The sequence below is a fragment of the Tachysurus vachellii genome, chromosome 4 (assembly GCF_030014155.1).
Source record: "Tachysurus vachellii isolate PV-2020 chromosome 4, HZAU_Pvac_v1, whole genome shotgun sequence".
In the NCBI taxonomy this organism is placed as follows: domain Eukaryota; kingdom Metazoa; phylum Chordata; class Actinopteri; order Siluriformes; family Bagridae; genus Tachysurus; species Tachysurus vachellii.
Genome location: NC_083463.1, coordinates 1,587,961 through 1,640,460, shown reverse-complemented (window position 1 = coordinate 1,640,460; position 52,500 = coordinate 1,587,961). Strand labels below are relative to the sequence as shown.

The following is a 52,500-nucleotide window of genomic DNA, read 5'->3' as shown; positions in this document are numbered from 1 at the left end:
TTTCTGCAATCTTCTACAACCTTGCTGGACTTCTGTAACCGTCTGCAGTCTCATGTGACCTTTCTCAAACTTACATGATCTTCTTCCTCCTCCTGCAGTAGTCTTTGACCTGCATCTCTTCTGCAGTATTCACTGAGATTCTGCAAACAAACTTCTTTGATAGTCTTCAACCTTCTGCAAAGTTCACTGGTCCTCTGTGAGCTTCTGAAACTTTACATGACCTTCTGCAATTGTTTTTGGCCTCCTGCAACGCTTTGCATTCTATAATCTTCTACAACCTTCAGTGGCCTTTTAAAGCTTCTGTAATGGTCACAGATCTTCTGCAACCTTCTCAGACCTTCTGTAAGCTTGCTGAACCTTCAGTGACTGTTTTTGATCTTCTGCAGTGGTCTTTGACATTCTTCACTCTTCTGTTACCTTTCTGATTTCTCTAAAGGTTTTGAACTTCTGCAAACTTTGGTGTTTTCTCTCATCTTCTTTGTCCATATTTACCTATGACTTTCTTCAACCTCCAGCAATCTTCTGTTACCTTCTGCAGCAGTGTTTGTGCTACTGCATCTCTACTCTGACATCCAAACCTTCTGAACTTCTATGCCCTTTTTCACCTTCTACAGTGGCCTTTTTGACCTTCTGCAATCTTCAGTGATCCTCTGTGCCATCATAACTCATAGAAGTGATCATCTGTGACTTATGACACTTTCTAAAAAAAAACATTTATAACCTTATGTGACCTTCTAGGTGATTTGTGTCCTTCAATCTTCCGCACCCTTCCACAACCTTCTGAAATCTTCATTGACTTCTAAACGTCTGGAAGCTTCCATGACATTCTGCGAGTCAAGGCATAAACAAATTTTAATATTTCTTTTAGAACTGCGGGGGCACGGTGGCTTAGTGGTTAGCACGTTCACCTCACACCTCCAGGGTTAGGGGTTCGATTCCCACCTCCACCTTGTTTGTGTGGAGTTTGCATGTTCTCCCCGTGCCTCGGGGGTTTCCTCCGGGTACTCCGGTTTCCTCCCCCGGTCCAAAGACATGCATGGTAGGTTGATTGGCATCTCTGGAAAACTGTCCGTAATGTGTGAGTGTGTGAGTGAATGAGAGTGTGTGTGTGTGTGTGCCCTGTGATGGGTTGGCACTCCGTCCAGGGTGTATCCTGCCTTGATGCCCGATGATGCCCGTGACCCGAGGTAGTTCGGATAAGCGGTAGAAAATGAATGAATGAATGTTAGAACTGCTAGAGCTCAAATGTTACCTAATGCACATTTAATGTATTACAAACTGCCACTTAAAATGTAGGCAAGAACAAATGCCTGTATTCTGGGGGTGTTCATTGAGTCAGTGGGTGTGGCCAGTGGGTGGAGTCAAACAGTACACAAATTACAATATTTCTGTAATAACTTCTGGTACATACATTTTACATAATGCACCTTTAAAATATTACAAACTGCACCTTTAATAGCGCCGATACCAACCTACTCCTCCTCTCTGGGATTCAGGGGGCGAGGCATCATGTAGATGGATGTTAATGGTGGGTGGAGTCAAGGAGGAAGTAAACTACCTTTTTACACAGTGCTTCTTTAAAATATTACAAACTGCAGCTGTTCATTTTCACTTTCTGAAAACTTTTTTGTGTTTTATTTTGCTGACACTTTAAAATGTTCACCATGAGACTGCGTGGAGGATAAATTTTAATATGGGAGGTTTAATCAGAAAGGAATTTCATGGCTATTGCTCAGAGCTCAGAGTCTCACTCTCTCTCTCATTATTACAGGTTATGTCAACTTCCTGTCACCTAATTACTCCTTAGTGCCAGTGCTGTGCGTTAAAGAAGCACATCTGAGTCCAGAGCTGTTGTTGTGATCCTGTGTTTGTAATCCAGAGACAGAGGACGATGGTGAGGAAGAACAAAGCGCTGTGTTCATCATGTTACTGTGCAGCCAAAAAGGTCAGTCAAAGTAGGACACGATGGCAGACATGATAAATATAACTGTAGCCTCCTCTCACTATCTGAAAGGTCAGAGACCATACATTCTTATTCAGAGAGAGAGAGAGAAAGAAAGAAAGAAAGAAAGAAAGAAAGAAAGAAAGAAAGAAAGAAAGAAAGAAAGAAAGAAAGAAAGAAAGAAAGATGATTCATTTAATCCTTTTAACCTTCTCTCTTTCACACACATCACCTCTTTACTACCCCATTTCTGTCAATCTGTGAAACTCTCTCTCTTTCTCTCTGTCCATCTCTCTCACACTTTCTTTGTATCTGTCTACCTTTCTTTCTCTCTCACTTTATATCTCTCTCCATCACGTTTCTTCTCTGTCTTTCTTTACTTTTCTCTCTGTCACTCTCCCTCGGTTTAATCCCCCCCCCCCATGATTTTAGTCCAGTTTTATTATCATGACTGTTTCTTTCTCTCTCACTCTCTCTTCTCAGTCATTCTTACATTTACATTGATAGCATTTGACAGACATCTCTTTCTTTTCTCTCTTTCTATTTCTATCCCTCTGTCACTCTCACTGTCTCAACTCAATACAATTGTGATGTAATGATCATCCCTCTGAAATTTTTTCACCCTGTCAATCTCTGCTTTTATCCTTTTATCCTCTCTCTCTCTCTCTCTCTCTCTCTCTCTCTCTCTCTCTCTCTCTCTTTTTCTGTCTCTCACTCTCTCTCTCTCTGTCTCTCTCTCTCTCTCTCTCTCTCTCTCTCTCTCTCTTTCTCTCTTTCTATCTCTCTCTCTCCCTCTCTCTCTCTCTCTCTCTGTCTCGCTCTCTGTCTCTCTCTCTCTGTCTGTCTCTCTCTTTCTATCTCTCTCTGTCTCTCTCTCTGTTTCTCTCTCTCTCTCTCTCTCTCTCTCTCTCTCTCTCTCTCTCTCTCTGTCTCTCTCTCTGTTGCTCTCTCTCTATCTATCTCTCTCTTTCTATCTCTATATCTCTCTGTTTCTCTTTCTCTCTGTCTCTCTGTCTCTCTCTCTCTCTCTCTCTCTCTCTCTCTCTCTGTTGGGGATGGGTGAGACAGGTGAAGCTCTGATTAAGTCTCTGGTCTCCTCCTCCTCCTCTTCTCTCTCCATCTCCTTCCTTCTTCTCTGAACAAGAGATGACAAAATCACAGAAGGTAATGACTGGACTGTAAAGAAGGAATCCTGCAGTTTGTATGTCATGAATTAGACCCAGTGTTTTCTTTACTTTCTCTCTTTGTGTAAATAGAAAGCATTTGATGATTAAATGGAGTCTCCGTATTCAGACAAGCAGCTGCTCTCGCTGTCTCTCTTCCCGTCTTTTCTTCTTCTTCTTCTTTCTTTCTTTCTGCCTGTTTTTTATTCTATTCTCTCACAATTCAGCTGACATAAAAACATCTGACACTGAAGCCCATGCAAATCTGATTTTCTGCCTTCCTGTCAGACTCGCTGCTTATAAAGCTGGATAAAATTGTCACTGCAGAGCTGAAGAGGATTTGTTCTGATTTATGATTTAGAAATATTTCTGTTCTTCACAATTCTGAACTTGGTCTTCAGTCTGTGTGATAAGCCCAAAGCCGCTGTCAGAATATCTGCTGTTATGATAATATTTCATCCTAAAATTTATTTCTGTTATTACAGCTGCAGTGTGTAGGATTTCTGTCGTTAAAAAAGGTAAAAAAAAAAAAAAAAAAACACAAAATTGACAGGTCTTTTTTATGACATGTCTTCAACTGACACGCCTTCAACTGACACGTCTTCAACTGACACGTTTTCAATTGACACGTCTTCAACTGACACGTCTTCAACTGACACGCCTTCAACTGACACGTTTTCAATTGACACGCCTTCAACTGACACGCCTTCAACTGACACGCCTTCAACTGACACGTTTTCAATTGACACGCCTTCAACTGACACGTCTTCAACTGACACGTTTTCAACTGACACGCCTTCAAATGACACGCCTCTAAAACTGTATAAATCTTTGGCCTCTAAAACCAATAAATCTTTAAATAACAGACATGATGTCATCCATTTATGAAAAATTGAGAAAATCTCAAAAGCACAAAACACAAAATCCTGTTTTGATTCATTAACTAAATTTAGAATAAACTGAAAACTAAAACCATTCATTCATTCATTCACTCATCTTCTACCGCTTATCCGAACTACCTCGGGTCACGGGGAGCCTGTGCCTATCTCAGGTGTCATCGGGCATCAAGGCAGGATACACCCTGGACGGAGTGCCAACCCATCGCAGGGCACACACACACACACACACACACACACACACACACACACACACACACACACACTCTCATTCTCATTCACTCACGCACTACGGACAATTTTCCAGAGATGCCAATCAACCTACCATGCATGTCTTTGGACCGGGGGAGGAAACCAGAGTACCCGGAGGAAACCCCCGAGGCACGGGGAGAACATGCAAACTCCACACACACAAGGTGGAGGCGGGAATCGAACCCCGACCCTGGAGGTGTGAGGCACCGTGCCCCCCTAAACTAAAACCAGTTTCTGAAATAAAATGTTGTGTATGAAACGATCCTGTTCTTATTGTGTGGTGTGTCGTGTGTTTCAGCCTTACTGTGATTATTTAATACCTTTATGTTTCTGACTGAAGCAGATCTGTCATTTAATCAGTCGTTTACTTGCTTCGTCTCACAGCGGCTCCATAAATCTTCAATTCGTCGCAGCGTTTTTACGACATTTTGTCATCTGCAGCGCTGCAGTCCAAAGAAATATTTTTATCCCTGATCTAAAACTCGCTCCTGTAAGATCTGGGGTTGGATGTGAACCGACCGCCTGCCTGCATTTATTAGTGCTGCGTTTTATAGAACAATAATTTGCAGAAGTGAAAGAGTTAATTGTGTCTGTGAACAGAAGAGCAGTGGGCAGCTTTTATTTGTGTGTTTTGGTGTGAGATGAAGAATAAAGCAGAGTTTATGAAAGTAAAAGGATGTAAATATCGTATTATGTTAATAAAACTGTAAATACTTCGAGTCGTTGTTTCCTTATTTCACTTCTGTACCTTGAACACAATTGTGTGCTGATACAAAAACACAGGAGAGGAAACAGGAAACGGAGGACACAAGCGTTAGGGTGGATTTACAGTGTCGGTGTTCCCTGTGGTGCTGCCGGCTTTCTGAATACAGGATGTGTGTGTGTGTGTGTGTGTGTGTGTGTGTGTGTGTGTGTGTGTGTGTGTGTGTGTGTGTGAAGTTCTGAGTTCTGGTCAGTGTTCTTTAGACCTGCATGTGCTGTTACCCTGCTGTGAAGCTCCCCCGGGGCAGCTGGTGAAATAAAGCCCCAGGTGTTGTGGGAATGCTTCTCTCAGTCATACACTCAGTGTTCAATCAAACCGCTGGAGAAAACAATCCTTCTGCATCTGAATCCTTCAGTCATAAACACCAGGTCTCTCACACATGAAACAGTTCCTCTGGGAACCCGAGGTGAAGAGAATTCTGGGATATCTGAGTAATAAATATGAGATGAGATGAAGAATAAATCTAAATTCAAATAGCAGAAAATAGACATAAGATTAAAGCAATTGAGTTTTAATATTTTATCGTGTCCGTGTTGATGACTGAACGTCTTCCTCACGTCTCACTCCTCACTGGTGTTAATATGAAGCTCATATGAAAGTAGACACTCAGGACTTTGTAGAGTTTCATCACTGTTTCTGTTTTTCTCTACAACACTAGAGCTGATAGATTTATAGAAAAGTATTTTTTCTCCACACAGATGTTTGTATGTTCAGAGTAAATGTTGATATCAAACCCATTTCTGCTCTCTGAGAAGCTCTGAGTGTTTGTTCATCTAAAAAGCAGCTCAGATTTCTCTTCAACACTAAAATTCAGTGTAAGATCATCAACAGAGGGACAAACACACGTCTAAAACACACTGAAACTACAACAGAGTCCTGACTCACTTTAGATCAGACTCACTTTAGATCAGACTCACTTTAGATTAAATCAGACTCACTTTAGATCAGACTCACTTTAGATTAAATCAGACTCACTTTAGATCAGACTCACTTTAGATCAGACTCACTTTAGATCAGACTCACTTTAGATCAGACTCACTTTAGATTAAATCAGACTCACTTTAGATCAGACTCACTTTAGATCAGACTCACTTTAGATCAGACTCACTTTAGATCAGTCTCACTTTAGATCAGACTCACTTTAGATCAGACTCACAAACACAGATGATTCTTTGTACTGAATTTGTTGAATATTTTTGTTAAGTTTTTTTATTTTAAAAAATGGCTCCTGATTTAGAAAAGAGCTCAGGCCGTAAACATCACGTACAGTACAGCTCACATTAGAGGTAAAAAATGAAAAAAAAAAAAGTAAAAGACATGTTATAATCATAATAAACACCTTTTAAACACATAATAATTATATATGTATATATAAAATAAATGATATATTTATATTCTTAAAAGAGTGAAATGTAACTTGAGCTAAAAACCCAGCTATAAATATGAAGCTTGGAGCTGCCATGTGGACATGGTGTTATCTGCTGAACTCCAGGATGAAGAAACTTTCAGGGAAATTTCTTTATTTTTTCAAGTCTGAGGTCAGAAAGGTGAATTAGGTGAATTTAGCATTGTTTAAAGTTTACAGCATTTATAACATTTTTAAATTAGAACAGGATAAAAAACTGAACCACACCACAAACCTTTACTGCACATCACTCCAGTCCTCAGGTCCTTACACTGGCTTCCAGTTACATTTAGAATAGATTTAAAGTATTGTTACTCGTTTATAAATCACTTCATGGCTTAGGACCGAAATACATTACAGATATGCTAACTGAATATAAACCAAGCAGACGACTCAGATCATTAGGATCAGGTCAGTTAGAGATACCGAGGGTTCACTCAAAACAAGGTGCGTCAGCATTTAGTTATTACGCCACCTATAGCTGGAATCAGCTTCCAGAAGAGATCAGATGTGCTTCAACAGTAGACACTTTTAAATCAAGATTAAAAACACATCTGTTTAACTCTGTATTTACTAAATGATCACTGTGCTGCTTCACACTGACTGCACTTTTTATCCTAATCACTTTTACTCCTGTTTTATTCTTTTTAACATATTTTAAACTGTTTTTATTGAAATCACATTTATTTTCTTTAACTGTTCTCTGTTTTTATTATGATTTTATCGTATGTCTCTTATTTTTACATATTTTTTTTCCTCTCTTATAAACTGTTTTCTAATTTCTATGTAAAGCACTTTGAATGACCTCTGTGTATGAAATGTGCTATACAAATAAACTTGCCTTGCCTTGCCTTGCCTTGCCTTGCCTTGCCTTGCCTTGCCTTGCCTTGCCTTGCCTTCCTCAACACTGGGTTCAGAAAGTGCACACTGGCTAACAGCTTCACAGAAATAATACAAAACAGAATAAATGTGAGACTTTTCAGGACCTTCAGCGGACGTTCTTAGCAACTGGTGTTTCTTGGAACTTTTTTGAAAATGTCCTGCAGACACCCTGTAGTTTAAAGTGAACGTTTATCCTTTTGCATCAAACTTTCTCTAGTTTTATGCAAAAGGTTAACTGTATGTGCGTTAGATCAACAACATAAACACACAAGTTCAGGAAATCAACACTGAATTATTTTGAGAAAATGAATCCATTAAACTTATTTCACTAAAGTTTGTTGCTAGTTTGCGTATTTTTGTGCAGAAATAAAACACAACATTTATGAAGGCCTAGTTTGTTTGTTTGTTTGTTTGTTTGTTTTTGTTGCTGTTGTTGTTTTCCCCACTAGCACAAAGGCACAAAACTCAAAAATGTTGTAATTCCAAGCTTCACACTAAGAATTCTTTTACAAATTTAAATCGAACGACTTGGTTTACGATTAGTGATTATTAACTAAAGTAATGTTATGTTGTGCTACTTCCTTTATGCTAAATAAATAGTTGCAATTTATTATTTATATGAGAGTATAAAATATTATTTGTGGTGGTTTTTTTTGTTGTTTATTTACACATTATTTTCTTTCTTTCTTTCTTTCTTTCTTTCTTTAAACAATGTTTTGGGAAATGAAAAAAAAAACAGTGGATTTAATGAATATTTATTTCTACTGGAACATTATTTAATGATTAGTAAAATCTGGTGTAAAAATAAACCTATTGTTACCAAACACTTCCCTTGCTTTATGATGATAACTTTATCTACATTTAGCTACATCCCTTTGTCACATATTACATCATAGGGTGTATTTGTATTTATACCTCCTCCTGAAAGATATTCAGAATTGTATGTCGTCTGTAGCAAAGTAAACGTTTATAATGTGAAACAAATCACCAGATTACAAACTCGTTTCATTTTCATTGAACCTCTCTAATATGGCGGACGCATTAACGTACAGATGTAGCTGCTGTGTTCAATCACAGGTTTAATTGAAGTTCAGTTTCTAATACAGATTGTGCCACCTGGTGACGGGTCATGTTATTACAAATGTCTTAGAAAACACGACTCATGCTCACCAGAACATTTTGTTGAATTACAAATTTTCTGACGACGGTATAAGGAGAGGAAACAGGACGGCAGACGCGGTGCTTCACTATCCAGTTATTTTAGTGTTTTTCCTGTTTTGTGTTTATCAAACACTATCAGTTTTACTGGGGAGGAACTGCTGAATATTCAGCAGAACACCACAAAATCCCCTAACGGTTATCGACTATTCGGATGATAAACACTGTATGTAACGGAACAGCGGCGTAGACGGTGGAAACGCGCCGGTGCGCTCATGACGCACACACAGAGAAGATTCTGTATAACACTGCCCTGCATCCACCCGGCGAACCTCCGCTCTCGACCCAACAACATGAACGAACACCGAATTTATCCAGGAAAAAGGATGTCACACTCAGCTGCTCTGTGTCTGAACGACACCACGACGCACAGCGAGCTACATCTGCGGACCGTGACGCTGAATAAACGGAGAGATCCTGGCTTTACAAAAACTGATCAGATTACAGGGACAGAACAACACCCCGACTCTGTTATAATAATTCTTGGGGACTTTAATAAAGCAAATCTCTTCTGTGACCTAACAAAATACAGACAGTACATTACATGTCCCATAGAGACAGTGATATACTGTACTGGGCCTTTGTTACACCACAATGAAGAATGGATATCTCTCACCCTCACGGCCAGCTGTGGGTCTCTCTGATCACTGCCTGGTTCATCTTATACCAACCTACAGGCAAATACTTACTGTACATCTGTCAAACCTGTAAAGACTGTAAAGAGATGGAGCGACAACACAGAGCAGGTTTCACAAGCCTATTTTGACCTCAGTGATTGGAGGGTTTTTGAAGCTGCCACCAATGATCTGGACAAGTTTACTGAGACTCTAACCTCATATATCAGTTTCTGTGAGGACATTTGCATCCCTACCAGAAGCCATCTAACATTCAACAATGATAAGCCATGATTTACAGAAAAACTGAGACATCTTCATCAGACCAATGAGGATGCCTGCAGAAATGATGACAGGGTCTTGTACAATCAGGCCAGGAACACACTGAATAAGGAGATTAGAGCGGGCTAAGAAGAGCTACACTAAAACGTTGGAGGTTCAGTTCACCTCTAACGACTCAACTTCAGTCTTGAAAGGTTTGAAAGCAATCACCAACTACAAGACAGCATCCCTCAGCACTGTGGCGAATCAATAACTTACTAAAGATCACATGCTGTCAGACCAACCTCTCTGAAATCCTGTGCTGACCAGCTGGCAACCATTTTCACACAGATTTTCAACAGATCATTGGAGCTCAACCGTCATCCTCGTCCCAAAGAAAACCAAGATAACAGGACTTAACGACCTGTGACACTGACATCTGTTGTCATGAACTGGTCCTGCCTTATCTGAAAGACTTCACTGGACACTTACTGGAGCCTCTGCAGTTTGCTTATCTGCTTAAACAAACAGGTCTGTGGATGATGCAGTAAACTTCATCATTACATGAAGTAACACCTGGATAAATCAGGGACTTATGCAAGGATCCTGTTTGTAGATTTCAGTTCGGCCTTCAACACCATCATGGTTACAGTGAAGGCATTCAAGTTCCTGGGCTCTACCATCTCCCAGCACCTGAAGCGGGACACTCACATCAACACCACTATTAAAAAGGACCAACAAAGGATGTAGTTCCTAAACCAATAGAGGAAGTTTAACCTGCCACAGGAGCTGCTGAAAAACTTCCACTCAGCCGTCATCGTCATAATCAGACATCGGAAGACTACAGAGAACGGTTCAGACTGCTGAGAGGATTATTGGTGTTCCCTTACACACCCTTCAAGAACTCTATATATCCAGAGTGAGGAAAAGAGCTCAGAAAAGATCCCTCACATCCAAGTCTTCCTTTGAACTTATACCATCTGGCTGGCGCTACAGAGCCCCAAATACCAGCACAACCAGGCACAAGAACAGTTTTTTCCCCTCAGACAATCTACCTCATGAGCAGTTAAATGTTCCCACCGTTACATTTAATTATTACCATCCCTGTTCCATTCTACCATATATAGCACAACTGTATGTAAATTAATTTTTACATTTTACATGTGTGTATTATTTTATATTCTCATCTTGTCTCTGTGTTCTGGAAGCGTATGACACTAAAACAAATTCTTTGTATGTGCAAGCACACTGATTCTGAAGAGAGAACAGATCAAGTGCAACTCGCTTGAAGGTCAATAAAATTTCACTAAAATGGTTGCTTATGTGACAAATATCTAAAGGTCTGAATATAAAATTTATATATATATATATATATATATATATATATATATATATATATATATATATATTTAACATAATTTGAGTTAGCAGCTGATTTAAGTCGTAGGTAATAATTATTATTATACTAGCTAATGCTAATTAATCAATTTCTAAACTAAAGTTTTGTTACTTTGTCGTTGTTGTTGTTTTGACAATCGACGGTAAAATCTTATTAGGCGCTGTCAGGAAGTGGATCACCAGCTTCCTGACAGACAGGAAACAACAGGTGAGACTGGGAGGTGTCACCTCCAGCATTCGGACAATCAGTACTGGCGCTCCTCAGGGATGTGTCCTCTCCCCACTGCTATTCTCCCTCTACACTAATGACTGCACTTCAAGTGACCAAACTGTTAAACTCCTGAAATTAGCAGATGATACTACGCTCATCGGTCGCATCCAAAATGCTGATGAGTCTGCATACCGGCAGGAGGTGAAGCGGCTGGTGCTATGATGCAGTCAGAACAGTCTAGAGCTCAAACACCCTCAAAACTGTGGAGATGATAGTAGACTTTAGGAAAGACCCCTCAACACTACTCCCCCTCACAATATCCAATAGCCCGGTGTCATCTGTGGAGACCTTCAAGTTTCTGTGCATTACCATTTCCCAAGACCTGAAATGGGAGTCCAACATAAACTCCATCATCAAAAAGGCCCAGCAGAGGATGTAGTTTCTACGTCAATTAAGGAAGTTTGGTCTGCCACAGGAGCTGTTGATGCTGTTCTACACTGCAGTCATTGAATCTGTCCTGTTCACATCCATCACCATCTGGTTTGGTGCAGCAACTAAACAGGACAGGAACAGACTGCAACACACAGTAAAAACAGCAGAAATAATAAGTGGTGCCCCCCTGCCCACCCCCCAGGACTTGTACGACACAAGAACCAGAAACCAGGCAGGAAAAATCACTACTGAGCCTGAGAACTACTGAGAACTTTGGCAGGTTGAAAACAAGCCTTGCAGCTGCGTTTTGGATCATTTGCAGAAGACGGATTGCGTTCATATGTAGACCTGCCAGCAGTGTGTTGTAGTAATCCAGTCTAGAAATGACAAGAGACTGAACAAGTACCTGAGCAGCCTGTGTGGACAAAAATGGCCGAATCCTTCTAATGTTGTAGAGAAGAAACCGACATGAGCGAGTCACATTAGCAACATGAGAGGAAAAGGACAGTTGAGTGTCCATGGTTACCCCAAGGTTGTGAGCTGTGGCTGACGGGGAGATCAGATCTTTGTGCAAGGATATAGCAAGGTCGTGACCTGGGGATGAATCACCTGATGATCAGCAGTTCAGTTTTGTTAGGATTGAGCTTTAACTCATGAGCAGTCATCCATGAAGAAATTTCTGCCAGACATGCTGAGATCCGGTCAGAAGCTGTGGTATCTGAGGGTGGGAAAGAGAAGATAAGTTGTGTATCAGCATAGTAGTGGTAAGAAAACCCATGTGAGGAAATAACTTCACCAAGAGAGTAAGTATACAGGGAGAAAAGAAGAGGACCAAGTACTGAGCCCTGTGGGACACCAGTGGAGAGTCTGCGTGGAGCAGATGTCTCTCCCCTCCATGTTACCTGATATGAGCGTCCTTCCAGGTAGGAAGCGAACCATTCCCAAGCTGATCCACAAATCCCAAGACTCCTGAGGGTGGACAAGAGAGTCTTGTGCTTGACCGTATCAAATGCTGATGAAAGGTCTAGGAGGATAAGGACGGATGACAGTTTGGCTGATCTAGCAGCATGTAGTTTCTCAGAGACATCCAAAAGGGCTTTCTCTCTCTCTCTCTTTCTCTGGTTGTTCTGTGAGAGATAGACAGACAGTTGATTAAAGACAATGCGTTCAAGAATTTTTGAAAGAAACGAAAGAAGTGATACCAGTCTGTAGTTACTGATGTCTGATGGATCCAGAGTAGATTTCTTTACGATGGGAATAACCCTTACTCTCTTGAAAGTAGTTAGTACATGACCAGATGCTATGGATCTATTGATGATAGTGGTAATGAAGGGCAGAAGGTCTTGCGAGATGGTCTGGAGCATAGTGGAAGGGAGTGGATCCAATGGGCAGGTGGTAGGATTGAAGGACTGGATGAGTTGTAAAATCTCTTCTGATGCTAAAGTTGAGAAATGCTATAACGAAGGTGTAGGGGAATCCATACTGTGGGATGTAAGTGCAGTCGGGGCTGAAGTGAAGGTCCGGCAGATTTCCTCAATCTTCTCCTGGTAGAAAGAAGCAAAGTCTTCTGCAGTCAGGGAGGATGAAGAAGGAGGAGCCGGGGGGTTGAGCAGAGAAGAGATGATGTTGTGGAATTTCTGAGGGTCATGTGAGGAAGCTTCAATCTTTTCCTTGTAGAAGGCAGAGAAAGTCCATAATTGAGGAAAGAGATGAGAGGAAAGTATCTGTGGCTGAGTCCAAGGGTAGTGAGGAAAAAGACTCAGGATCAGGAAGAGAAGAAAGAGTGCCAGAAGCTACAGAAAAAGGAGAGACAGAGTGAAGGTTGCAGCGGGTAAGAGCGAGGGGGTGAGAGGTAGTTTTAGGTGGGGTAGGGAGAGTGATGGTGAAGGATACCAGGTGATGATCAGAGACGTGTAGTGGGGTAGCAGTCACGTCTGTAGCGCATCTGTAGCATGTCTGTATTGTCTTGTATAGTGTTATTTATATCTGTATTGTATAGTATAGTGTTATTTATGTGTGTATTGTATAGTATAGTGTTATTTATGTGTGTGATGTATAGTATAGTGTTATTTATGTGTGTGTTGTATAGTATAGTGTTATTTATATCTGTATTGTATAGTATAGTGTTATTTATGTGTGTATTGTATAGTATAGTGTTATTTATGTGTGTATTGTATAGTATAGTGTTATTTATGTGTGTATTGTATAGTATAGTGTTATTTATGTGTGTATTGTCTTGTATAGTGTTATTTATATCTGTATTGTATAGTATAGTGTTATTTATGTCTGTATTGTATAGTATAGTGTTATTTATGTGTGTGTTGTCTTGTATAGTGTTATTTATATCTGTATTGTATAGTATAGTGTTATTTATGTGTGTATTGTATAGTATAGTGTTATTTATGTCTGTATTGTATAGTATAGTGTTATTTATGTGTGTATTGTATAGTATAGTGTTATTTATGTGTGTATTGTATAGTATAGTGTTATTTATGTGTGTATTGTATAGTATAGTGTTATTTATGTGTGTATTGTATAGTATAGTGTTATTTATGTGTGTATTGTATAGTATAGTGTTATTTATGTCTGTATTGTCTTGTATAGTGTTATTTATGTGTGTATTGTATAGTATAGTGTTATTTATGTGTGTATTGTATAGTAGTGTTATTTATGGCTGTAATGTATAGTATAGTGTTATTTATGTGTGTATTGTATAGTATAGTGTTATTTATGTCTGTATTGTATAGTATAGTGTTATTTATGTGTGCATTGTATAGTATAGTGTTATTTATGTGTGCATTGTCTTGTATAGTGTTATTTATGTGTGTATTGTATAGTATAGTGTTATTTATGTCTGTATTGTATAGTATAGTGTTATTTATGTCTGTATTGTCTTGTATAGTGTTATTTATGTGTGTATTGTATAGTATAGTGTTATTTATGTGTGTATTGTATAGTAGTGTTATTTATGGCTGTATTGTATAGTAGTGTTATTTATGGCTGTATTGTATAGTATAGTGTTATTTATGTGTGTATTGTATAGTATAGTGTTATTTATGTGTGTATTGTATAGTATAGTGTTATTTATGTGTGCATTGTATAGTATAGTGTTATTTATGTGTGTATTGTATAGTATAGTGTTATTTATGTGTGTATTGTATAGTATAGTGTTATTTATGTGTGCATTGTATAGTATAGTGTTATTTATGTGTGTATTGTATAGTATAGTGTTATTTATGTGTGTATTGTATAGTATAGTGTTATTTATGTGTGTATTGTATAGTATAGTGTTATTTATGTCTGTATTGTATAGTATAGTGTTATTTATGTCTGTATTGTATAGTATAGTGTTATTTATGTGTGTATTGTATAGTATAGTGTTATTTATGTGTGCATTGTATAGTATAGTGTTATTTATGTGTGTATTGTATAGTATAGTGTTATTTATGTCTGTATTGTATAGTATAGTGTTATTTATGTCTGTATTGTATAGTATAGTGTTATTTATGTGTGCATTGTATAGTATAGTGTTATTTATGTGTGTATTGTATAGTATAGTGTTATTTATGTCTGTATTGTATAGTATAGTGTTATTTATGTGTGTGTTGTATAGTATAGTGTTATTTATTTGTGTGTTGTATAGTATAGTGTTATTTATGTGTGTGTTGTATAGTATAGTGTTATTTATGTGTGTGTTGTATAGTATAGTGTTATTTATGTCTGTATTGTATAGTATAGTGTTATTTATGTCTGTATTGTATAGTATAGTGTTATTTATGTGTGTATTGTACAGTATAGTGTTATTTATGTGTGTATTGTATAGTATAGTGTTATTTATGTCTGTATTGTATAGTATAGTGTTATTTATGTGTGTATTGTATAGTATAGTGTTATTTATGTGTGTATTGTATAGTATAGTGTTATTTATGTGTGTATTGTATAGTATAGTGTTATTTATGTGTGTATTGTATAGTATAGTGTTATTTATGTGTGTATTGTATAGTATAGTGTTATTTATGTCTGTATTGTATAGTATAGTGTTATTTATGTGTGTATTGTATAGTATAGTGTTATTTATGTCTGTATTGTATAGTATAGTGTTATTTATGTGTGTATTGTATAGTATAGTGTTATTTATGTGTGTATTGTATAGTAGTGTTATTTATGTCTGTATTGTATAGTAGTGTTATTTATGTCTGTATTGTATAGTATAGTGTTATTTATGTGTGTATTGTATAGTATAGTGTTATTTATGTGTGTATTGTATAGTATAGTGTTATTTATGTCTGTATTGTATAGTATAGTGTTATTTATGTGTGTATTGTATAGTATAGTGTTATTTATGTGTGTATTGTATAGTATAGTGTTATTTATGTGTGTATTGTATAGTATAGTGTTATTTATGTGTGTATTGTATAGTATAGTGTTATTTATGTGTGTATTGTATAGTATAGTGTTATTTATGTGTGTATTGTATAGTATAGTGTTATTTATGTCTGTATTGTATAGTATAGTGTTATTTATGTGTGTATTGTATAGTATAGTGTTATTTATGTGTGTATTGTATAGTATAGTGTTATTTATGTGTGTATTGTATAGTATAGTGTTATTTATGTGTGTATTGTATAGTATAGTGTTATTTATGTGTGTATTGTACAGTATAGTGTTATTTATGTGTGTATTGTATAGTATAGTGTTATTTATGTGTGTATTGTACAGTATAGTGTTATTTATGTGTGTATTGTATAGTATAGTGTTATTTATGTGTGTATTGTATAGTATAGTGTTATTTATGTCTGTATTGTATAGTATAGTGTTATTTATGTCTGTATTGTATAGTATAGTGTTATTTATGTGTGTATTGTATAGTATAGTGTTATTTATGTCTGTATTGTATAGTATAGTGTTATTTATGTGTGTATTGTATAGTATAGTGTTATTTATGTCTGTATTGTATAGTATAGTGTTATTTATGTCTGTATTGTATAGTATAGTGTTATTTATGTGTGTATTGTATAGTATAGTGTTATTTATGTGTGTATTGTATAGTATAGTGTTATTTATGTGTGTATTGTATAGTATAGTGTTATTTATGTGTGTATTGTATAGTATAGTGTTATTTATGTGTGTATTGTATAGTATAGTGTTATTTATGTCTGTATTGTCTTGTATAGTGTTATTTATGTGTGTATTGTATAGTATAGTGTTATTTATGTGTGTATTGTATAGTAGTGTTATTTATGGCTGTAATGTATAGTATAGTGTTATTTATGTGTGTATTGTATAGTATAGTGTTATTTATGTCTGTATTGTATAGTATAGTGTTATTTATGTGTGTATTGTATAGTATAGTGTTATTTATGTGTGTATTGTATAGTATAGTGTTATTTATGTGTGTATTGTATAGTATAGTGTTATTTATGTCTGTATTGTATAGTATAGTGTTATTTATGTCTGTATTGTCTTGTATAGTGTTATTTATGTGTGTATTGTATAGTATAGTGTTATTTATGTGTGTATTGTATAGTAGTGTTATTTATGGCTGTATTGTATAGTAGTGTTATTTATGGCTGTATTGTATAGTATAGTGTTATTTATGTGTGTATTGTATAGTATAGTGTTATTTATGTGTGTATTGTATAGTATAGTGTTATTTATGTGTGTATTGTATAGTATAGTGTTATTTATGTGTGTATTGTATAGTATAGTGTTATTTATGTGTGTATTGTATAGTATAGTGTTATTTATGTGTGTATTGTATAGTATAGTGTTATTTATGTGTGTATTGTATAGTATAGTGTTATTTATGTGTGTATTGTATAGTATAGTGTTATTTATGTGTGTATTGTATAGTATAGTGTTATTTATGTGTGTATTGTATAGTATAGTGTTATTTATGTGTGTATTGTATAGTATAGTGTTATTTATGTGTGTATTGTATAGTATAGTGTTATTTATGTGTGTATTGTATAGTATAGTGTTATTTATGTGTGTATTGTATAGTATAGTGTTATTTATGTGTGTATTGTATAGTATAGTGTTATTTATGTGTGTATTGTATAGTATAGTGTTATTTATGTCTGTATTGTATAGTATAGTGTTATTTATGTCTGTATTGTATAGTATAGTGTTATTTATGTCTGTATTGTATAGTATAGTGTTATTTATGTGTGTATTGTATAGTATAGTGTTATTTATGTGTGTATTGTATAGTATAGTGTTATTTATGTGTGTATTGTATAGTATAGTGTTATTTATGTGTGTATTGTATAGTATAGTGTTATTTATGTGTGTATTGTATAGTATAGTGTTATTTATGTGTGTATTGTATAGTATAGTGTTATTTATGTGTGTATTGTATAGTATAGTGTTATTTATGTCTGTATTGTATAGTATAGTGTTATTTATGTGTGTATTGTATAGTATAGTGTTATTTATGTCTGTATTGTATAGTATAGTGTTATTTATGTGTGTATTGTATAGTATAGTGTTATTTATGTGTGTATTGTATAGTATAGTGTTATTTATGTCTGTATTGTATAGTATAGTGTTATTTATGTGTGTATTGTATAGTATAGTGTTATTTATGTGTGTATTGTATAGTATAGTGTTATTTATGTTGTATTGTAGTAGTGATATTTATGTGCTGTATTGTATAGTATAGTGTTCTTTATGTCTGTATTGTACTAGTATAGTGTTATTTATGTGCTGTATTGTACAGTATAGAGTATTTATGTGTGTATAGTTATAGTATACTGTGGTTATTTATGTCTGTATTGTATAGTATAGTGTTATTTATTGTTATTGTATAGTATATGTGTTATTTTATGTGTGTATTGTATAGTATCGTTGGGTTTTTTTTTTTTGTTCAATTATGACGTAGTGTTAAAGTAAGTGTTTATTTATGTGTGTAATTGTATATAATTGTGTTTATTTATGTGTTGTATTGTACAGTATAGTGTTATTTATGTCTGTATTGTATAGTAATCTGTTAATATGTCTGTTTGTAAAGATAGTGTTATGAATGTGTGTATTGTACGTATAGTGTTTATTTAAGTCTGTATAGTATAGAATAAGTTGTTTATTAATGTGTGTATTGTATAGTATAGTGTTATTTATGTGTGTACTTGTATAGTTAGTGTTTATTTATGTCTGTAGTTAATAATATAGGTTATTTAAGTGTGTATTGTATAGAGATAGTATGAGTGTTGTATTATTGTATGTAAGTTGTGTATTTGTTGGAGTGTTTAGTGATGATAGTAGTTTTTATGTTGTATTGTATAAGTGTTATTATGCTAGATAGTTAGTGTTTGTATTAATTGATGTTATGGACTTAATGATGTAAAGATATTAGTAGAGTGTTATTTAGTTGATAAATTATAGTAGTGAGATTGTGTTTAAGGATGAATATAGTGTTTATGCCGTATACCTTTTTAGCGTTGAAGTTAGATTAGCGATTGTTGTTTACGAGAGATAATGAGGAAGAAGTAGAGTGAGTAAAGATATCACGAAAGAATGAGAGTAAGAGTAGTGTGAGTAAGATGCAGTAAATGTGTTTGGAGAAGAGGAAGTAGTAAAAGAGAGTAAGAGAGAAGGAGAGAGAATAAACAGAGTGAGAAGAAGAGAGTGAGAGAGAAACAAGACACAGTGAGAAGAAGGATAGGTAGACACAAAGTGGTGGGAAGAGACAACAGAGTACAAACAAGGGAGAGAGGGGAGAGAGAGAGAGACACAGAGAGAGAGACACACACATACACACAGAGAGAGAGAGAGAGAGACACACAGAGAGAGAGAGACACACACACACACAGACACACACAGAGAGAGAGACACACACACACAAAGAGAGAGAGAGAGACACAGAGAGAGAGACACACACATACACACACAGAGAGAGAGAGAGAGAGACACACAGAGAGAGAGAGAGACACACACACACAGACACACACAGAGAGAGAGACACACACACACACAAAGAGAGAGAGAGACACAGACACAGAGAGAGACACACACACACAGAGACAGAGAGAGAGAGACACACACACAAAGACACACACAGACAGAGAAGCACACACACAGAGAGATAGACACACACACAGACAGAAGCACACATACACACAGACGCACACAGAGAGAGAGACACACACAGACAGAGAAGCACGCACACACACAGAGACATGCACACACACAGAGACACACACAGAGAGATAGACACACAGACACACACAGACAGGGAAGCACACACACAGAGACACACACACACGCACACAGAGAGAGAGACACACACACACAGACACACAGACAGAGAAGCACGCACACACAGAGACATGCACACACACAGAGAGATAGACACACACAAAGACACACACAGACAGAGAAGCACGCACACACACAGAGACATGCACACACACACAGAGATAGACACACACACAGACGCACACAGAGAGAGAGACACGCACGCACACACACAGAGACATGCACACACACAGAGACACACACAGAGAGATAGACACACAGACACACACAGACAGGGAAGCACACACACACACACGCACACAGAGAGAGACACACACACAGAGAGACACACACAGAGACACGCAGACACACAGAGAGATAAACACAGAGAGAGAGACACACACAGACACACAGACAGAGAAGCACGCACACACAGAGACATGCACACACACAGAGAGATAGACACACACAAAGACACACACAGACAGAGAAGCACGCACACACACAGAGACATGCACACACACACAGAGATAGACACACACACAGACGCACACAGAGAGAGAGACACGCACGCACACACACAGAGACATGCACACACACAGAGACACACACAGAGAGATAGACACACAGACACACACAGACAGGGAAGCACACACACACACACGCACACAGAGAGAGACACACACACAGAGAGACACACACAGAGACACGCAGACACACAGAGAGATAAACACAGAGAGAGAGACACACACAGACACACAGACAGAGAAGCACGCACACACAGAGACATGCACACACACAGAGAGATAGACACACACAAAGACACACACAGACAGAGAAGCACACGCACACAGAGAGAGAGACACACACACAGAGACACACACAAAGACACACACCGAGACACGCAGACACACAGAGAGATAAACACACAGAGAAAGAGACAGAGATACACACACACACACACACCCAGGGACACACAGGTACACACACAGAAATACACACATGGACAGAGAGACACATGCACAAAGAGACACACACTCCTCTCCTTCTCCTTTTATCCTATAAGACACTGGAGTCAGTCAGTGGAGTGCAAAAGTTTTCACACCCTTGTAATGCAGTCACTTGTTTTCATGTCAGTGTTTCCAAAATGACCGCACAAATATTTACACATGGATTGAATTGTTGTCCTTTGTATATTAAACCCTAATGAATATATTAAATCTTGTTAACTGAATATTTTCTAACAGCACACCCCAGAGTATATAATCCTTCATATGCATCATCGGCTTCATCTACAATTTATTATTTTTAGATATTTGTGAACTACACATTGTACTTTTTATTTATTCCAATAAAGTTATATTTAATATTCGGCTAAACAAGTTGTTCTCACTAACGTTCTAGCAGATAAAAACGTTCGTTCTCTCACCAGCCTTTAGAATTTTTTTTATCTCACTCGATGTTAATAATACAATAAAACAACAGCATTTAGTAGAGAAACTGCAAAACACATCAATTTCTCTGTCCTGAAGATGTTAAAAAAATTAGTCACAGTTTAACTTGAGAAAAAAGTTCCTGTGAACGAGCTGTTTCTATAGGAGCGATAACGCATTAGAACAAGTGTCATGGTGTGAGCGGTGTTAGTGTTACGATAGTGTTGTCTCAGTGCAATACAGTTTCAAAATATACACCATTTTAATTACAGACCATTTTCAATAGATTAACATATTCCATGTTCATAAACAATAATAGAACGTTATAACGAGGCCGGCTTTAACGAACGGTTCAGACTGTAAGTGACTTTTTACCCCTGGTCACTTCACGTGTTGTCTCTGATCCGATATCTATCTGATTTATTAAAACTGTTCCATTTACATTAGACCACATAAACGCGTCTCGGCGAATCAGATATCGATCTGATCTTTTTACTCCCGCCCAAAATGCTAATATATTATACCTCATTTCCGGGGTAATTGAAATGGAACACACTTTGGTGTGTGCGGTTTTCAGAACGCGATCAAAAAGAAGACGATTAAACTGGTTATGACGTTTATGTTACAAAAAACAGTGTTTACTGTTTGTTGCGTTTTCACTGGCAGCAGCAGCGCATTTTAAGACCTGATGAGACGCCTGTGTGAAAGATCACCTGAGTGACGTACTTCTGTTTGGGAGGAGTTTAGTGCTGACGTATGTGGCTTGAACAACCACATTCATTTACACCTGTCCAGTTTCATCTGAAACACGTCCCAGACCACCTCCTGAAGGGGTTTGTACTGTCGGATTTATATCTGTCTCCAAAACGTTTCTGAGGGCATTTAGACCTGGTCTTTTTACCATCGGGTAGATATCTGATCACAGAAAACACATGAAGTGACCAGGTGTAAAAAGGCCCTTAGCAGCAGGTATCAAAATAAAAAGCTTTTCCTTACTCCACTGTTATACTGTCAGATATATAGATATACTGTCAGATTCATGTAGTTCTGCGTAGCACAAAGTGTTTTAAATACTGCAGTATTCAGTACCGAATGTGAACTTCACAATTACACACTGATTTTATTGGTCTGTATTGAACCAGCGAGGAAAGGCTACCTGAGTCGGATTCGCACCTGACGACTGATCAGAAGGTCATGAACTAAAATCTAATGTGGCTTATCCTCCTGATTTGATCAGGAACGGTCAGGCATCGGTCATTGAGAACGATCCCGATCAGGGATTAGTTATCGATGGGTGATTTTGAAGTGCTGGTCAGGGAACGATCAATAGGGAATTAACAATAAAGTGGATAAGATGTAAAATAGTGTTACCATTTTAGTCAGAATTCAGGGCAAGGGTGTGGGATGCTAACATTCACACACAAGTGTGCTATAAATCGGATTGTGTTTAATTAGGAGCTAACTCATCCTCTCATCATCAACAGGATTGTTTCCTGACAACGTTTTGTTCTCTCTAGAGTTCAGAGAAAGAATCCGGCTTTGGAAACTTTAAGCAAGTCTAATGTGAGTATCATGTTTCTATTTTCATGTTACTTCCACTCGTTTTTGTGTGGCATGTTGAATGATGTTTCATCGTTATCGTTCGTCAGTAAGATACTACAAAGGTAAAGGCAGCATTTTCTGTCTTTCTACATTTAATCAAGTGTGAATAATGCAGCATGAAATTTATTGAGCAAAAGCCACGTTGCATGTCTGTCGGCACACGGCGTCTGTTGCAGTAATCGTCCTCTTCATAAAGCATTCGCTTTGATCGTGAACTCATCGCTTGTGCTCGAGTGGTCCTGGATTGTCTTTATAGTTCTGGAATGATCTATAACCTGAACAGTTTGATTGCACTGTACAGACTCTTAGATCCGAACCGTACTAATCCAGAGCTTTCCGGTTTGAATGTGTGCTACAGGAAGCGAGCGGCTGCAAAACATCTAATCGAGCGGTACTACCACCAGTTAACTGAGGGCTGTGGAAATGAGGCCTGCACGAATGAGGCTTGTGGCTCCTCCCCAGGTTTCCGGCGCATGGATAACAATGCAGCGGCCATCAAGGCCCTGGAGCTGTATAAGAATAACGCCAAACTGTGTGATCTCCATCCCTCCAAGAAAGGCGCCAGTTCTGCTTTCCCGGAGAACAGTGCTAAAGGAGCTCACAACTTTACAGCTTGCAGCAACGGGAAGATGAACCACAAGGACCTTCCTCCCGCCAGGGAAGACTTTAGAGGTAAATGAAGGACCTTGTTTTTGTTTGTTCTTTGTCTTTGTATTAGTCGTCATTCCCTTTTTCCCCCTTAACATTTTAGATTTGAATTACTTGACGGAGGAGAAGGTGTATGAAATTCTGGCCATCTGCAGTGAGACGGAGGACTACTCTCCACTGATCCGTGTCATCGGGAGGGTGTTCTCAAACGCAGAGAGCTTGGTTCAGAGCTTCCGAAAGGCCAAGCAGCACACCAAGGAGGAGCTAAAGTCGCTGCAGGCCAAAGACGAGGACAAGGATGAAGACGAGAAAGAGGCCGCGTCAGCGTGTGCTGCTGCTGCCGCTATGGAAGTGGACCCGGATGCAGCCTCTTCGAGCGAAGGAGTGTCCGGCGATCACGTCAGGAAAAGAGTGGAGGTGTCGGTGGACATCGAGGCGGTGCGGAGAGTTTACGACAGGTTGCTGACCAATGAGAAGGTGGAGGCGGCCTTCCTGAACGCGCTGGTGTACTTATCACCCAATGTGGAGTGTGACCTTACCTACCACAATGCCTATGCCGCCAATCCCGACTACCTCAACGTGTTTATCATCGTGATGGAGAACAGCAACCTGCACAGCCCAGAGTACCTGGAGATGGCACTACCGCAGTTTTGCAAGGCCATGAGCAAGCTGCCCCTTCCTGCTCTCGCCAAACTGGCACAGCTGTGGGCACAACACGGTGCAGAGCACATCCGGCGAATAGTCGAGACCTTCCAGCAGCTCATCACGTACACCGTGATCAGCAACGAGTTCAACAGCGATAACCTTGTGAATGAGGATGATGGTGTAGTAGCAGCTACCAAGTGTCTCAAGGTGGTCTACTACGCCAACGTCCTCGGGGGCGACCTGGACGTCGGGCACAGTGAAGACGAAGACGATGAGCCCATTGCAGAATCGAGTGAACTCACGCTTCAGGAGCTGTTGGGTGAGGAGCGTCGTGCCAAGAAAGGTCCCCGTGTGGATCCGCTTGAAACGGAGCTCGGCATACGCGTCTCCGACTGCCGCAGCCCCCTCGTCACTTTTGACGAATTCATCAACGAGTCTCTCAATGACGTGCTGGAAATGGACAAAGACTACACCTTTTTCAAGGTAGAAACTGAGAGCAAGTTCTCCTTCATGACCTGCCCATTTATCTTGAATGCCGTCACCAAGAACCTGGGCCTCTACTATGACAACCGCATCCGCATGTACAGCGAGCGCAGGATCACGGCGCTCTACAGCCTGGTGCAGGGACAACAGCTCAACCCGTACCTGCGTCTCAAAGTGCGTAGAGACCACGTCATCGATGACGCACTCGTCAGGGTGAGTCCTCAACAGGCTGTTCACAAGAACGTAGTAATAAAAATCTGTAAATAGATCGAGACACTGCAATGTTTTTGATATTTGTGACTTTAGCGTTCACGTGTAATTTCAGCTGGAGATGATCGCCATGGAGAATCCGGCCGATCTAAAGAAACAGCTGTACGTGGAGTTTGAAGGAGAACAAGGTGTCGATGAAGGCGGAGTTTCCAAAGAGTTTTTTCAGCTGGTAGTAGAGGAGATCTTCAATCCAGATATAGGTACTGGTCAACTAACACAATCTTTTTCAAAAATTACCTAACGAGATGAAACACGCACGATGTGGATGAGCAGAATTTATCCAATCAGAGACCACGGTTTAAAGTAACTGCTATCCTTTTAAAAGTCTTCACTATACCTACATGATTTTGTCTTAAAGGTGGGGTGTACGTTGTTTGAGCAATGCTTCAGAAAACTGAGTCGGGCCGACAAACAAAACAAACGTGTAGCCAATGATCAGAAAGGGGCGTGTCTTGTCAATATGGGCGGAGAGAGTGTTCAGTGTGCATGTTTGACATTAGCAGAAAGCGGTTTTAACATTGACATGGAGGATAAAAACAAAGAAAGAAAGAGAAGAAAGACTTACGATAAGGTAAGAAGTAGGACGTGTTAATATAGGATCAGCTTTCCAGTGCTGGAGAGAACTGAAGGAGCAGGAAGTTGGTCACATATTCACAGATTGGAGTTTCCTGAGTCAATAACTCCTGAGCTAAACACTGTTACTACACAAATAACACCTCTTTTCTATCGTAGTAATGTAGAGACGCAGCTACAACCGTGTTTTGTGTAGTAACAGTGTTTAGCTCAGGAGTTATTGACTCGGGAAACTCCAATCTGTGAATATGTGACCAACTTTACTTAAGACGCCGAGGCGCTTTTTTCCTTCTCGATAGGTGAGTAACGTTGGTTTTGTTTTGTTACACAGAACTAATATATGTCTTTGTCCTTTACATGATTATGTTTGTGTGTCATTTTTGCTTGTTTGTTTATCTACAATCGTATTGTTCTTCACTTCAGCTATGATAAAGACACATTTCTGTTCATTAGTTGCCTGGGTTACGTATGTATGTGTGGGCGGAGCTATCAATACAGGGGTGGGACCCATTTGGGTTAGGGGCGTGTTTGTTTTGGTGATTTTATATGTCAACATTCGCTTTCAAACAACAGAGACCCCCCCTTTAAGAGGCAGCTTGTGTGTTTTGGTGACGTGGTTCTGTAGATGTACTTGGATGGTTTCACTAATTGTACATTAATCACGTCTGCAGTGGAAATGAATGATTCTGGTTTACGTTTGCATTTCAGAACAGTTTCTAATTAGATTAAAGAAGTTTTTATATCATGTGCACAGTGAAAACAGTGGTTTGAAATCCTTACTTTGTCCCTTTACACAAACAGTAATAATAAGAAACAGAAAGGAAATATGAAAATTTGGAAACGTAACTTAAACGTCAGCCCATTAAGTTCTCAGGCGTGTGTGTTCGTACCTCATGGTGTTCTCTCTGTGTTCTCTGCAGGCATGTTCACCTACGATGAAAGCACAAAGCTCTTCTGGTTTAACCCTTCGTCGTTTGAGAACGAAGGCCAGTTCACGTTAATCGGGATCGTCCTGGGTCTGGCCATCTATAACAACTGCATTCTGGACGTGCACTTTCCCATGGTGGTGTACAGGAAGCTCATGGGGAAGAAAGGAACTTTCAGAGACCTTGGAGATTCTCATCCGGTAACGTTGGCTCAGCTTTTTCACTCTTCTGTTCACTATTCACTTCTTTTTCTAAACTGAGAAACTAGGGCTGGGCGATAAAACGATAACGATATGTATCGCGATAGACACGTGATTGATATCAATAAAATTTTTGTGTTCGATAAAACGTTCGATGTTTTTTTATTCTTTGTCGGAAGAAAACGGAGGTCGCGAAGCAAGTTTGGTTGCATTAAAAAAGGCACTCGCTCTCTGGTAACCTAGCAACGTAGAGAGTGACGCGCTAACAGCCAATCATGTAACAGTATCAGTTTGGTTGCGCCATATCGTGCTGGTCTGCTGGATTCCTCTTCAGTAACCGGCGACTGATGAGCAGAAAATGAGCCGCAGTGTTACACTTTGCACTATTTTATTACACTTTATTAAGCATTTCTTACATTTTGCACCTTAAATGTTAAGAGATAACAGTTAAGTGTTCATTGTGACTTTAGACTCATGTTTACATTATAATTATTAGAGTTTTCCTGCTTGTTGACATTTCTGTCTTAATAACTGAGGGGATTACGATCAGAGGAAGGTTAAGTTTAAAATAAAAAGGTTTTACTCCTGGTCCTTATTTTAAATGGGTCATAAAAATATCAATAATTATCGATATGGACCGATATGTAACACTGATATCGTGATACAGTTTTCAGCCGTATCAACCCAGCCCTACTGCATACTGTGGATGAATCAGAGCTTTTGTAACAACTTCCACTTTGGTCAGGTTCTTTATCAGAGTCTGAAGGAACTGCTAGAGTATGAAGGCAACGTGGAGGAGGACATGATGATCACCTTCCAGATCTCGCAGACGGACCTGTTCGGGAACTCTCTCATGTACGATTTGAAGGAAGGCGGAGAGAAAATCCCGGTCACTAACGATAACAGGAAGGTTGGTCATGTGCACGTTACAGGGAAACAAATACAGATTTAAAATGTACAGCAGTGCAGTTTTTCTTAACTGTGTGTCTGTGCAGGAATTTGTAGAACTTTATGCTGAATACATGCTGAACAAAAGTGTGGAGAAACAGTTCAAGGCCTTCAGAAGAGGCTTCCACATGGTCACTAACGAGTCCCCGCTGAAGTATCTGTTCCGGCCGGAGGAAATCGAGCTGCTGATATGTGGCAGCAGAGTAAGTCAGCGGCCTACAGGGTTACGGTCATGTGATCTGACTCACACCATGTTTGGATAACACCCCTGTGTCTGTGCTCACTTCTAGAATCTGGACTTTCAAGCCCTTGAAGAAACCACGGAATACGACGGCGGGTACAACCGAGACTGCCGCATTATTAAGTACGTTAAAGACTCTTTGTTTTACTGAGATTAAGTTATGATGTGCATCTCCTGGGGCCTGTGTGTGTGTGTGTGTGTGTGTGTGTGCTAGCCTGTGTGTGTGTGTGCTAGCCTGTGTGTGTGTGTGTGTGTGTGTGTGTGTGTGTGTGTGTGTGTGTGTGTGCTAGCCTGTGTGTGTGTGTGTGCTAGCCTGTGTGTGTGTGTGTGCTAGCCTGTGTGTGTGTGTGTGTGTGCTAGCCTGTGTGTGTGTGTGTGTGTGTGTGTGTGTGTGTGCTAGCCTGTGTGTGTGTGCTAGCCTGTGTGTGTGTGCTAGCCTGTGTGTGTGTGCTAGCCTGTGTGTGTGTGCTAGCCTGTGTGTGTGTGCTAGCCTGTGTGTGTGTGTGTGCTAGCCTGTGTGTGTGTGTGTGCTAGCCTGTGTGTGTGTGTGTGTGCTAGCCTGTGTGTGTGTGTGTGTGCTAGCCTGTGTGTGTGTGTGTGCTAGCCTGTGTGTGTGTGTGTGTGCTAGCCTGTGTGTGTGTGTGTGCTAGCCTGTGTGTGTGTGTGTGCTAGCCTGTGTGTGTGTGTGTGCTAGCCTGTGTGTGTGTGTGTGCTAGCCTGTGTGTGTGTGTGTGCTAGCCTGTGTGTGTGTGTGTGCTAGCCTGTGTGTGTGTGTGTGCTAGCCTGTGTGTGTGTGTGTGCTAGCCTGTGTGTGTGTGTGTGCTAGCCTGTGTGTGTGTGTGCTAGCCTGTGTGTGTGTGTGTGCTAGCCTGTGTGTGTGTGTGTGCTAGCCTGTGTGTGTGTGTGTGCTAGCCTGTGTGTGTGTGTGTGCTAGCCTGTGTGTGTGTGTGTGCTAGCCTGTGTGTGTGTGTGTGCTAGCCTGTGTGTGTGTGTGTGTGCTAGCCTGTGTGTGTGTGTGTGCTAGCCTGTGTGTGTGTGTGTGTGTGTGCTAGCCTGTGTGTGTGTGTGTGTGTGTGCTAGCCTGTGTGTGTGTGTGTGCTAGCCTGTGTGTGTGTGTGTGCTAGCCTGTGTGTGTGTGTGTGCTAGCCTGTGTGTGTGTGTGTGCTAGCCTGTGTGTGTGTGTGCTAGCCTGTGTGTGTGTGCGCTAGCCTGTGTGTGTGTGTTAGCCTGTGTGTAGTGTGTGTGTGTGTGTGTGTGTGCTATCCTGTGTGCTAGCCTGTGTTTGTGTGTGCTATCCTGTGTGCTAGCCTGTGTGTGTGTGCTATCCTGTGTGCTAGCCTGTGTGTGTGTGTGCTAGCCTGTGTGTGTGTGTGTGCTAGCCTGTGTGTGTGTGCTAGCCTGTGTGTGTGTGTGTGTGCTAGCCTGTGTGTGTGTGTGCTAGCCTGTGTGTGTGTGCTAGCCTGTGTGTGTGTGTGCTATCCTGTGTGTAGTGTGTGTGTGCTAGCCTGTGTGTGTGTGTGTGTGTGTGCGCATGTTTACACACCATACAAATATTCCAATGCAAAATAATAGGATTTGCTGGTTTTTTAAATCAGTAATTAATGTCATAATAACAACCAGGATGATTGTCACATTATTCTTTATATTATATTGAGGGTTTTATAAAGTCCTGTCAGGTTTGTATTCGGATTAGACATTGAGTGTTTATTTAGCCTTTGAGCCCCCACCCTAATCCCACCCATGTCCAAAGCTCCACCTCCAGGATGTTGTGATCAGTTGAAGGCTAACACTTGACCAGATTGTCCAGGTTTTCTTCTATACGTCTTGTACTTCACGTCTCCTCCTATAAACTGTATGTTTACTATAAAACACTTTGTACTGCGACCCTTTATATATTATATATTAATGCTGCTGTGGTTGTTTGTGACCGCAGGGACTTCTGGGAGACGGTGCACGCTTTTGGACAGGAGCAGAAGAGGCTGTTTCTGCAGTTTACCACGGGCACAGACAGAGCGCCGGTGGGAGGCCTGGGCAAACTGAAGATGATCATCGCCAAAAACGGGCCAGACTCGGACAGGTAAAGACCGCAGCTAGATCTGTGTCACGACCATGTGGTGGCGCTAGAGAGCAGCTTAAATGTGTTCATGTTCAGTGAGAAATGATTTTGTGTGCAGGGTAATAAAAGCTAAGCAATGGTGGTGTTACTGATAGCATGAGTGCTGAGTTTTGTGTTTTCACACACACACACACACACACACGCATATATATATATATCGTCACCGTCAGACGGAATCCTCGTATCTCCAAAACCGTTATATTTCAGGACATTAAAAAAACGCCGTACCTTATCTGCAGTACACAGGGTTTAGTCCGCGTTACAGTGGATTGTCTTGCGCTAAATTCCTGTCCTCAGACGAGCACCAGAACTAGCGGGGGTCAAGATTTTTTTTTCTTTGAGCCCAGTGTTTTGAAGACATTTACCTCAGAAGACGTGTTGATTCGTTGCGACTCTTCTTGAGGAGAAATATGCCGTGAAGCTCTCCCACGGAGTGAGGAAGAGGTGGACAGTTGAAGTGTCCAATGGAGTTATGAGATTTGTGTTCAAGCTATTTTCAAGACTTTAGATTGGTTAATAACTTGTAAAAATAACAGACCCACGTGGGGACTGACCAATAGCATCGATATGTGAAAAAATATGAAATTGACCAAATTTGGACATACGAGGTTTCTGCCTGACAGCGACGAGATATATCGCATATCTATTTATCTATCTCTCTCTCTCTATATATATATATACATACATGCATATTTTTTATTAATTGGCTGCATGCTTGTGTGTAAACATTTCACCAACGTTGTGTGTGTGTGTATAAAATCCTTCAGGTTACCGACGTCTCACACCTGCTTTAACGTGCTGCTCCTGCCTGAATACTCCACCAAGGAGAAACTTAAAGAGAGACTCCTCAAAGCCATCACTTACGCCAAAGGCTTCGGCATGCTCTGAGGCGCGAGGAGCATCAGCGGCAAAAGAAAAAAACGACAGAACTCTTTTCGCTCGTTCGTCGAAGGCGAACCGGACGACGACGACGACATACGATATCAAGTTTTCAGTGTAAGGATGTGAAATGGGCTAAAACGGATAAGTTGTGGTGACCGAGTGCCTGTGCCTAACTAAAGTAGATAAAACCACACTGGACTCTAGACTATATTTCTCCCTCTCTCTGTGTTCCTCTCATCAAAGTGTTAAGTTTCCCTTTTGTTTTTTTTTTTGGTTTTGTTTTTTTTTGTATGCACTGAGAAATAGCACTATTTATTTTAAGGGATTAAAAAAAAAAGCAAGCCTGTCGTTTTTGTTTATCCGGTGCACTCGTTCAAGGTTAAAGAACTTCAAGACCGTCGTTGCATACGTTAAACCCTGTAGAGATGTGAAACGGAACGGAGAAGACTGATGATCGGTGGTTATCGTAACAATGGTTGAACTGTGAAAGTGCACTTAATTAATATTCAGAATGTCCGTGTTCTGTCTGTCTGTCCGTGTCTTTGTGTCTCATCTCAGCCACTCGTCACGGTTCGTAGGTCTTCCCAGGTCAGTCCCGTGCATCACTGATGCTTATATATATATATATATATTATATATATATATATATATTATATATAAGCATCAAAGAGGTACAGAGTGAGCTCATGTTTCCAGAAACTTCTCAGCAGGTGTTTATTGAGGAGAAGTGTGTGTGTGTGTGTGTGCGCAAGGTTTGTGCTGCTTGCTTATTATCACCAGTGTTCTGTATTTAGCTGCAGAGTCTGAGCTCTTGCTTCAGTGCGATGTAAGAAAGAATGCAAAATGTTTTTAGTTTTAATTTCACGATCACTTTTTTTTTTTTTTTTCTTTTCAGAATTTTAATCTAATAAGATCATGAAAATCCCATCATCTCCCATGTCATTTTTTTTTTATTTATTTTTTTTAGTAGCTTCGTTCTATTCGTACGACACTAATACGAATGATTTAACGGGTTTTGGCACAGATTGTCCCGCCGTCATAATGTGCCAAAGAACGACCCGTCAGGTCACAGCCGGAGCTCCACTTTAGTCACGTCCTGGACCGGATAATAATAATAATAATTAAGCTTTCTTTGCTGTCTGTTTTTTTTTTTTTTTTTATTTTACTTTTTTTTTTCCTTCCATGTTCCTCCAAAAAAAAAAACTATGAAAAAGGTGTCTGTGGTTTGTTCCACTGCTGACGGCACTCACATTAAAGAACTTGATATTGAGAATGAAAGCATTTAATTGATTGTTTCGATTTATTCTTAAATAAATTTAAAAACTGTGTGAGAGAAAAAGATGACGGTTACGACAGAACGTGACTCGTCGTTATTGCAGCGAGAACCTGAAGGTTGTACTCAGACGTGTTGATCTGTTTTCTACGTACAGGACCGACACCGATCCGTTCTTTCAACAACGATGTGACGTTTTTAATTTAGACGTTCTCAATTCTATGCAAATTAGGTATGACGCAGTCCGACCGTATCGTAAACCTGCGTGCGGACGTTTCTTCCGGTTCTCCACCTGCCTAGAATTATTTCCTGCTTGTAATTAACAGGCTTTATATCGAGCTTCTAGTTCTAGTTTACCGTCAGAACAATAACAAAAGGCCACGCCTACGACTGCAAATTACACGCGTCTCGTCTTCTAGTGTCGACAGAGTTGTTCACTGATGAGAACGATGAAGATCTTACAGAGCTTCACATCCAGAGCTGCTGTAAAAACAAAACCAATATAAGGCTTAGACAAAACGCACACCATCATCATCATCATCACTTATTTCTCTCTTTTCACTTGTTTATTTTCTGCTGAAGAAACTCGTTTAACGTTTCTGTCGTTGTAAGAAGTTTCAGGTTTCGCCGTTGAAGCGCTCGTCTGAAACCCACCAATAAGAGGTCAGCAATCTTGAAACACGACTTTAAACGTGAAGACGAGATGGGAAACGTGCTAACACACTCGACAAACCTTATAACCTGAAGTTCAGCTTCAGGTTCTTTGTTTTCTGCTCGAACCGATTCCCATCATGACGATTAAAGTTGGTGATGGTGTAAGCAGAACGTCACCATGTTCTCTCATCTCAGGTCGGTCTTAAAATGAAAGACTTTTCCTGATATATTTGGACAAGATTTTTATCGAGATCTCGTACAGTGGGATGAGGAACGATCATAAACGAGCGCTGAAGACCGGTCGAGTCCGGTTTCGGTTCCTCAGTGGGAAGTGAATCACCCAAACTGGACTGATGATGAAGATGATGGGGAAGAACTGTTCAGGCTGCTGCTGGTGGTGTAATAAGAGTTTTTCTTGGATTTCCAGTTGTGCAAAGTCACAACTCATGATAGTGAGTTTCTTCAGTGTCCCTTCCCATCAACAGATCTAATCTACCCTTCCACAGGCAGTAGAACAAAAGATTTGCACCAATAACGTGAGGCCGTTGTTAAAGGAACCTCTGGAAAAACCTGGTGGAATCCATGCAGATGTCTGAACCGAAAAAAAAGGTTCATGTTTTATAAATAAAGCAGCGGGGTGGGTTTTTTTTTGTTTGGTGGTTGCTGCAGTTTGAAATGTATTCACTAGGTGGCAGTGATGTATGTATATTGTACCTGAGTGAACAGAACCTGATCTGGATCAGCTGGGATTATAATCATCAGCATCATCACCCTTAAGTACAGTAATAATATTTAACAATCTCTTCCTTTCATGTGTCTTTCATTTAGCAGTTTGTCAGAGAAACGTATTATTAAGGACGTGCGTAGAACAGTTTTGTGAAATAGTCGGAAAACGTTCTCGCGATTTTTTTTTTTTAATATAGTACAAACTTTAATGTTTGGATATTTTGACTGTAAAAAATGATGATGATATTCTTGGTTTTTAACGTGGTGACATTATTCACATCTCTGGTGTTTTGTGAGCACATCTAATGACCCCGACGATGTATTTATCTATAAAGACGGTGTCACTAATCGCACCAGCGTCAAAAAATTATTCCATTAAAACAATATTAAAAAGTGTCACTACGACGACGCAGCCGAATAATTCGGGCATAAAAGCTCAAAAGTCTTCTGAACGTTGAACTCGATCACGATTTATTTTTTTGAAGAGTTTTTAAAATAATGAAGAAGAACGAAAGGACCTTTTTAACATTGTTTAAATGATTAAAAACTGCTAATTTACATACACACGTGTTTAACCTATGGCATTAAAGCGAATAAGGAAACTGATGTTTTATTTTTTCTGTATGAACCTTTAAAGTTGTATGTGATGTCCCAGTGATGTTTGATCTCAGTCTATAAACATCTAAAGAAAATATTCCTAATCCTGTTCTTCTGGGCTTTTATGCTATTCACGTTAATCATGAACTTTTTATCCAAACAACGTTAGAGTTAAAAAGTAGTTCCGGTTATTTGACACTTTCCTAAAGGGTTTTATCGTTCCGTCTCTGAACAGAACGACTGTATAACTTTTGGCCAAAACAATAAAATATTTGGTACAAAAATCCAGACCGAACCTGATGCTAATAAATATCCTTCCTCTCGTTTTTCTTTCTCACCCGTCTTCTCACTTCCTTTCCTCCTCTCTCTCTCATCACTCCCTCACCTCATTATCTATAACCGCTGTGTCTGAAGACAGAAAAGAAAAAAAACAGAACCTCAGTTTATTTCTATACAACGGAGTTTAACTCTTACATCTTCTAGGCCAGGTTATAAGCATCGTATTTACACCTCAGTGCTGCTGGACTCTGGACTCATTTATAGAAGGAGTCTCCAGTGTCGGTGTTTATCACACATCAGAGGGAAGAGTATTTATTTGGAGCGACTGTGTGAGTCCGAGGCTGAAAAAAACACTCGAGTACGACTTTAAAGAAGCTACGAGAAGATTGTTCGGGTTGTATAAAGTTCACGCGCTGGACGTATTGAAGGAGAAATCTAATCTACAGCGCTGTACAATTTGGAAAACCTTTAAAGATCTACAGTCTGTACATATAAATAAAACTGAAAACGCTTGTATACAAAAAATGTATAAACAAATCTTCGAATAAAGACGCCTGTGTTCTAGGAAGTGTCGCCTATTTTGTCTTCTCCTCCTCCTTCTATTTGTCAGTGACCACCTCAGAGAGATCTTCCTCCCTCAGTGTCTTCACTTTGTTCTCCATGTTGGTGAGCCTCTGTTTGATCCTGCTCTGGTAGGACGTGTATTCCGCTAGCAGTCTGGCGAACTTGACGGTCATTACGTCAAGGTTGCTCTCCAATCGTGAGATCTTCTCCTCCAGATCTTTGGGGTCGGCCCCGGCGCTGGCCGCCGCCTCGTCCAGGAGGTTGTCCTTCCTCAAGATGGACTTCCCCTTCTCCTCCAGCGCCTTTTTGGCTTCCGGGTACTCGGTCAGCGCCTCCATTAGGTCGTCTTTGGAGAGAGCGAAGAGGTCCGAGTAGCCTACGCTGCGGATGTTTGCAGTTCTCCTGTTTCCGGCTTTGCTTCCTTTGATCCCGAGGATGCTGATTTCACCGAAGTACGCACCGTCGCTGAGCACAACAAACTGCGTGACGCCATCGTCTGCCACCACAGCGAGCTTTCCTTCTTTGATGATGTACATCTCTCGTCCGATGTCACCCTTCTTGCAGATGTAATCTCCAGGGCTGAAGACCTGAGGCTGAAGTTTTAGGACCAGTTCAATAAGCAGTCCAGCTTCGCAATCCTGGAAGATGCGCACCTTCTTCAGTGTGTCTAGATGGACGTTAATGGCTATCTCTGCTTTCAGCTTGTCCGGAAGGTTCTTCAACACCTCCCTCTCGTCACAGGTTTTCTTTTCCGTCCAGAGGTAATCAAACCACTTGATGACTCTCGCCTCTAGATCTTTGCTGACCTTTCGGAATTGCATGTACTGCTTAATGGAGTCGATCTTGGCTTGGAAATCGGCGCGTGACGCGTTCATGTTGGAGATCATCGCACCCACGTTACCGACGATCGTAGCGAAGATCAGTACTCCGATGAGGAAGTCGGTGACTACAAACAGGTATTCGACATCTCTGACAGGGGGCGGGGTTTCTCCGATGGTGGTAAGGGTAAGCGTGGACCAGTACAGACAGTAGATGTATTTCCGAGCCAGACGGCCGTATTCCGGATGGCTGATGTTCGGATACACCCACGTGTCCGTCCCGAAGCCGATGGTTTTGGAAATGGCGAAAAAGATGCAGGCGTTCCAGTGGATGATGACCAAGATGTAGAGTACGAGGTTGCTGATACGGAAGATATTAGGATAGTTAGTTCTGGTCTCGGTTCGATCAAAGAACTCAAAGAGACGTGCCATTTTAAAGAGGCGGTTGAAGCGTAGTTCGGGATTGTTGTATCCCACCTTGATCATGAAAACGTCGGTCGGGAGCATAGAGAAGACGTCGTATTTAAACTGCGGCATTTTTCTGTAATTCTCCATTAACTTCTTGGTGTCTTTCACTAGAAGTCCTTGCTCTAGGAAACCTATAAATCACACATGATAATTAAATTTCATTCTCATTTTGTAAATCCTTCTAAGGATTTCCTTATTTGTTTCCTTATTTACCTGTTCTCGATCTCACAAACGTGTCCACGTAGTAGAGAAAATCTGACGAGTAGTCCAGGACCATCCACAGAGTCGTGTACGAGTCCTGAAGCTCATTGAAACATGCTCTATAGGAATAGGAATTGTGTAAGAACTCCTACACAACCAATGTTAAAATAAGCTTTACAAAACGAGTCGTATTCAAATTCAGACCTTGTTATGAGCATCATCAGGTTGTAGAACACCGGCCCCGCTATTACCACCAGCCAGCGATAGTACATGTCTGTGGCTGGATCCATGACCCAAGGCGTTTTCCTAAACATATAAAGCTTTAATAAGCAGCAGCTAAAACAATCTGATCATTTTACTCATATATTCTATGATCGTCGGAGCTGAAATCAAATCATTCTCGAATCGGTCGTAAATGACCAAATACGTTCACGGCACAATTTATTTTGGCCACAAAAAACTCAGAGAGCTGAAAACATCAAAATGGTGTTTAAATTGTGAAAGAACACCTAAGCATTAGCATAGCAGCGCTAAATCCTCCGATAATTGTAGCTGAGCCACTGCAGCTACACACTAAATGTGGGGTTTAAAGGTGGGGTCTCCGTTGTTTGAAAGCCAATGTTGACATATAAAATCACCAAAACAAACACGCCCCTAACCCAAACGGGTCCCACCCCTGTATTGATAGCTCCGCCCACACATACATACGTAACCCATGCAACTAATGAACAAACTGTTGGTCACATATTCACAGATTGGAGTTTCCCGAGTCAATAACTCCTGAGCTAAACACTGTTACTACACAAAACACGGTTGTAGCTGCGTCTCTACATTACTACGATAGAAAAGAGGTGTTATTTGTGTAGTAACAGTGTTTAGCTCAGGAGTTATTGACTCAGGAAACTCCAATCTGTGAATATGTGACCAACTTCCTGCTCCTTCAGTTCTCTCCAGCGCTGGAAAGCTGATCCTATATTAACACGTCCTACTTCTTACCTTATCGTAAGTCTTTCTTCTCTTTCTTTCTTTGTTTTTATCCTCCATGTCAATGTTAAAACCGCTTTCTGCTAATGTCACACATGCACACTGAACACTCTCTCCGCCCATATTGACAAGACACGCCCCTTTCTGCTCATTGGCTACACGTTTGTTTTGATTTTTTGCTTGTCGTCCCGACTCATTTCTCAAACGGAGACCGCACCTTTAACATCTATTCTGTTGGAATCTCTTTCTTTCAGTAGTAAGTGACTGAATTTATCAGAATCCATATAAAATCACAGTAACTCACTGACCGTTATAACGATTTCTTGCCCAACAGGTCCATGTTTCCTTATATGGAGATTTACACAAACTCGTGAGCAAAATGGACAATAAATTTGCGAACAACTTTATCTTGTTTAGGAGTTTATTAGCTCTGCCAACCATACAAGTTGCTATGGAAACAAAACAATTATTTACTGTAGTGTATCTGTGGTGCTGCACAAAGTATTGGCACCCCATCCCACAGATGGACCACATGATGTAACTGTACCAATACAATTTGACCCATATGATAGATGGATGTGATGAAACAGTGAAAGATACAAAGGCAGATTTTATTAATAATTGTGTTTTTTTTTGTTTTTGAGTAAACATTTACCTGGTACCTGCTTTGCTTCATACTTACTGGGGTTCTTCTGCCTTTTTATCATCTTTCTTATCCTTCTTATCATCCTTTTTGTCCCCGTCTTTTTTCTCTTCCTTTTTTTCGTCCTTCTTTTCATCCTTTTTCTCTTCCACTTTTTTCTCATCTTTCTTCGCTTCCTCTTTTTTGCTAAAGGTGACATTTTTGGATTTATTCAGACTTAGGTGTTTACTTCTAGGGACCACTAAAGACCTAAGCACTGTTCTACCAGGGTGTACTAATGTATTTCTCCTATAGGGGGCAACACTAGCACACACAATCAAAATGTCCATTATTTCTACACTGGGACTGTATTTACATCAAAACTACTAACTAATATAACGTGCACATTTAAATCTCTGCATGTTTTAGTATGAACAAAGTCCTGAACAAATTGTTTGTGTGTTAAAAAGTCTTATTTTTAGACTAAAATAATTAGACCTTTAACATTATCGACAATTTGGTTAAAATGTTTAGTGAATTACTTTAAAATGATTTAATTAACATTAAAATTAGTTTTGAAAAATTAATACAAAACAAGTTATAAACATGTCTGGACTGAAAAAGTTTGTCTTAAACCTTAAAAAAAAAAAAAAGATTTTTTTTTAAATTAAAATTTTTTTATGTTTTATTTTTAGACTGTTTTAGACCACAATGTTTAATTAACATAAACAAAGTCTATTTTGATTTAAATCTTAAAATATAAACTTATATAATTTTTTTTACTAAAATACATGCTGAATTATAAATTAGGACTAAATCACACACATTTATTAAAATGCTTGGTGAATTTTTTTTTTTTACACTAAAAAAGGAGGAACAAACAATGAGGATAAACAAAACCATTTTTTTTCTAAACTGTTCAGTGTTTAATTTTTTTTTTACGGTGTAAAAAATTCGGATGTCTTCAAATTAGGACTAATAATAATTAATATAAAAGCACAAAAAAGAACAAAATTTTATTAAAATACTGAAAATTCGAATGAATTATGAACCTAATTATTTTCTTTAACAAACAAGACCATGTTTGATTAATATTTTGTTGTTTGATTTTAAGTCTAGATAATTATTTAAATCAGTCTAACTGAGTTTTTACTGAAATGTTTAAACATGTTCTAAGATGTTTGATCAATTGCTTTTAAACTAAAACTTAACATATTAATTTTATTGTAAATCAGACTATTTTAGTTTTAGATATGAAACCTTTAAGATGACCTGAGAACACACAGCCCTGGGATTTATAATTACGATATATTTTAATATTTATACTGTAGTTGTATCTGTAACTCCTCTGTTACTGATCAAGACCTAGTGCTAAAACTGTTAAAACTCCTGAAGGTTCCTAAATAATTGATGCTAAATGACTAAATACAGATAAATACTTACTCATCTGTGTTGTTGCAGTTGTTCCTATTATAATATGCGAGTGTCCGGTGACTTCAGAGGAAAGAATCATTCAGAGTTATTATTATTTCTTATGAAATTTGTGCTGATATTAAAACTCTATATAAAACTACTGTTTATAATTCTAACTGCTAATGTACTAAACCCTCTTGTAAAGGCTAAGTTGAACTCTACATACTGCCCCTCTGGATCATGTCGACGGTGTAGGGACGTCCTGCACGACTCAGGTCATGTGACTGTGCACCAGACAGCGTTTATCTGGTCTTTATTATGTGACCTGCGAAGGCGACGCCGTGACTTACTTCCTCTTGTGCGGCCGCTCGGGGTGCCCTAACGAGGACCGGGCGTTGCTCCCGCGGCTGGAGAGGTCTTTGAGCTCGGGACCCCGGAATCGCTCCAAAAAGGAGTCGGGGCGCTCGACCTCGGGCTGCAGCCTGTGAGACGCCCAGTTCCTCAGCATATACAGGAAGTGGGACAGCCTGGGACAGCAGGACAGGTCAGACACCAACTACATTTCTTGGTACAGTATGTAGCTTTCTATTCTGCATCAAATGCACAACTAACAAGGTTCCAACTAACAAGGCGTTTACACTAAATTAAATAAATCACATAAATGAGAGAAAGAGAGAAAGAAAGAGAGATAATGAGAGAGAGAGAGAGAGAGAGAGAGAGAGAGAGAGACAAACAGAGAGAGAGAGAAAAAGAAAGAGAGACAGACAGACAGAGACAAAGAGAGAAAGAGAGAGAGAGTAAAAGAAAGTTGTGCATTTGATTTTCTATAATCAGTGTTTTCCCAATCCAGGTTTATGTGATTTATCTGTTCTAATCTCTTAACACACGTTAGATAATTAAAGTGTTAACAGATCAGAGACTTCAGGTCTGGATTTGGGAATCACCAATCTATAGGAAGGGGATGTGTAGATCATAGAGCTGTCAGTATGATGTAATAAACATATACGATCTAGTGTATGATCATGTGTATGTGTAAATGTGTGTGTGTGTGTGTGTGTAAATGTGTGTGTGTGCGTGTAAATGTGCGTGTGTGTGTGACTGTGTGAGAGTATGTGTCTGTGTCTGTGTGTGTGTGTGTGTGTGTGTGTGTGTGTGTAAATGTACATGTGTGTGTGTAAATGTGTGTGTGTGTGTGGTATGTGTGTGTGTGTGTGTGTGTGTGTGTGTGTGGTGTGTGTGTGTAAATGTGCGTGTAAATGTATGTGTGTGGTATGTGTGTGTGTATGTGTGTGTGTAAATGTGTGTGTGTGTGTGTGCGTGTGTGTGTGTAAATGTGTGTGTGTGTGTGTGTGTGGTGTGTGTGTGTGTGTGTGTGTGTGTGTGGTGTGTGTGTGTGTGTGTGTGTAAATGTGTGTGTGTGTGTGTGTGTGTGTAAATGTGTGTGTGTGTGTGTGTGTGTGTAAATGTGCGTGTAAATGTGTGTGTGTGTGTGTGTGGTGTGTGTGTGTGTGTGTGTGTGTGCATGTAAATGTGTGTGTGTGTGTGTGTGTGTGTAAATGTGCGTGTAAATGTGTGTGTGTAAATGTGCGTGTAAATGTGTGTGTGTAAATGTGTGTGTGTGTGTGTGTGTAAATGTGCGTGTAAATGTGTGTGTGTGTGTGTGTGTGTAAATGTGCGTGTAAATGTGTGTGTGTGTGTGTGTGTGTGTGTGTGTGTGTGTGTGTAAATGTGTGTGTGTGTGTGTGTGTGTGTGTGTGTGTGTGTAAATGTGTGTGTGTGTGTGTGTGTGTGTGTGTGTGTGTGTGTGTGTGTGTGTGTGTGTGTGTGTGTGTGTGTAAATGTGTGTGTGTGTGTGTGTGTGTGTGTGTGTGTGTGTGTGTGTGTGTGTGTGTGTGTGTGTGTGTGTAAATGTGTGTGTGTGTGTGTGTGTGTGTGTGTGTGTGTGTGTGTGTGTGTGTGTGTGTGTGTAAATGTGTGTGTGTGTGTGTGTGTGTGTGTGTGTGTGTGTGTGTGTGTGTGTGTGTGTGTGTGTGTGTGTGTGTGTTACCGGGCCATGGCCCCTGCCCCTGTGAATGAACTCCTGCGAGACTCCTGTAGCTGAGCAGACACGTCCCTGTTCATGTCAGAGAGGGTGTCGTCACATATGGAGTGTGTCCTGAGAGTGTGTACAGATCAAACAATAATAAACACTCTGATGAGAAATGTTTACAGCTCTATATATATGTGTTTATATATGTGCAGTGGTGTGAAAAAGTTTTGGCCCCTTCCTGATTTTTTTTTTTTTTTTTGCACACTTTAATGTTTCAGCTCATCAAACAAACCCCCAGAAAGAGACTGGGGCAGAAATCACAGAGTTAGAAGATTAAAACTGCTGCTGAGCAAAAAGAACATAAAGTCTCAGATTTACCAGAAAACATCTTGATGATCTACAAGACTTTTGGGAAAATACTCTGTGGACTGACGAGACAAAAGCTGAACATTATGGAAGGTGTGTGTCCCGTTACATCTGGTGTAAAAGTAACACTGCATGTCAGAAACAGAACATCACACCAACAGTAAAACATGGTGGTGGTAGTGTGATGGTCTGGGGCTGTTTTACTGCTTCAGGACCTGGAAGACTTGCTGTGATAAACAGAACCATGAATTCTGCTGTGTACAAAAATCCTGAAGGACAAAGTGTGACCTTCTGTTTGTGACCTCAAGCTGAAGTGAACTTGGGTTCTGCAGCAGGACAACGATCCATAACACACCAGCAAGTCCACCTCTGAATGGCTGAAGATAAACAAAATGAAGACTTTGGAGCGGCCGAGTCAAAGTCCTGACCTGAATCTTATTGAGATGCTGTGGCAGGACCTTAAAAAGGGGGTTCATGGTCCAATGTGGCTGAATTACAGCAATTCTGTAAAGACGAGTGGACCAAAATTCCCCACAGACTCACTGTAACAGACTCACTGTAAGTTATCACTAACACTCGATTGTGGTTCTTGTTGCTAAGGGAGGACCAACCAGTTATTAGGTTTAGGGGAAATACTTTTTCACACAGGGCCGTGTGGGTTTTGTTTTTCCTTAATAATAAAAACCTTCATGTAAAAACTGCATGTTGTGTTTATTTGTGTTATCTTTGTCTAATATTTACATTTGTTTGATCTGAAACAGGGGCACGGCGGCTTAGTGGTTAGCACGTTCGCCTCACACCTCCAGGGTTGGGGGTTCGATTCCCACCTCCACCTTGTGTGTGTGGAGTTTGCATGTTCTCCCCGTGCCTCGGGGGTTTCCTCCGGGTACTCCGGTTTCCTCCCCGGTCCAAAGACATGCATGGTAGGTTGATTGGCATCTCTGGAAAAATGTCCGTAGTGTGTGAGTGTGTGAGTGAATGAGAGAGTGTGTGTGTGTGTGTGTGTGTGTGTGTGTGTGTGTGCCCTGTGATGGGTTGGCACTCCGTCCAGGGTGTATCCTGCCTTGATGCCCGATGACGCCTGAGATAGGCACAGGCTCCCCGTGACCCGAGGTAGTTCGGATAAGCGGTAGAAGATGAATGAATGAATGAATGATCTGAAACATTAAAGTGTGATAAATGTGCTAAAACCTTTAGTCTGTATTGTCTGGATAAGAAAATGTCTCCTGCTGTAAATGTTGTAGTTTTATATATTAAATAATAAAGTTCTCACAAGGTTCTCATTTCCTCTCACCTTCTGAAACCTGCAGTTTTTTACCAGTTTGGTTTCATTAATATTTGATTTCTATATTTAAGTTCCATCAGTGAAAAACACAAGTTAAAAATAAACGAATTTCAGTATGAATCTGAGCACTAATTGGGGCGTGGTCATTTATTTGGGGCGGAGCTACGTTTACATATCTGAATCTCATCAGAGATGAAATCTGGGTGATTTATATCTTATAGAAATAAAGAAGTAAGAACAAACAGAAACAAATTCATTCTGCAATCAGATTTCTGTTGATTTCGTCCTTACAGTAAGACTTTTCAGTCGTGTTATGATTGTAAAAACTGAAGTGTTTTAAACACACAGCCACACGTTTCTGTCTTTTATAAATAAACTGAATTAGAGCCCAATAATCCGTTAGTCTGGAGGTCTGTTGGATGAGCAAAAAAACACTTCGGTTGTCTTCACTCATGCCTGTGAATCCTGTTCACACAAACAAGGTGAAAGTTAATGTAACCTCTGACCTGCTGGCGCCATTATCCATTAGGTCCAGCTCGTCGTTCGAGGCCCGGACCGAGAGCCGGTGATGAGACGGGTACGAGCGCTCGGTGCAGATCTTCGCCATCGCTCTTCTATTTACTCTAAATCCTGTTACAACATTCAGCTAGGACACAAACACACGACATGGATTACAGCCTGCTTGTCTAATCATCACTGTACACTTCCCTGTGAATCGACTGTTACTATAGAAACAATTATGACACAAGTATGAGAACAAGTGCATTAATATAAACCTGCCCTTACTGTCAGAGGTACATCACACCTTCTGACCAATCAGAACAGAGAACTGTACATGTGACTGCAGCAGATAAAAAGTCATTCAACAACCTGATCCCAGCGTCTGCCATCAGAGCTCAGGCCTAAAAATACACTCACTGGAAGAGTCTATATATTAAACAGGATCAGACGGCTGAGCCTCGTACAGATCACACTGCACTTCTACAGAGAGGCAGCTACAAAACACCTGTACGTCTCACTACAAAACACCTTAATGTCTCACTACAACACCTGTACGTCTCACTACAAAACACCTGTACGTCTCACTACAAAACACCTGTACGTCTCACTACAAAACACCTGTACGTCTCACTACAAAACACCTGTACGTCTCACTACAAAACACCTGTACGTCTCACTACAAAACACCTGAATGTCTCACTACAACACCTGTACGTCTCACTACAAAACACCTGTACGTCTCACTACAAAACACCTGTACGTCTCACTACAAAACACCTGTACGTCTCACTACAAAACACCTGTACATCTCACTACAAAACACCTGTACGTCTCACTACAACACCTGTACGTCTCACTACAAAACACCTGTACGTCTCACTACAAAACACCTGTACGTCTCACTACAAAACACCTGTACGTCTCACTACAAAACACCTGTACGTCTCACTACAAAACACCTGAATGTCTCACTACAACACCTGAATGTCTCACTACAAAACACCTGAATGTCTCACTACAACACCTGTACGTCTCACTACAAAACACCTGTACGTCTCACTACAAAACACCTGTACGTCTCACTACAACACCTGTACGTCTCACTACAAAACACCTGTACGTCTCACTACAAAACACCTGTACGTCTCACTACAAAACACCTGTACGTCTCACTACAACACCTGTACGTCTCACTACAAAACACCTGTACGTCTCACTACAAAACACCTGAATGTCTCACTACAACACCTGTACGTCTCACTACAAAACACCTGTACGTCTCACTACAAAACACCTGTACGTCTCACTACAAAACACCTGTACGTCTCACTACAAAACACCTGAATGTCTCACTACAACACCTGTACGTCTCACTACAAAACACCTGAATGTCTCACTACAACACCTGTACGTCTCACTACAAAACACCTGTACGTCTCACTACAAAACACCTGTACGTCTCACTACAAAACACCTGAATGTCTCACTACAACACCTGTACGTCTCACTACAAAACACCTGTACGTCTCACTACAAAACACCTGTACGTCTCACTACAAAACACCTGTACGTCTCACTACAAAACACCTGCATGTCTCACTACAAAACACCTGCATGTCTCACTACAACACATACACGTCTCACTACAAAACACCTGCACGTCTCACTACAACACCTGCACGTCTCACTACAAAACACCTGCACGTCTCACTACAAAACACCTGCACGTCTCACTACAACACCTGCACGTCTCACTACAAAACACCTGCACGTCTCACTACAACACCTGCACGTCTCACTACAACACCTGCACGTCTCACTACAACACATACACATCTCACTACAAAACACCTGCACATCTCACTACAACACCTGCACGTCTCACTACAACACCTGCACGTCTCACTACAACACATACACGTCTCACTACAAAACACCTGCACGTCTCACTACAAAACACCTGCACGTCTCACTACAACACATACACGTCTCACTACAACACATACACGTCTCACCAAAACACCTGCACGTCTCACTACAACACATACACGTCTCACCACAACACCTGCACGTCTCACTACAACACATACACGTCTCACTACAACATCTGCACATTTCACGTTAATATGTACATTACACTATTACGCCTGCACGTCTCACTATTACGCCTACATGTCTCACTATAACACCTGCAGGTCTCACTACAGCACCTGCATGTCTCACTAGAATGCCTTTAAGTCTCAATATTACATAATAATACAATATTATTATTACAATATTACATATAATTTGCACATGTCTCAATATAATGGCTAGACATCTTACTACAACGTCTGCACGTTTCACTATAACACCTACACATCTTAACATCTACACATCTCTACAATACACTACAGTGGCTGCACATCTCAAAACGTCTACACGTCTCAGTGTTATGTCTACACGTCTCACTATAACGTCTACACGTCTCAGTGTTATGTCTACACGTCTCACTATAACGTCTACACGTCTCAGTGTTATGTCTACAAGTCTACGTCTCACTACAAAACACCTGTACGTCTCACTACAAAACACCTGAATGTCTCACTACAACACCTGTACGTCTCACTACAAAACACCTGTACGTCTCACTACAAAACACCTGTACGTCTCACTACAAAACACCTGTACGTCTCACTACAAAACACCTGAATGTCTCACTACAACACCTGTACGTCTCACTACAAAACACCTGAATGTCTCACTACAACACCTGTACGTCTCACTACAAAACACCTGTACGTCTCACTACAAAACACCTGAATGTCTCACTACAACACCTGTACGTCTCACTACAAAACACCTGTACGTCTCACTACAAAACACCTGAATGTCTCACTACAACACCTGTACGTCTCACTACAAAACACCTGTACGTCTCACTACAAAACACCTGTACGTCTCACTACAAAACACCTGAATGTCTCACTACAACACCTGTACGTCTCACTACAAAACACCTGTACGTCTCACTACAAAACACCTGTACGTCTCACTACAAAACACCTGTACGTCTCACTACAAAACACCTGCATGTCTCACTACAAAACACCTGCATGTCTCACTACAACACATACACGTCTCACTACAAAACACCTGCACGTCTCACTACAACACCTGCACGTCTCACTACAAAACACCTGCACGTCTCACTACAAAACACCTGCACGTCTCACTACAACACCTGCACGTCTCACTACAAAACACCTGCACGTCTCACTACAACACCTGCACGTCTCACTACAACACATACACGTCTCACTACAAAACACCTGCACATCTCACTACAACACCTGCACGTCTCACTACAACACCTGCACGTCTCACTACAACACATACACGTCTCACTACAAAACACCTGCACGTCTCACTACAAAACACCTGCACGTCTCACTACAACACATACACGTCTCACTACAACACATACACGTCTCACCAAAACACCTGCACGTCTCACTACAACACATACACGTCTCACCACAACACCTGCACGTCTCACTACAACACATACACGTCTCACTACAACATCTGCACATTTCACGTTAATATGTACATTACACTATTACGCCTGCACGTCTCACTATTACGCCTACATGTCTCACTATAACACCTGCAGGTCTCACTACAGCACCTGCATGTCTCACTAGAATGCCTTTAAGTCTCAATATTACATAATAATACAATATTATTATTACAATATTACATATAATTTGCACATGTCTCAATATAATGGCTAGACATCTTACTACAACGTCTGCACGTTTCACTATAACACCTACACATCTTAACATCTACACATCTCTACAATACACTACAGTGGCTGCACATCTCAAAACGTCTACACGTCTCAGTGTTATGTCTACACGTCTCACTATAACGTCTACACGTCTCAGTGTTATGTCTACACGTCTCACTATAACGTCTACACGTCTCAGTGTTATGTCTACACGTCTCACTATAACGTCTACACGTCTCAGTGTTATGTCTACACGTCTCACTATAACGTCTACACGTCTCAGTGTTATGTCTACACGTCTCACTATAACGTCTACACGTCTCAGTGTTATGTCTACACGTCTCACTATAACGTCTACACGTCTCAGTGTTATGTCTACACGTCTCACTATAACGTCTACACGTCTCAGTGTTATGTCTACACGTCTCACTATAACGTCTACACGTCTCAGTGTTATGTCTACACGTCTCACTATAACGTCTACACGTCTCAGTGTTATGTCTACACGTCTCACTATAACGTCTACACGTCTCAGTGTTATGTCTACACGTCTCAGTGTTATGTCTACACATCTCACTATAACGTCTACACGTCTCACTATGACGTGACGTATTTTAATTTCATGGCCACTTTTTTAAAAGATTTGCCTTCACTAAATCAGGGAATTTTTACAAATGTGCAACCGACAATAAAGCAACAAATCTAGTGATATCCGGCCGTCCAGGACATCATCTGATCTCGTCTCACACACAGAATCAGGAACTATCAGAACCTGGAATAATCAACTCATCAACAACTAACACACCTGAGTGATACGGTTGTTTACTGAGATAAACACAAACACAAACGGTGTAGAATCCAACCAAAATTTTACTAAAGTAAATTGTGAATAAAGGCAATTTCAGAAATTATTACCTTCTAAAATAAAAGATCGAATTAATTAATCGATGTCTAATTGCTGAAATTGGGCCCCGGTGAAAGCGATAAATACACAATGACTTTTCTCATTCTTCATCCTCCTGTATCCTCGGGGTAAAAGGGGTAAATCTTATAAAACAATTTGCACCATGTAATTGTCCTTGTGCAGGTACGAATGAATTTGTGTTCAGTACGTAAAACCGTCATGTTCTAATACAATGAAGATTTCAGTACATAGATACAAGCTAGTTCATTTAAACACCACCATGTTCTTTATCACAGTATTGATAATAATGAAGGAATTGATAAAGAAACGAATCGTGACGCCAGTGTCACGAGTCATTACCATCCCAGTAATAAATAAGTCTTCTACTCCCAAGAGTCCACTTAATTACAGTACAGTGTCAGTAGAGTAGGATTTTAGTACAAAATATTTTTGTCGCAGTTTATCCAGTAAATTTGAGAATCGACTCATTTTAGTGTACCGAATTAAACGATACTGCTACGAATTAGCGAGTAAATGAGAGAGTCGAATCATTATAGTAGATTCGAATCATTACATGATTCAACTAAGAACTAGCGAATTAAAGAGCGGAATCGTTTGTCAGTTATTTTTGATAAACTACGAACTGGTTAATAATTAGAGTCGATTCATTTTAGTGTGTCAAATAGGAGCCCTGACCATAAACTGTTGTGTGAATGATGTGTACCGAATCTCTAAAAAAGAATCGTTTAAACAACAATATGTAAAACACACACACAAATACAAGCACACACAAATACACATACACACACACACAAATACACACATACACACACAAACAAATACACACACGCACACAAAAATACACACACGTACACACACACAAATACACGCGCACACACACATTAATACACACACAAATACAAGCACACGCACACACAAATACACATACACACACACACAAATACACGCACGCACACACAAATACACATACACACACACAAATACACGCACGCACACACAAATACACACACAAATATACACACATACACACACAAATACACGCGCACACACACAAATACACGCGCACACACACAAATACACGCACACACACATTAATACATACACATATACACACACACACATTCATTAACACACACACATTAATACACACACAAATACACGCGCACACACAAATACACGCACACACATATACACACACACACACACACATTCATTAACACACACACACATTAATACTATACACATACTTTAAAACACAAGTTTCCTACTGAGCAGTAAAGTTTCCTCAGGAACACATTAGTTAGCCGTTAGCTGTTCCCTCATCTGCCCACGGCTCCTGTCACAGGGGCATCAATACAGCACAGGTGTCGCTAAATAAACTGCACTCTGAGGTTCAGCCATAATCCGCTTTTGTCTCTCTTACATATAAGGTATAGCTGCGATCCGACATTAAGTTCATCTGTGAGACTCTGTGAGTTTCTGACTGACAGACTGACAGCCTGAAGGGGCGGGACATTGTCTTTTAAAGAGAGGGCGTGGTCAAGTGAGCGATCTCATTAATATTCATGAAGAAGGCACTTATAACTGGTGCTTTTTAGTTTTAATTGAAGTGTTTATTGATAATATTTATTTTATTATATGAGTTTTTAATGAAGGTCCAGATTTAAAACAACACAACTAGTGCAAAGTGATAGATTATTAGTTATGAGTTGTTTAATTACTTTAAGTATAGCACATTACTATACAAAAAACAAGGGCACGTTAATTCATCCTGCTTGTAGAATCTTAAATATAATATTGTAATTGTAATTAATGTCACAATGCAATAATACGGTAAACATATAAAAAACATTTAAACATGAAAAAGAAGAAGAGGAAGATTTTTTTAGTGTATTTAGATAAAGCATATTGTAATTTCATTGTAATTTCATTCAGTTGTTAATTTTCTCTTTATTGTGTTCTAATTATTCACAATAATGCATTTAATTAAGTGCCTTTTATTAAGAACAAACTCTTTTTAATGTATAATCAAAAACATATGCATGTTATTTAATACAGTGCAAATACAATGGCATAATAATAATAATAATAATAATAATAATAATAATAATGGTAATAATAATAATAATAATAATAATAATAATAATAATAATGATAATAATAATAATAATAATAATGTTAAAAAGTATAAATATACAAGTTTACATATATACATATTTATATAAAAGCATCTTAAATTTTCATTATAAACTAATATAATATTGTGCCAGTAAAAAAAGACAAAGTTACCTAATAAAGCTAGTAATAACATAAATAATTGTGTAACAGTGTTTTTTTATATATTTCTCCTCCTTTACCTCCAACCTTTACTGATTGTTGTTATGCACCAGATTAGCTACACCACAGCTAGAGGTAGAGTTTTCTGAGAGAGTGTTTCTGGTGAAGCAGCAGTTTTGTGGTGATTAGAGCTTTTAGTGGAATAAACATGTCGTGGTTGGTGGTATGACCTGCCTGGAATCAGTATTACGCTCCACCTCCACCCACAGAGAGTCCAGAGAAATCCTTTTGAAGCAATCTGCGGAGCCGTATCGATAATCTGGGATTAGCTTCGAGCACCTCTAATGCTCCTTCATGGACTTATATTACACATGTACACCTGCTGCATGAAGCTGGAGTCACCATCAAAGAGGAACAGTGAAGGGGCTTCTCCATTCTGATTGGTCAGAACGTGTTTAATTCTTTCTGTTTAACAGCAGTTTTGACAGTAGCGCACGTTTATATTAATGAGCTCATTAGTCACGTTATCGTTGCTATAGTAACGAGTTTCCCATATACAGGGACTTGTATGGAAGGAGTCTCCAGTTTCAGTCCTTTGTAACTTTTCCCACATGGTGTAACAGCCTGTAGCTCTGCTTCATCACTGATTATTTGACTACTACAGCACAACACGGCGGTTTATCTGATAACTCTAAACATTCGGATCTTTCCATGATCGTCTGTCCCTCGGTCTCTGTGTTATACAGATTCCTCCTTTAATTCTCTTTAACCTCAGCCATCTGTCAGTGTAGGAACACCAGGTCCCGTGTCCTCGTTATGTAATAACCTGTAATAAGCTTCTAAACCATTGATTTCAGTTCTTCTGACAAAACTACAATATGACTTTCTTCCAAACAAGATTGTGATACATTAAGAACAGAAATTATGACTTCAGGATGTATTTAAAAGCAAAGAAACAGGATTCAGTTTAATTTCATTGCGTATGAAGCTGGCCTTAGATTCCAATAAACAATTTTACTTTTTGCTGGAATTTGTGATAAAAAATGTGCCGATGATGTGCTGATTCATAAAATTATAGAACTCAACACTGCCCCCACCCTGAGGACACCAGCCCCACGGTGAAGCATGGTGGTGGGAGCATCACTTTACACATTAACTAACTTTGGCCTCTTTGTTTTCTCTCTCTCTCTGACTTTCTCTGTCTGATTCTAAAACTTTATGTTCAGATATGTTCTCTGACACACTCCAGGTTCTCCCAGGAACAAGTGTATTTACAAACAGATCGTCTCGCACTTCAATTCCACGCCGATCGACTTCTTTCTGCTTACTAGTTCGATTTCCGAGGGCAACTTATTTTACCCCAACAGGACGGAATAATTACTAATTACCTGAGTACTTCATTTTTAGAGCTTTTTTTAAAGAAATTACAAACTATATTGACCCTTTTCTCCAGCTGAAAATGATGAGCTGTTTTGTGTAGATTCATGACAATAAATCCCAGTTCATTTCATTTGAGTGTTTCGAGCATTAACGATTGAATAAGGAACAGTTCGTGTGGGGGTGACGGCGTGAGCACAGTGCAGCGGACGGTAAATATAGACGGTAAGGAGATTAATGTTAATGATCTGTTTACTGAAGGTCTGGCATCAATGTGTAGCTTAGAATAGAAATGATCTTTAACCAGATCTAATTTGGTCTGATCATACTTTCTAACAGGTGATGATGATGATGATGATGATGATGATGATGATGATGATGATGAGGATGCCTTTATGTTTCACATCTATGAGATTTAATAAAAACAGAGTTTTTCTGCCTGATGATTAGATGTTTTTCATTTTTTTACACCTTGCTGTATAAACTCTAGAGATTGTTGTGTGTGAGAATTGCAGAAAATGGAAATCTGAAATATTCAAACCAGCAAATTCAAATCTTATCAGTCACACACACAATCATACACAGTGTTAAAAATGCAGTCAAAATAAAAATAAAAATGAAATGCAATAAGCTGATGAATAAAATACAAACCACTGAGATTGTCTTGTTCTGATGTTTGATGTGAACTGATGTGTATCTGTGTGAGTTTAATCTGAAGGACTGATGA

General features: G+C 39.6%; 2 protein-coding genes across 2 annotated transcripts; one reads left to right on the top strand and one right to left on the bottom strand.

Moving 5' to 3' along the window:
• The first annotated feature begins 22,530 nt into the window (after positions 1–22,530).
• ube3a (ubiquitin protein ligase E3A) lies at positions 22,531–31,628 on the top strand. The gene is made up of 10 exons (XM_060867357.1): positions 22,531–22,668; positions 23,066–23,379; positions 23,459–24,696; positions 24,809–24,953; positions 26,247–26,452; positions 27,198–27,362; positions 27,448–27,603; positions 27,691–27,764; positions 29,575–29,718; positions 30,525–31,628. Coding segments are annotated over exons 1-10 (2,565 nt in total). The 5' UTR covers positions 22,531–22,666; the 3' UTR covers positions 30,646–31,628.
• Positions 31,629–33,900: 2,272 nt separating this feature from the next.
• cnga3a (cyclic nucleotide gated channel subunit alpha 3a) lies at positions 33,901–49,464 on the bottom strand. Its single transcript, XM_060867358.1, has 8 exons — positions 49,367–49,464; positions 43,425–43,564; positions 41,286–41,393; positions 39,269–39,319; positions 37,886–38,032; positions 36,424–36,525; positions 36,232–36,338; positions 33,901–36,149 (listed from the first exon to the last, which is right to left on the bottom strand). The coding sequence occupies exons 2-8, from the start codon at positions 43,523–43,525 to the stop codon at positions 34,768–34,770; spliced, it is 1,998 nt and encodes a 665-aa protein (XP_060723341.1). The 5' UTR covers positions 43,526–43,564; positions 49,367–49,464; the 3' UTR covers positions 33,901–34,767.
• Between the last annotated feature and the right edge of the window lie 3,036 nt (positions 49,465–52,500).

Excerpts from the sequence above, each read along its gene's own strand:
- ube3a (XM_060867357.1), top strand. Across the intron at positions 27,604-27,690 it reads TGCTGATATGTGGCAGCAGA|AATCTGGACTTTCAAGCCCT; the intron begins GTAAGTCAGCGG and ends GCTCACTTCTAG. Across the intron at positions 29,719-30,524 it reads AACGGGCCAGACTCGGACAG|GTTACCGACGTCTCACACCT; the intron begins GTAAAGACCGCA and ends AAAATCCTTCAG.
- cnga3a (XM_060867358.1), bottom strand. The coding sequence starts at position 43,525 with ATGGCGAAGATCTGCACCGAGCGCTCGTACCCGTCTCATCACCGGCTC. Across the intron at positions 36,526-37,885 it reads AAAAAGGCAGAAGAACCCCA|GAAAACGCCTTGGGTCATGG; the intron begins GTAAGTATGAAG and ends TTATATGTTTAG. Across the intron at positions 36,150-36,231 it reads GTTTGTGAGATCGAGAACAG|GTTTCCTAGAGCAAGGACTT; the intron begins GTAAATAAGGAA and ends TGTGATTTATAG.